This window comes from Monodelphis domestica, chromosome 6, assembly GCF_027887165.1.
Source record: "Monodelphis domestica isolate mMonDom1 chromosome 6, mMonDom1.pri, whole genome shotgun sequence".
NCBI lineage: Eukaryota > Metazoa > Chordata > Mammalia > Didelphimorphia > Didelphidae > Monodelphis > Monodelphis domestica.
In genome coordinates this window covers 10,965,651-11,037,739 of record NC_077232.1, presented here as the reverse complement: position 1 = coordinate 11,037,739, position 72,089 = coordinate 10,965,651, and the positions used below count along the sequence as shown (strand labels likewise).

The following is a 72,089-nucleotide window of genomic DNA, read 5'->3' as shown; positions in this document are numbered from 1 at the left end:
CCTAGGTATTTTATTTTGTCTAAGGTGATTTTGAATGGGATTTCTCTTTCTAGTTCTTGCTGCTGAGCTGTGTTGGAGATATATAGAAAAGCTGATGATTTATGTGGGTTTATTTTGTATCCTGCAACTTTGCTAAAGTTGTTGATTATTTCAATTAGCTTTTTGGTTGAATCTCTAGGATTCTTTAAGTAGACCATCATGTCATCCGCAAAGAGTGATAACTTGGTCTCCTCCTTGCCTATTCTGATGCCTTCAATTTCTTTATCTTCTCTAATTGCTACTGCTAGTGTTTCTAGTACGATGTCAAATAGTAGAGGTGATAATGGGCATCCTTGTTTCACTCCTGATCTTATTGGGAATGCATCTAGTTTATCCCCATTGCAAATGATATTAGCTGTTGGTTTTAGATATATACTGTTTATTATTTTTAGGAATGACCCTTCTATTCCTATGCTTTCTAGTGTTTTTAATAGGAATGGGTGTTGTATTTTATCAAAGGCTTTTTCTGCATCTATTGAGATAATCATGTGGTTCTTGCTAGTTTGCTTGTTGATGTGGTCAATTATGTGGATGGTTTTCCTAATGTTGAACCAGCCCTGCATCCCTGGTATGAATCCTACTTGATCATGGTGGATGATCCTTCTGATCACTTGCTGGAGTCTTTTTGCTAGTATCCTATTTAAAATTTTTGCATCTATATTCATTAGGGAGATTGGCCTATAGTTTTCTTTCTCTGTTTTTGACCTGCCTGGTTTTGGAATCAGTACCATGTTTGTGTCGTAAAAGGAGTTTGGTAGAACTCCCTCTTTGCTTATTATGTCAAATAGTTTGTATAGTATTGGGGTTAACTGTTCTCTGAATGTTTGATAGAATTCACAGGTGAATCCATCAGGCCCTGGGGATTTTTTCTTAGGAAGTTCTTTGATGGCTTGATGGATTTCAATTTCTGATATGGGATTATTTAAGAATTCTATTTCCTCTTCTGTTAGTCTAGGCAGTTTGTATTTTTGTATATATTCATCCATTTCTCCTAAATTGGTGTATTTATTGCCATATAATTGGGCAAAGTAATTTCTAATGATTGCCTTAATTTCCTCCTCATTGGAGGTGCTGTCCCCCTTTTCATCTTTAATGCTGTGAATTTGCTTTTCTTCCTTCCTTTTTTTAATTAGATTGACCAGTACTTTGTCTATTTTGTTTGTTTTTTCAAAGTACCAGCTTCTTGTCTTATTTATTAAATCAATAGTTCTATCACTTTCGATTTTATTAATTTCTCCCTTAATTTTTAGGATTTCTAATTTGGTTTTCTGCTGGGGGTTTTTAATTTGATCGCTTTCGAGTTTTTTCAATTGCATTTCCAATTGATTGATCTCTGCTCTCCCTTGTTTGTTAATATGAGCTTTCAGGGATATGAATTTGCCTCTGATTACCGCTTTGGCTGCATCCCAAAAGGTTTGAAAGGATGTTTCGCCATTGTCATTTTCCTTGATGAAATTATTAATTGTTTCTATGATTTCTTCTTTAGCTAAACGGTTTTGGAGTATCATATTGTTTAATTTCCAATTGGTTTTAGATTTGGTTTTCCATGTACCATTACTAATCATTATTTTTATTGCCTTGTGATCTGAGAAGGCTGCATTCATTATTTCTGCTTTTTTGCATTTGTGTGCTATGTTTCTGTGACCTAATGTATGGTCAATTTTTGTGAATGTGCCATGTGGTGCTGAGAAGAAGGTGTATTCCTTTTTATCCCTATTTATTTTTCTCCATATGTCTATTAATTCTAATTTTTCTAAGATTTCATTCACTTCTTTTACCTCTTTCTTATTTATTTTTTGATTTGATTTATCTAAATTTGATAATGGTTGGTTTAAGTCTCCCACTAGTATGGTTTTATTGTCTATTTCTTCCTTCAATTCTCCTAGTTTCTCCATTAGAAATTTGGGTGCTATATTATTTGGTGCATACATGTTGATTAATGATATTTCCTCATTGTCTAGAGTCCCTTTTAACAAAATATAATTACCTTCCCTATCCCTTTTGATCAGGTCTATTTTTGCATTGGCTTTATCAGATATCATGATTACCACTCCTGCCTTCTTTCTATCAGTTGAGGCCCAGAAGGTCTTACTCCATCCTTTAATTCTGACCTTGTGGGTGTCAACCCGCCTCATGTGTGTTTCTTGAAGACAACATATGGTAGGGTTTTGGATTCTAATCCATTCAGCTATTCGTCTACGTTTTATGGGTGAGTTCATCCCATTCACGTTCAGAGTTATGATTGTCATTTGTGGACTCCCTGGCATTTTGATTGCCTTCCCTAATTCTAACCTTTTCTTCTTCGGCTCTACCTTTTAGTCCAGTGATTTACTTTGAATCAGTCCCCCTTGTCCCCTCCCTTGATGTTTCCCTTTTTAGTCCCTCCCTTTTTGTTCCCTCCCCCTCCCCCCTCTCTTTCCCTCCCTTTTTGTTCTCCCTCTCCCCCTCCCCCCCTTGGTTTTCCCTTCTCCTTACCCTTGTTGGGTAAGATAGAATTCAAGATCCCAATGGATCTGGATGTTTTTCCCTCTCAGAGTTGATTTCCCTGAGATTGAGGTTTAAGTAACCCCCCCCCCCTCTCTTCCTCTCCTTCTTATAGGAGTTTTCTTCCCCTCCCCTTCCCCTGTGAATCTTTGTGTGAGAACCATTATTCTATTTGGTCTTTCTTTACCCCCTATTTATACATTACATTTTCCCCACATATTAGTATACATAGGTTGATATAAATGTAGTCCTTATAGAAGAGAGTTTGAGTAAAAGAAGATAACATTTTTCCCCTTTCCTTAATATTTACCTTTTCAGGTATTCCTTGCTCTTTGATTTTCGGTATCAAACTTTCCACAGAGCTCTGGTCTTTTCTTTGCAAAAAGTTGGAATTCTTCTATTTTGTTGAATGCCCATACTCTCCCTTGGAAGTATATAGTCAGTTTTGCTGGGTAGCTGATTCTTGGTTGGAGACCCAGCTCTCTTGCCTTTCTGAAGATCATGTTCCATGCCTTACGATCATTCAGCGTAGAACTTGCAAGGTCTTGTGTGATCCTGATTGGCATTCCTTTATATCTAAATTGTCTTTTTCTGGCTTCCTGTAGGATTTTTTCTTTTGTTTGATAGCTTTGGAATTTGGCAATTACATTCCTGGGAGTTGTCTTTTGGGGGTTTAGTGTAGAAGGTGTTCTGTGAGCTCTGTCAGTGGATGTATTGCCCCCTTGTTCTAGAATCTCTGGGCAATTTTCTTTGATTATATCTTGTATCACCATGTCCAGTTTGGTGTTTATTTCTGGCTTTTCTGGGAGTCCAATTATTCTTAAATTTTCTCTTCTCCCCCTGTTTTCCAGATCTATCACCTTGTCGGTGAGATATTTTATGTTCTCTTCTAATTTCTTGGTGTTTTGGCTTTGCTTTATTAGTTCTTGCTTTAAAGCCTGGTTTTCTTTTACAGTTTGGTCAAACTGGTTTTGTAGATGCGTGAATTTCTTTTGCATCATTTCCCACTTTTCCTCCCAGAGGGCTTCCATCTTTTTGGTCCTTTCTGATTCAAATTCTTCATGGGTTTGTGGAGAGTTTCTATTTCCTTTGGAAGATTTTGGAGAATTTTCTTGTATATCTTCTTCTATCTGCTCTGTATTTTGTATTTTGGCTCCATAGAATGTGTCCAGAGTCGCCCCTTTCTTCTTATTTTTCTTGGTATTTTGGGGCTTCTGTGCTTCTGTGGAATTTGTCATCTCTGAACGTGGAGGATTGGCTTTTCTTGTCTTTGTCTGGTGATCAGTGGCTTTAGTCCTGGGCAGATGTTGGTTCTATGAGCGTTCCCTGGGTTAAACTGAATATGCCTCACTGGAACTGGAATGGAAGGGTCGGACCACGAGGCCACACTCTCCCCCTGGCTCGATTTCCGGAAGTTGCCTTCAGAATCCCTGGCCGTGAGGCTGTTTCGTCGGCCTGCGGGGGGATGGGCTGCCGCTTCCCCAAGCTCCGAGAGCACAGACTTTCACTGAGACTTGGATAGCAGGATCCAGCCCGTGAGGCTGTCTTGCCCGCCCTGAGGGTTGCTGTTGTTTTGACCAGCTCTCTGCAGCGGAGGCCCCAGGCAGTAACTTTCACCCGGACCGACCAGCTCTTTGCAGCGGAGGCCCCAGGCAGTAACTTTCACCCGGACCTACCGGCTCTCTGCAGCGGAAGCCCCAGGCAGTAACTTTCACCCGGACTGGGACTTGGGTAGAAGACCCTGAGGGTTGTTGTTCCTCAGACCCTGCTCTCTGAGCCCGGCGCGGCTGCCGCTTCCGGGAGCCTTGGACTCTGCGCTCCTACCCCTGAGGTCCGAGGGATCTCGGGTTCTGGCTTTTAAGGGGAGCCGTACCTTTTGAACCGGGTCCAGGTCCAGGAGGAGGGTTCCCAGGGTCTGTGCTGTTGATCGTTTTGAATTTCGGCGCCTTAGGAGCTTCTAGTTTGAGATCGGTCGGGAAGGGTTTTCCGGAGATCTGAACTTCAGCTTTCTCTAAGCCGCCATCTTAACCGGAAGTCGATTTCCAAGTATTTGTAAGGAAAATACCAGAAATAAGTGGAAAGTTTGATATCCAAACACAACGATCAAGAGAAATATGAAAAAGAAGGATAAGGAGAAAAATGTCTTTTTTTTTATTCAAACTCTCTTCTTTAAATGCTACAATGAGATCAAATTATATGTATATATGTATATATATATATGGGGAAATGATATTTGTAACTCTAAAAAACACTTTCATTATAGTAAATGGAAGAATTATTCATAGAAAATATTGGGGCATTAAAGGCTATAAAATGATATGCAAAAAAGGGGGTAGGGAGAAATAGATGACGGTACCAAGATATACTTGAAGAAATATAATAAATAGAATAATCTTTTTCACACAAAGATACACATGGGAAGGGGAGGGGAAGAATACTCTTATAAGAGGGAGAGGAAGAGAGTGCTAATAGGTAATACTCAAACATTATTCTCAGTGAAATCAATTCTGAGAGGGAAGAGGATCTAGATCCATTGGGATCTTGAAGTCTATCATATCCTACAGGGTAAGAAAGAAGGGAAAACTAAGGGGGCTCAAAAAAGGGAGGGAAGGAGGGGGGGGAACTTAACAGAACCTAAAAAAACAAGAAGAGAACAAAAAGGGAGGGGCCAGAAATGGAAGTATATCAAAGGAGGGGAATAGGGGGATTGAGTAAAAGTAAACCACTGGGTTAAAAGGATATAGCAAAAGAAGAAAGGACAGAACTAGGAAAGGATATCAAAATGCTAGGGAATTCAAAAGTGACAATCATAACTTTGAATGTGAATGAGATGAACTCATCCATAAAATGTAGACGAATAGGAAACTGGATTAGAATCCAGAATCCTACCATATGTTGTCTACAAGAAACACACATGAGGCGGGTAGATACTCACAAGGTCAGAATTAAAGGGTGGAGTAAGACCTATTGGGCCTCAACTGAAAGAAAGAAGGCAGGAGTTGCAATCATGATATCTGACAAAGCCAATGTAAAAATAGACCTGATTAAAAGGGATAGGGAAGGTAAATACATCCTGATAAAAAGTAGTATAGACAATGAGGAAATGTCACTAATCAACATGTATGCACCAAATGGCATAGCACCCAAATTTCTAATTTAGAGACTAGTAGAATTGAAGGAGGAAATAGATAGTAAAACGATACTAGTAGGAGACATGAATGTACCACTATCGAATTTAGATAAATCAAATCAAAAAATAAGAAAGAGGTAAAAGAGGTGAATGAAATCTTAGAAAAATGAGAGTTAATAGATATATGGAGAAAAATAAATAGGGACAAAAAAGAATGTACCTTCTTTTCAGCAGCACATGGCACATTCATAAAGATTGACCATATACTAGGTCATAAAAACATGGCAAACAACTGCAGAAAAGCAGAAATAACAAATGCAATATTTTCAGATCATAAGGCAATAAAAATAATGATCAGTAAGGGTATATGGAGAGCCAAATCAAAAATTAATTGAAAATTAAATAATATAATTCTCCAAAATCTGCTAGTGTTAAGATTAAAATTTAGGGGATACTGATAGAGGTAGAAATTAGTTTCTTTCTGCAAGGAGTATTATATTTTAGAGGTTTATTAAAGGTTGAGAATTTGAAGAAAAATACAAGTAAGAAAGGCACGTGCCAGGTGGGACAAAAGGCCCAATTCAATTTCACTCACATCATGAGATGCATCTGCTTGCCAGTGGAGACAGGAAGAGAAGAGCCCCTGCTGTGGGTGGAGACCCTCTAAATAATGATTTTGCTCTAGGCCCAGGTGAGAACCCAGTGAGATTACAAATCACTCTGGGGAAGTGGAGCAAGGACTTCTGGGGATTGAAGTCTTGGATTCAAGTATCCATTTTTACACTAGTTAGAGAACAAATCATAGAAACAATTAATAATTTCAATGAACAAAATAACAATGATGAGACATCCTTTCAAACTCTATGGGATGCAGCCAAAGCAGTACTCAGGGGAAAATTCATATCCTTGAATGCATATATTAACAAATTATGGAGGGCAGAGATCAATGAATTGGACATGCAAACCAAAAAACTTAAAAGCTAACAAATTTTAAAAACCCAGAAGAAAACCAAATTAGAGATCCTAAAAATCAAGGGAGAAATTAATAAAATCAAAAGTGATAGAACTTTTGAACTAATAAATAAGTCTAGAAGTTGGTATTTTGAAAAAACAAACAAAATAGGCAAAGTATTGGTCAATCTAACAAAAAAAAGGAAAGAGGAAAACCAAATTAACAGTATCATCGATGGAAAGGAAGAACTCACCTCCAATGAAGAGGAAATTAAGGCAATTATTAAAAACTATTTTGCCCAATTATGTGGCAATAAATATGCCAATCTAGGTGATATGGATGAATACTTACAAAAATACAAATTGCCTAGATTAACAGAGGAAGAAATAGAATTCTTAAATAATCCCATATCAGAAAAATAAATTGAACAGGCCATCAAAGAACTCCCCAAGAAAAAATCCCCAGGGCCTGATGGATTTACAAGTGAATTCTATCAAACATTCAAAGAACAGCTAGTCCTAATACTATACAAACTAGTTGACATAATAAACAAAGAAAGAGTTCTACCAAATTCATTTTACAACACAAGTATGGTACTGATCCCAAAGTCAGGCAGGCCAAAAATGGAGAAAGAAAACTACAGACCAATCTCCTTAATGAACATAAATGCAAAAATCTTAAATAGGATACTAGCAAAAAGACTCAAGCAAGTCATCACGAGGGTTATTCATTATGATCAGGTGGGATTTATACCAGGAATGCAAGGATGGTTCAATATCAGGAAAACCATCCACATAATTGACTATATAAACAAGCAAACCAAAAAAAATCACATGATCATCTCAATAGACGCAGAAAAACTTTTGACAAAATACAACACCCATTCCTATTGAAAACACTAGAAAGTATAGGAATAGAAGGGTCTTTCCTAAAAATAATAAATAGTATTTATCTAAAACCATCAGCCAACATCATCTGCATCTGGCCATCCACTTGAGCTACCCAGCTGCCTCACTAGGGAGTTTTTTGGAGGGCTGTCAGTGGTGCCAGAATCCCAATTTGAGCTGACTGGCTCTGTCAGAAGTATAAAGGAGATAACCAGCACCAGCATTAAGCCTGACTGCAAGTCTCCACCTTGTGGCTTTCTACTTGCACTTTTCTTAAGCATCCTTTTTACCATAGCCAGATGATTTTTTACTTCTCTTTAACTGGTTCTAATTCCCATTTGCTAAGAAGCAGTCCATCCAGGCAGCAGAATTTCCTTTCCTAAGCTCATTTTTCTAAAAATTATTTTAGTCATGGTCAAACATACTCCCAGCAGGCCAGCAACAACAAGGATTTTCTTTAGTTAGATTATGCCAACAGTTTGAGAAATTTGCAAGTATCCTCCATGGACTAAATATGTAGTTTCCAAATTTCCAAAACCACAATTAAAGAGGGAAAATCCTCAAAGGTCCCTATTTCCAAAGGTCAAAACAGTTGTGGGCAACTGCATAGCTAGGTGGATTGAGAGGCAGGCCTAGAGAAGGGAGGTCCTGGGTTCCAATGTGGCCTCAGACACTTACCAGCTGTGTGACCCTGGGCAAGTCACTTAACCCCCATGGCATAGTCCTTACCACTCTTCTGCCTTGGAACCAATACATAGTATTAATTCTGAGTTGGAAAGTGAGGTTTTTGTTGTGGTGGTTATTTTTTGTATTTTTTAATAAAAACACTTCACCAAAAGTTTAAAATTTTCAATGAAAAATCAACAAGACTTCCAGATTGAAAGGATTGGACAAAGTGTTCCCTTCAGAAGGGGTAGGACAACGTTATTCCTACAGTGGCAATCCCCCAAATCCTCAAATTAAATTAAAAAATAAAGGGAAACAAAAGGACTCAGCTGAAAGAGAAAGAAGCTCATAAATTGGAAAGGAAAAGGACACTCACCAGCCAATGGAGCTCAAGTTCAGTGAGATGCAATGCAATGAGCCTCTGTAGGTACCTCATATGGACCCAGATACCGGACTTCTTTGGCCAGGCTTCTAATCACACTGCTGACACCTCTTACTGTTAACCACCCACTCAACTGGGACACTAGAATAACCCAAAGTACGCTGCAGGTTCTTTAAAGTTTTATTCTGTTGAATGGGAACAACAAGCCAAGGCATTACAAGGTAAAACTCTTACTGAAGTCTAACTCTGAATGTCAAGGTCCAGCCTTCATACACATCCTTGGGGCAGATCAAAGACAGTCGAGCTGTAATAATGGTGCCCTTTACTCAGGGACAAGACAGAGTTTGGCCAACCCCGAGATCTCTGTTCTCAGGGCTTGGCCAGCATCAAAGAGGGGGACAGTCAGTTTGGGCTGCTGAATGAAAGCCTCTTCCTGGCAGAGCCACGTTGGCTAGGATGGGGCTCCCTCAGGTGCTTTCCATAACTCAGAGCTGCCATGGTTGTTCTCCCTGGTTTGGACAGTAACAGATAGATAGCAGTGGAGTTCCAGCTGAATGTACGCACACAAAGGACTATTGTTAGGCCATGCTCCCAGCACATCTTCCTGAGGTGAGATATGCTCAGCAGCTACATATGGCGGGTCTGGGGGAAAAGACAACTCAGGGCAACCAGAGGCTTCAGCAAGGGGTAAATTTGGGGGCTGTGACATGTCCTAGTAGCTAATCTGATACGTGTAAAGAAGGGGGCGCCCAGAAGGGTTTTAATTTGGTATCTGTAATTAAAAGTGAGTCAGATCTAGTCAAAGGAGCATCCTTTAGATGGAGGAGGATACCTTAGAAGTGTCTCTTGTCCACTATGCAGCATCTGAAGTCAGCACCAGGAGTTCTTCTCTTCTCTAGTTTTCACATCCCACTTGGGTTAGTTGAGAAAAGGGGCATCTTCTGTCTCTGGACCACCAAGCCTGGAAAGAGCAGAGCAGGCACTGATCTCTCCCCACAATCTACCAAGAGAGAGAGAAAGTTCCCAGTCTTCTAAGAGGAAGAGCTGGGCCTCCAGATGATGTCAGCCAGAGATTCCTGTCCTGAGGAGCCACAGCCCTTTGGAGAGAGAGTGGGGAGAACATGGAGAGCATCCAATCCAGCCTGAGGCCCAGAGGAGAAACTTCATTGAGAACTGCCAGAAGTGGGATTCAGAAGGGAGGTGGAAACTCCATCAATCTTTCCTCTGACATCACCTGACTGAATCTCAGGGAGGGACTGAGCAGCTTGCAGTACACAAATAGCCCTGTAGCTCCTGCTTGTCCCAAAGCACTCCCAGCCTTTCCAAGTCTGGAGCCACAGGAGCCAACCACCTCCACCATGAGACTTCTCCTTGTTGCCTTCCTTCTGCTCACCCTGGCTGCTTGCACCTATGAAGGTGAGTGACCTTTCATTGACTGAATTCTCCTGAGGAGGATCATTTCCCCATCTGCCTCTCCTAAGAAGTGGGAAATCTGGAATAGAAACTATTTTGAGTTTAGTACTCAGGGTTCTTCATGGGATGAAATAAAGGTTCATAGTTTGAGAGTTGGAATGGGACTCAGGGGACATCTAATTCATTCTACAAATGAGCACAACAAATTTGGAGAAAAGATAAATGACTTGCTCAAGGTCATAAAACCAGTGAGCATCCCAGAAAGGCTTGGAAACTAAGTCTATCCAATTGTGATTTTTAGACTTTCTCCGTTTTGCTTAGTCTAGCACCCAGGAATGTACACACCCACTCTACACTGGCATATACTAGCAAGTGACAAATCAGAAACTATTGACTGTCCCCTGAGCTGTCCTAAGCCAAGCGTGAGCCACTATTGGCACATATGAGATGCAGGAAATGACATAGAGAACTAATGCTAAATGTAAGAAGACTTGGAAGGGGCCAGGTTGTGAAGGGCTTTATATCTGATCCTCAAAGTATCAAGGAGTCACTGAAGTTTCTTGAGTTGAGTGTAAAGATGATAAGATCAGAGTTATGTCTTAGGAAAATCACTTTGGTAAGTACATGAAGAATTGATTAGAATGGGGAGAGAGGACATAAAAGAGAAGAAATGGGGAAGGACAAAATGGAAAAGAGGAAGTTGAGAAGAGTTGCATGAACTGATGAAGAATAAAATATAAAGAATGGAGAATCTTTTATGCAATAATAACAACTATGTTAGAAAGAAAAACCACTTTGGAAGCCTGGAGAATTCTGATGAATTCCATAACCAACCACAATTCAGAGATGATAGTCTACTCGACTTATCAAGCATCTCCTACTCTGTGCCTGGGCTATGCTGAGCACTGTGTTAGGCACTGTAATAAGTAAATTAAAACTGGCCGACAGTAATCATCAAACTTAAGCTGCTATTGATACAGCTAAAGCTGATATACTGAACTATAGCAAGTATACTAAAGCTGATATGGGGCTAAGCTGTTATAAGTATAATTGATAATATTAATAATAATATGGAAATGGCCTGTTATTGTAACCAGGTAGAGCTGTCAGGGCTAAACTGGTTTCAGGTGGTGAATTGAAGACCAGACGCCGTCTAATACAACTTGGATTCTTTATGGTGTAGAGGTATAAAAAGGAAACCAGGAGAGAGGAATAAGAGTTGAAACTAGGAGAGTATATATGCCTGGTGTATTACGTCTAAAGTTTACCCACTGTGCTAATATCTGTAAATCAACCCCCCAAACTAACTACTCCTCACTGAGTGTCTTCTTTGTCCACCAAGGCAGACACGACACTTAACTACTCAACTATCTTTAAATTATTCACTACCTAACTTAATCCTAAACTATTTCATAAAACCTTCAATTGGTATGAATTCTTTATCTTCAAACACCTCCTTAAAGCAATATATAAAGTCAAACTTTCAAATACAATTGTCAGGTTCTTTCTCTTCACAGAGACTAATGCAGCTCCTCCTTCTCTCTGGACTTCAATGGTCCAACTGTCTGGGACAGTTCACACAAAACTGCTCTTCAGTACCCCCTGTGGCTCAAAGGGGTAAAGCTCTGAGTAAGCTCTTCTCAGTATTCTGAAAGGGAATTCTTTATTCTCTTTGTCTATGCTGACTTAATCAAACAAAAACTTAAAAACATTCCTACTTAACACTAAGTAAGGGAGTTCACTGTCACTCACTTGGAGAGCTCTACCCTTTTAACTCAGTCAGAAACTCGTGAATTCTTTGATAAGAGTTTTGACCTTCAAAGGATGAGAGGTATGGATTGAGAATACTAAAATCAGAGTTGACACCTTCAAAGGCCTTTGATAAGAATTGACACCTTCAGAGGATGAGAGGTGTGAATCCCACAGACACTGTCCCCTGGGCAGTGCTAGACAATTTGGAAATTGTGATTGGCCCCTGTGAAAAGGGGAAAGAACAAGGAGTCACCATAAAAGCAAGCCTTGAACTCCCTCAGAGGAGATTGTCTTTGAGAAGATAATCTGAGAGATTGTCTTCTGGAAATACTTTTCTGACTGGGGAAAATCTTTAAGGGAGCTTTGCTAGAGACTGATGTTGGATGCTGGAGACATTGTTGGCTTGGAGCTCAGCTTCAAGTTAGACTCTGACTTGTGAAGTATTTTGTTGAGTGAGTGAAAAGCTGACTCCTTTCCTAGTTTCCTAAGAGACTAGCTTTCATCTTTGAGGAGGCCAAGTGGTTACTCACTAAGAGCCTTCCTGGTTGAGAGCTAATTAATCTCTGCCTGGATTAAGCAGACCTGGAGTAAAACATTGAAGATGATAGGATAGATAACCTCTATAACCCCCTCACATTTCTCTTCTTTATCATTTTTCCTCTATTTGTATATATTTGTAAATAAATTTCTAACTCAAAATATTATAAATGCTGGCAACCACATAATTTCATATAATCATTGTCCAACCATTAATTTTAACCTTTACAGTGTGAATCTAAAGTCTCAACTCTCAAATAAAACTCTCTCAAAATAACAAAACAAGTCTTCTTTACTGTCAGAGAATGATCCAGTGACCATCTTCAAAACAACTCAGGAGAGACTCCCCCCCCCCCCCCCCCGGCTCTCCTATATCCTAGGCCTCTTAAAGTGACCACTGCAAATTCTGTATGTCTTCCCTCTTAAGGGGGAAGTAGTAAAAGTGGACAAACTCTGTCTGATCTGAAACCTGTTCCCAATGAAAGCTAAATAAATCCTAAATGTAACAGCACTAATGCTGAAGCAAACTACTCAACTACCTATTGATGAAGAGGTGATAGCCTCAGGATGACAAATGACATACATATTTAGAAATTTTCTATGTAGCATTTAACTGTATTTTTGTCACAAGGGCTTCATTTTCCTAAATCATTGTCTTTTCTGTCAGGGGAGGAGGTTGAGGTATTTCAGATGGGGTTGCAGAAGAAGGAGACAATAAGAAAAGCCTAAAGTAATTGAAATGTCTTTTGTTAATGCACCAAAAGGAACCAAAGGAAAGCCAGAAAGAATCACAGAAAAGAAGGATATTTTGAAATATATGTCTTAAACTAGACATTGAAAAGATTCTCAGTTTCGTGAACAATTTCTTCAGCTGTGCTATGCGTGTGGAAGTATCCATGGTTATTGTCTTTCATACTGGAAGAGGACCAAAATGACATCACAATATTGAGGTCAAACCCCACTTCCACCATCTCTCAGATAGTAAGAAATTTGATTGAGATTTTACCAGTGCAATCTTATAAAAACATTTTCTCATAAGAATCCTTTGGAAGAAAGAAATTCAAACAAAAACTCTAAGCAAAAAAGTACGCTTTGGTCTAGATTCAAACCCTATCGATTCTTTGTCTGGAAGCAGATGGCTTTTTCATCATGAGTTCTTTGGAATTATTTTGGATCAGTGTATTGCTGAGAAGAGCTAAATTTTTCATAGTTGTTGATCATACAATAGTGCTATAACTATGAACAATGTTCTATTGGTCCTGCTTCCTTCCTTCTGCTTCAGTTCATTTAAGTCTTTCCAGGTTTTTCTGAAATCTTCCTGATTCTCATTTTTTATAGCATAATAGTAGTCTATTACAATCATATATTACAACATCCTCAGCCATTCCCCAATTGATGGGTGTCCCCTCACTTTCCAAGTTTTTGCCACCACAAACAGAGCCACTTTAAATTTTGAACATTGAGGTGCTTTTTTCTATTTCTAGGGGATACAAACCTAGGAATATTATTTCAGAGTCAAAGGGCATGTGCTGTTTTATAACCCTTTAGGCATCATTCTAAATTGCTCTTCAGAATTGTTGAATCAATTGACAACTCCGCCAGTAGTGCACTAGTGTCTCACTTTTCCTACATCCTACATCCAAGTTTTGTCATTTAATATTTCACTTAGCCATTTGTAGCCAAGCCTACAGGAAGTTGCCATACTATAAGAAGGAAAGGAACTAGAATTCTATTTTGATAGGGATGTGTCATTCCCTCGTCTGATTTTTTTACATTCTCGGGGATATAGGGAGCCAGCATGATAGTCAAATTTTGTACTTGTATGAGTACTTCACAAAGAGTGTAGATACAAGGAAGTCCTATGACTTAACATATGTCAAGCTTCACAACCTCGAGTCTACATTAGTATTTCCTGTGTGCTCTTTGTGTCATTTTTCAGTTTAAGTCTGTGCTCCTTGTTTTTTATCCCTTTTCCTAGAATCAGATACAAACATTAATCACAGTCCCATAATATTTTATCAATAAATGGCAGTTTCCCATAGTTTAAAGCTTTTGGGGTATGCATTGATATTATAGCAAGAATATATATATTAAACTTGTATTACTGCAGAAAAAATATTAATTCTATGCACCTTTAGTACAAGAAATGACAAAAAAGGGAAAAAATCAAATATTCTAATCAAAATAAAAGGCAATAATTAAAAAAAAGAAAAAATCAGGAATTCAATGTGTTCTCGAAAAACAGCATCCATTTGTCTATGGATTATTATCTCCAATGCATATGATAGAGTACAGTCAATCAGTCTCAACCGAAGATGCTTTCTTCACATGTGAGCAATAAATCCAAGAGTCCTTCTCTCCAACCTTTATAGATGTGGGAGTAGCTAAAAATATTTGGAATGGTCCTTCCCACAAAGGCTGAGTTGCTCCAGTATGCTTAAAATTCTTATTATACACTTTGTCTCCTGGGTACAGGTCATTAAGAGAAAAGTCTAGTGGTCCAGCTTGTACTGCAGCTCCAGATTCATGAAGTTCACGCAGTTTGTGCTGTAATTCTTGTATATAGGAAGCAATAGTAGTATCTCCCCCTAATAGTGAGGTATATGCCGGGGAGAAAGGCTTAGCCTGTATAGGTGGATGTCCAAAAAGCATCTCAAATGGTGAGATGTGTAGGTATCCTCTAGGCCTGCTTCTAAGATAAAATAGGGCCAGAGGGAGAATTTCAGGCCATTTTAAATGGGTCTCAGTGCATAATTTGCCAATCATAGTTTTAAGTTCTTTGTTCATCCTCTCCACTTGGCCTGAGCTCTGGGGATGATATGGAACATGAAATTTGGGAGTTATTCCCAAGCAAGAATATATATTATTTAGGACAGAATCAGTGAAATGACTTCCTCTATCTGAACCAATACGTGCTGGCAGTCCAAAGCAAGGAATAATTTCTTTTAAAACTACCTTAGCAATAAAATCTGCTGTGGCTCAGGTCACAGGAAATGCTTCTGGCCATCTGGTCAGTTGATCTACAATGACTAGACAAAATTTATAACGTCCAGCCTTTGGCATTGTTATAAAATCTATCTGTAGATGTTCAAAAGGTGTACAAGCCAGAGGACACCCACCAAAGGCTTTGCCACGAAATGCATGTTGGTTATATGCTTGGCAGGTAAAGTAGGCTGAACATACTTTAGAGGCCATCCATACTCTCTTAACAGAGTCCACGATGCCCTGTGTGCCAAAGTGACAATTTTTATGAATAGATTGGCAAATCTGGTGATAGAAACTTCTAGGGAGCAGCGGTTTTCCTTCAGAGGACACCCATACTGTTTTGCTTTGAATTTTTGTTTCCATTTTCCACTTCCTTTTCATTATGGGAAAGTGATAAATTTAAATCATCAGTGGTTGTTAATGTTAAAATTAATTCAGGTCCTTCTATGGCTTCTAGATTTGCAGCAGCATCTGCTCGATCATTTCCTCTAGAGACAGGGTCAGTGCCACCTATATGGGCAGAGCAATGGACTACAGCTAGGGCTTCAGGCAGCTGTAGATCAGAATGAACTTCATTAATAATTTCTGTATTAGCTATAGATTTTCCAGCTGAGGTTAAAAATCCTCTCTGGAGCCATAGCATTCCAACTGAGTGACAAATGCCAAAAGCATATCTAGAATCTGTATAAATTGTTGTCTTTTTATCCTTGGCAATTATAGAAGCATGCTTCAGAGCTATGAGTTCTGCTCCTTGAGTGCTAATATTAGAGGGTAGTGAAGCTGACCACTCAGTGGCAAAATCTGAGACTACAGCAGCTCCAGCATAGCGTATGACATCCCTCATAAAAGAGGAACCATCAGTAAATAAGATCTGCATTGTCTAAGGGAGTGTCCAAGAGATTATCTCGAGGCTTTTCTGCCATGGACACTAGTGTTTCACAATTGTGTAATGGTTCCCCTGAAGTTGGTAAATCTGGAAGCAATGTGGCAGGGTTAAGGGTTGTACAGCGTTTCAAGGTAATGTTTTCACTATTTAACAAGGTTATTTCATACCTTTTAATTCTCTGATCAGAGAATGCCTGTGTTCTATGCCTTAGCAACAATGCTTCTACCTCATGTGGGCACATAATTGTTAATGGGCATCCCAATGCTAGATCAACAGTTTTTGTCACTAGTAAAGCTGTAACAGCTACTCCTCTAAGACATGGTGGTGCTCCTGATGCTACTGGGTCCAGTTGGGCAGAATAATAAGCAATTGGGTGTGAAGGCCCCAAAGTCTGAGTTAAAACACCCGAAGCTACTCCTCTTTGCTCATGTACAAAGAAAGTAAATGGCTTGTTGTAATCTGGGATGCCTAGAGCAGGGGCAGACAGGATAGCATTTTTTTAGATCTGAGAGAGCTGACAAGTGTTCTGGCTCTAATTTGAGGGGTTCAGGGACAGAATCCTTTGTTAGTGCTATAAGGGGTTTGGTAATTTCCCCATAGCAAGGAATCCATTTTCTGCAAAACCCTGTTGCTCCTAAAATTTCTCTCAACTGTTTCTTAGTAGTAGGAGTGCTTAAATTTTGAATATTTTCAATTCTTTTTGGAGAAATATAGCGAGCACCAGCAGTCAGGATGAATCCCAAATATTCTACTTTAGGGAGACACCATTGAACCTTATCCTTAGAGATTTTATGTCCTCTTTTGTGCAATTCCAAAAGAAGGTGTTTACTATCTTCCGAGCATGTTTCTGCATCTGTTGAAGCCAAGAGTAGATCATCTACATATTTGATTAATTTGCTATTTTTAAATGTTATGTTATCTGTGTCTTGGCCTAAAATTTGGGCAAATAAACTCAGGCTTTCCATGTAACCCTGTGGCAGACTACTCCATGAATATTGTGAGCCCTTCCAGATAAAAGCAAAAATAGGTCTGGAGTTCTCATGTATAGGTATTGTTAGATTTAAATTAGTTTTGAGCATTAAATAGTTGTAGATAAGAGAGTGGGAGTCATAAACTGTGATAAATAAAATGTTTGGGAGCAAGGGATATATATAACAATTATAACCGCTGAAATATGTTTTCTACTGTGTCTTGAGTTTCTATAAATATAAGATGGTCACCAGAGAATATATTCCCAATTTATGAATATGCCCAAGCCAACTGGGTTTTATAGAGAAATTTAATTTATAATACACTGATTAATCAATAGAAAAAGAGAGAAAGTAAGAAAGGAATAAGAATGAAGGGCCTCAAGCCAATAAGGCCTAGACCTCAGTCCTAAGAGATAAATCAGTCAGTTGGTTTTATCACTCACCCAAGATCTCTCTAGGTAAGGCTTCTCATGCCAACCTCAGGCTCCACCTTCAAGAGAGCCTCCTTTCAAGAAATGTTTCCAGAGAATCCTCCTCCTGACTCCTCCTGAGTTCCCCTTCCACAGCCTCCTTCAAGACCTCTCCAGCAGCTCTCCCTCCAGGACCTCTCTCCTCTCAGACCTCCTTCAGAGCAAAAAACCTTCCCCCAGTCCTCAGACCCCGCTATCTTTAAGCCAAAAATCTAAGTTCCCTCCCCTCAGTTCTCACATCTACCAATCACTGTCGATGTCTCCCCTCTGCCAATGGTGGCTCTAGCTTAACCCAGGACCGCCTAGAGGTCTGTTCCCTTTGTACATGTCTGTTGAAGGTCATATTCTCAAATAATTAAATCTTGATCCTTTGCTGCAGCCCTTCCTAAATCCTGTTACTCTGAGTAGGGTGGAGATTGTAGTTTCCAAGACCTGGTTCTGTCATTCCAAGTATCTCTATTGTATCAATTCTAAAATCAATCATCACTCAAAGAACTTTCTGTTCTATGCTTAAGCATAGGTCAAAGCCCTTTCCATTGTTTAGCAAAAGGTTTCTGTCCTAAAATAGTCTTAAGTAGGGAGGAGAAGGATCCTCCCATGCCAAGGAGTTTCACATTCCAATAGAGTTCTTACTATCAGTAGGAAATTTTTTCAAGTATGAAATTTCCCAATGGGGAAATTTCCAACATTCATAAGTCTAAGAAATTTTAAGGTTTACAGTATGGAAAAGAAAGCTGAGCACAAATCTACTACTGTAAAGTATGTAGCTGTGCCAGGAATCGAGGAAATAATAGTATTTATGTTGGAAACTATGGAGTGTCTTTTGATCATGTGGTTAATCACCACCCTCAGATCCTGTATGAATCTATAGAGGTGCCTGCCATCAGGCACTCTTTTTGGTTTTTTAACCGGCAGGATGGATGTGTTGTATTCAGATTTGCAAGGGATTATTATTCCTTGTTTAATTAATGAGTTAATAACTGGGGTAATACCCTCAATTGCCTTCTTTGAGAGGAGATTCTGAGGAATGGGAAGAGGTAGGCTAGATTTAGTTTTTATCTGCACAGGAACAGCAGATTTAAGGAAGCCTACATCGGAAGAAGATGTAGCCCAAAGAGACTCCAGTATATCCGTAGGTATTTCAAAAGTTGGAGGCTCTTTTACTTCCTGGCTCTCTGAGAGAAGTACAGGTAGTAAATTTAAAGATTCCTCTGGTACTTCCAATGTTAAGGAACCATCTGGGGAGCAAGTTATTGTGGCTCTGAGTTTGCATAGAAGGTCTCTCCCCAGCAAATTTAAAGGAGAGTCAGGCATCAAAAGGAAGGAATGTTATAACTCTAGGGATACTACAGACACCATTCTAGGGGGAAGTTTTTTTAACTTTTTGGGGCATTCCTGATAATCCCACTACACTTTGTGAGTCAACGGAATAACAATTTAAATCAGGTACATTCTTTAAGACAGACCTGGTAGCTACAGTGTCTAAGAGACAATCATAATAGGTGTTACTCACCTTTAAGGTAACATGGGGTTCATTAGTATGGGGAGGGCAGTAGATAGGGACAATGGGTAGTAGGACATCAGGGTCCGGAAAATCAAAGGTTTTATCCTCTAATTCCTGTGCCCCAGCCCCACCCCTCAACACTTTCATTTTGTTTGGGACATTCCTTGGGCACTGTGAATCTTAAAATTTCTCAGACTTGTGAATCTTAAAAATTCTCAGACTCTACCTTAGAACATTTGGTTAGGACCATTCCCCATTTTAAAACAATGAAGGGACTTTGGTCAGGAATGTGGGAACTCTAACATTTCTCCACCCATACTTAGGCATACTTTAGGGGAAGATAAAAGTTGTAAACTCCTGATTGAACAATGAAAATTTCCCAACCTATACTTAAAGTGAAGCAAGAACCCTTAAGCTAGGTCTAATTTTAGATCTAATACAAAGGGGTGCTAAGTACCTATGAAGATCAAATTAATCAGGCAACTTGCAAAGGACAAGATTAGTCTACTCAGGTGTGAATTACTCAAAAGTTTTAGTCTACTGAGGTGTGAATTAAGAATGGTCAGTCCTTTGGAAAACGTCTACTGTGATTGGTAGATGTGAGAACTTAGGGGAGGTGACATAGGAGAAAATTTTCTTTAAAAGGAAGGGGTTTAGGCCTCTGAGGGAGAATTCAGCCTTGGAAGCTGAATTGGAGGTCAGGAGTCAGAGGAGGCTGCTGGGGCTCTGAACTGTATGTCTCTGTCTGAACTGTCTGTCTCTGAACACTAGAAATTGCTTGGGACAATTTTGTGGTGAGTGATTAAAGACTGACTTAAAGTGATTAAAGACTGACTTAGTTTCTCTCTAAAAAGAAAAGGCCTAGGCCATTGTCCTAGGCCCTAGCCTTCCTAATATTTCCACTTACTCTGTCTCTTTCTCTTTTCCTTAATTCCTTTATTTGTATTAATTAAAATCTCCATAAAACCGAGCTGACTTGGGTATATTTAATATTTGGGAATTTTTCCCATGGTGGCCACTTATTTTTTATTTAAAACCACATTTTTCGCAGTCACAGTTTAAGGCAACCACTCTTTTGTCTGTAACAGTTTATGGCAACCATTCTTTTTTTTATAACAGTTTATGGCAGACCACGTAGGTTTGTGATGAAAACCCTCAAAAATTTCCGTGAAATCTCTTTCCTTTCTCTCTTTATTACTTGCTATATCAATCAGTCTTTTTAAACATTGCTAACTCAGCTTCAAAACACAACTGCAAGAGCAGGTGAGTAAAAAACATTTTGATTTCTCCTTAAATTAAATAGAACACAGCTGTTTTAAATCTTAGCAACAGGGCCCTAAGGTCCTGACTAGGAGAGCTGTTTCTAAATATCCATTCCTTTAGGGAACAACTGCCTAAATTAGGATTAAGGGAAACCTGGGAAAAGCTTTTGGCCTTGTCTTGCTCCATATATATGTTCCCCACACCAATAAGTCTGTCCATAAACCGGGAGGGAGTCTCATCTATTTCTTGGTTGGTGCTTTCGAATTTAGACCATGAATCTTCTCTATAAGAGCACACTCTCATGACTGTCAATAATGCTTCTCTGGCCTGGTTTAGTTTTGTATAATCTGGTTCAACATTGGGGTTCCAATGTGGATTTTCAGTTGGCCAATAATTTGCTCCCCTACCTTGCTTCTGTTACTGTTAAAGAGATGACTTTATTTTTCTCTCTGTCAGAAATTTTTATAATAAATTTTTGGCATCTATCCAAGTGGGATCAAAAGTTTTGAATATGTTCTCCAATCTTTCATAATTAATATTGTTTCTTCCTCAAATGAAGGAAGGTCTTAAAAATCCTCAGGACTGAAAGGTGTGTGTTGTCTTATAGATACCAGATTCCCATTTTTATTGAAAGTTGGAATTTCTCTTAAAGGGAATAAACTTCTATCTGAATTTTCTCGTGTTTCTGTCTCTAGGCTTCTTGTTCTGTTTTCAATGGGGTAGGTAAGAGAAGGGGAAGGGGTGGGAAAGTTGAGGGGGAGAGGTTGTGAGCCAATAGGTCCAGAAGGATGAGAGGTAGGAGAAGTATGGTAAATGAATCGGGCAGGGTGGGAAGAAGGGGCAAAGGAAGAAGGGGCACGATCTGGGAGGATGCAGAGGGGACAGGGCAGGAGGAATGGGTAGGGTGGAGGGTTAGGGTAGAGAGGGTGGGGCAGTCAGCATGGGTGGGGGGAGGAATGATTTGGGTAGTAGGGGAAGGAGTACGTAGGGTATGGGAGGGGATGATTTGCGAACTAGGAGCCATATTATGTAGAGCAGGGTGGGACAGAGATTCTGATAATGAGGAACTACGGAGAGATAAGTCACCCCTACTCTGAGGTGGTTTTGAATTCATTTCATTGTTTTTTATAAAAGCCATGATCTCCCCCAAACTTTCCTCTATAAACTCAAGTCGAGCTTTTAGTTTCACATTTTGTTGAGTAGTAGAAGGAACAATTTGTCGGTTTGACTGGGAAATGGGTTTTTTAAGGGGAGATTGACCTGAATCTCTTATCTGATTCTCTAGCTTATGTATGGCATTTTCCAAATTTCTCTTAGAGAAAAATAAATACAATATTACAGCTCCAACAATTAAAGTCACAACCAGGAGCAGTGCAGAGTATAGCCATTGCCATACATTCTCTGGGATTATGAAATAGACAAAGAACAATGTTTGTCCAATTTTGGTCATTTTACTAAAAAGCCAGTTGTTAATTAAGTTGTGTGCTGGCTCTAACCACATTTTTATGTGTTTGAGTGGAGTCCTTTTTAAAATTTTAATCCAATTAGCACTTCTGGGTGAAAGTGCCAAATGAGACACAGCTAAAACTTAATACAATCACTCTCTCTAGCAGGACTCCTTTCTCCAGGTTTTCCTCACTTATAGTTAAGATCACTCCAGTCAGTTAGTATTGTCAGTGACGATCGACTAATTGGGTTGTTTATTCCCAAGGGAGATTTAGAAATAGCTCCCCCAGATAGGACTTTAGGGTCCTGTTGCTAAGATTAAAACAGCTGTGTTCTACCTAATTTAAGGGAAAAAACTGAACTTACCTCTATAGCTGATCAAAAAAGCTACTAAAAGCTGACTTAGTAATAGTCACAACAGTAAAAGAAAAGTTTAGGAAAGTTAAGAAGATTGAGGGTATTTCATCACAACCAACTTGGTCAGCCAAATATGTTAAATTTATGGTTGACACTCAATATTTAATAGGAGGTCGCCAGGGATTTAATTACTAAGTCCCAGGATGAATTACTAAAGTCAAATGGAATTTATGGTAGTTTATTTTACAATAGAGGAAAGATATTAAGGAAGAGAAAAAAGGGAGGGACAGAGAGAGAGAGAGAGAGAGAGAGAGAGAGAGAGAGAGAGAGAGAGAGAGAGAGAGAGAGAGAGCAAGTTCTGGTTTCTTCTGAATCACTTAGAAATTCTAAGGCACCAGTCAGGGGAAAGGAGTCTCAAGACAATGGGTCTTTCTCAGAGGTTCACACCTCCAGACAGGCAAGGAAGGAAGACAGCCTTTACACTCACCAAGGTGACCATCTAAAAAGAAAGCAGTTTAAGGTCTCCTGCATGAGCTCCTCCAGGGGTCCAGTTCCACAGCCAAGTGTCCTTACTCCAAGTCTGAGTGTCTGTCTTCCAGTCTCTTCTCAAGTGTCTGTCTTCCCTCCAGTTCCAAGTGACTGTCTTCCAGTCTCTCTTCAAGTGACTGCTCTTCACTCCATACCTGAGTGACTGATCTCTGTCTGTTTCCTCTATTTAAAGACCTTTTCTCATGTCCCCTCTCCTAAATTTTACGTCTACCAATCACAGCCGATGTTTCTCTCCAGGACTGCCCACTCAATGTATGAAATGGGTGTTCACACCTTTTGTGGTTAGTTAACACCTTTTTGTAGTTAAACTTGGTAGATCTACTTTAAATACTGAGTTAACACTTTGGGGACTGAAATCTAAAAATAGATAGGGGATTACAATTTAATCTTCACAATAAAGAGCTAAGTCCCTTCATTGTTACAATCAGGGGAGAGCCAAATCCAATCTTCACAAGGGGAAAGCATTTCAGGTTTGTGCTATGGTCAAGAAAAGGCAATTATGGCCAGATGGTAGCATTAGAAGAAGGCATCAAAATGTAAGGATACTAGGAAGAGGTCAGTTGTGAAGGGCTTTATATCTGATCCTCAAAGTATCAAGCAGTCACTGAAGTTTATTGAGTGGGGTGTAGAGGTGATAAGATCAGAGTTGTGTCTTAGGAAAATCACTTTGGTAAGTACATGAAGAATTGATTAGAATGGGGAGAGAGGACATAGAAGAGAAGAAATGGGGAAGGACAAAATGGCAAAGAGGAAGTTGAGAAGAGTTGTATGAACTGATGAAGAGTAAAATGTAAAGAATAGGAGAATCTCTCATGCAATAATAACAACCATATTATAAAGAAAAACCACTTTGGAAGCCTGGAGAATTCTGAACAATTCAATAACCAACCACAATCCAGAGATCGTTTACTAGATTTATTAAGCATCTCCTACTCTGTGCCAGGGCTACGCTGAGCACTGGATTAAGCACTAATGATGAAGCATGCTACCCAACTACCTACTGATGAAGAGGTGATAGCCTCAAGATAACAAATAACACATAGGCATTTAACTGTATTTTTGTCACAAGTGCTTCATTTTCCTAAATCATCTTTTTTTTTTCCAGGGGAGGAGGATGAGGCATTTGGGCTGGGGTAGCAGAAGAAGGAGACAATAAGAAAAGCCAAAAATAATTGAAATGTCTTTTGTAAATGTACTAAAAAGAATCAAAGGAAAGTCGGAAAGAATCACAGAAAAGAAGGATAGTTTGAATTTTGTATCTTGGACATTTTAAAGATTCTAAGTTTCATGAACTTCTTCAGCTGTGCTATGCATGTGGCAGTACATATATTGGTTATTGTCTTTCATACTGGAAGAGGACCAAAATGACATCACAATATTGAGGTCAATCCCTCCCCTCCTGTGCAATCCTATAAAAACATTTTCCCATAGGAATCCTTTGGAGGAAAGAAATTCAAACAAAAACCCTAAGCAAAAAAGTAAAAAAAGTATGCTTTGGTCTGGATTCAAAAACTATCAATTCTTTCTCTGGAAGCAGATGGCTTTTTCATCATGAGTCCTTTGGGATTGCCTATTGCTAAGAACAGCTGAATTTTTTGTCATTCTTCATCATGCAGTATTGTTATAACTATGAACAATGTTCTATTGGTCCTGCTTCCTTCCTTCTGCTTCAGTTCATTTAAGTCTTTCCAGATTTTTCTGAAATCCTCCTGATTCTCATTTCTTATAGCACAATAGTAGTCTATTACAATCATATATTGCAACATGCTCATCCATTCCCCAATTGATGGGTGTCCCCTCACTTTCCAATTGTTTGTCACCACAAAAAGAGCTGCTTTAAATTTTGTGCATTGAGGTGATTTGTTTTTTCTCTCTAGAAAACACAAACCTAGGAATAGTATTTCTGAGTTAAAGGGTTTTTAGCCCTTTGGGCATCAGTTCAAATTGCTCTTCAGAATTGTTGAATCAGTTAACAAGTCTCCCAGTAGTGCACTAGTGTCTCACTTTTCCCACATCCCCTCCAACTTTTGTCATTTTCTTTTTTTTTGTCATAATAGCCGATCTAATAGAAGTGGGGTGGTACCTCGGAGTAGTTTTAGCTTGCATTTCTCTAATTAATAGCAATTAAGAATACAAGCAAAGACAGAGATCTTATAAAAATGAAATGGATAATTTTTATTATATATAATTAAAAAGGATTTATATGAACAAAACTAATGGAACCAAGATTAGAAGGAAAGGAACAGATTTGGGGGGAAATTTATAGCAAGTGTCTGACAAAAGCCTTATTTCTCACATACAGAGAGATTGAGTGAAATGTATAAGAATACAAAGTATTCCCCAATTGAAAAATAGTCAACAGTCAGTTTCTTGGATGCAGAAATTAAAATTATCCAAAGTCATAAAAAAAATGATGCATATCACTACTGATTAGAGAAATGAAAATTAAAATAACTCTTAGGTACCCCCTCACACATAGCAGATTGGCTACCATGAACAAAATGAAAAATGATAAATACCGAAGGCGATGTGGGAAAACTAGGACTTGACTGCCCTGTTGATAGCACTGTCAACTGTAAAAAATAGACTCGAATACAGGACTACAATCCCCACGAGCCTTTGCTCCACTTCCCCAGAATGCCTTGTAATCTCACCTGGGCCGAGATCGAGAAGGTATTTAAGCTGATTCAAAGGCTTTTGAGAGGCTCTCTCTTGGCTGTTTTTGGACTTCCGTTTTGGAGCAGGCACGTCTCTTGCGTGATGTGAGGTTATTTTGTCTAGGCCTCTGTCCTAGGCACATGTTTCTTACTTGTATATTCTTTAATCTTTAACCTTTAATAAACCTCTAAAAAATATAATACTTCTTGCAGAAAGAAACTAATTTCTACCTGCCTCAGATGCCTCAGTCTCCCCAATATTCCCTAATTTTAATCTTTACACAACTGAGACAATTGTTCTGGAGAACAACATGGAACCAGGCTCAAAGGGTCACAAAACTAGGCATACTCTTTCATCCAGCAACACTACTACTGGGTCAGTATCACAAAGCAATATAAGGGGAAATGACCAACTGTACCAAAATATTTTAACAGGGCTTTATGTAGTGGCAAAAAAATGAAGACTAAGGGGTTATCCGTCACTTGGGGAATGGATGAACAAGTTGTGGTATATGGTTGTAATGGAATACTATTGCACCATAAGGAATGATGAAGTGGTCAGAAAAGCCTGGAAATTCTTCTATGAACTGATGCAAAGTGAAGTGAACAGAACAAGGAGAACTATGTGTACAGTAACAGAAATATCAAATAATTGTCAACTGTAAAGGATAAATTATTATTAGCAAAGCTAGTCTCCAAATAACCACAAGGGACTCATGATGAAAATTTTATCCACAGCCAAAGAAGGAACTGTTAGGATATGAGTTTGGATCAAAGCATTCCATCTTCCATTATCTTTCCTTCATGAGATTTCTATTATATGCATGATATGTGTCTTCTATCATGACATGAGCAATATAGAAATATGTATTACATGAAAGTACAGGTATCACCTTTATCAGGCTATTTACTGCCTCAGGGAGGAAAGGGAGGGGAAGGAGGGAAAAATCTTTATTTTAAACTGTCAAAAAGTGTTTTTACATGTAACTGAAAAAATAAAAATTTAAATTAAATCTTAAAAATACAGTGGGGAAAAGACATTGATGGATCTTTGTTTCAGGTTATTTGATTCTCCCTCCTCCTTTTCACCTGCAACAATGGGCAAATTCCCAACAATGGGTCCCTTCAAGGCTGAGGGAAGTAGAGACTCCCACCAAGCCATTTGTAATCCCTGCATCAATTACCCATCTACTCTTTTAATACAGAAATCATTATTTTGGAACCATTCAAAAAGTATTGGCAGAGACTTCCAACTCTCCATCCTTGTAGATTCTACCTTCAGAGCATCTTGTTTCTATCGTCTTTGCTCCAGTCACACACTCATTCCCACACAGCCCCTAATTGCCTCTTACCTGGACCATTGTAATCATCTCCTGCATCCAATCCTCACCCCTCTCTTTCATATTCCACAGAGTTACCATGTGGATTTTCCTAATGCCCAGGGCAGGCCAAGTCATTCCCTGGTTATTTATTTTTCTTATCACACACAATAAATTCTAGGCAAATTCACCTACTTGATATCTGGGATATTGGATGACCCATTTTTGTACCTTTGTGCATGCTTTATGCCCTACCTAGAATGCTCTCGCCCCTCATCTCTGCCTCATGAAATCTAGATTCATGTCTCCAAGGCTCAAATACTTGGGAACTAGGACATTCCCTGAGGGTGCACATCATTTTGTTCCTATTCACGTTTCTAGGTTCCTTAACATTTCCCCTGTTGATCCTACCTCTGTGTGTAGACTTCAGACACAAATAAATGTCAGTCCCATAAGTGAAGGCAGTTTCCAAATTAGCAGACAAAAATAACGAAGTCAGACTTTAATGACCTCCTTATAGAAAGTTTTGCAAGATGTTTCCCAGCTCACCCTCTTCCTTCTTGACTATAAATAGAATTCTCTTGGGCTCCATTACCAACTGGGCCCAACAGATCTCCACATGACTCTAAGCTAAGGCCAAATCTCTCCAGTTGGAATCATATTTCAGGCAGCCAATTCCACTGATATAAAAGGATGGAGAACATCTCGTGGCCCATGCCTTGGAGATAGAACAAAACAGATGATCCCAACTGCATGGACCTCTTTCTCTCTACATGGAGAGAAAGCACAGGTGTATAAAGTGCTGGGCCTAGATGTAGGAAGACCTGAGTTCAAATCCATCCTCAGATACTTCCTAGCTTGGTGGCCCTGGGCAAGTCACCATAACTCCATTTTCCTCCACTTCCTCAATTATAAAATGGCACTAATAATAACACCTCCCTCATAGGGCTGCTGGGAGGCTCCAATCAGATAATATTCATAAAAAACACGGTAGGTACTGTATAAATGCTTATTCCTTCCCTCTTCTCTTTCCTCAGATCAGGTGTAATTTCAGTTGGTGTCACAAGATAAAAAGATACACAAGATTAAAAATGCCATGAAATACTTTAATACTTAGAGTAATGATAGGAAAACCATAAGCCAAGGTGAGAAGCACAAAAATATTCGCAAATCACCAACAATTATGAGCTAGATAAGGTGGAGACCCACAAGCATTGTTAGTTCAGCCATATCTGATCCTTCGTGACCCCTTTGGGTACGTTCTTGGCAGAGATACTGAAATGGTTTGCCATGACCTTCTCCAGCTCATCTGATATAAGAGGAAACTGAGGCAAACAGAGTGAAGTGACTTGTGCAGAGTCACCCAGCTAGAATGTGTCTGAAACCAGATTTGAACTCATGAAAAGCAGTCTTCCTAGTACTGTGCCACCAGATTGCTATATTATATTCAGTTTGGCCTGGTTGGCCCACTTGCCAAGATGGTTTCACCAAGGTGTGGCTGGTGTATATATTATAACCTTTAAAGAGAAAAGACTAGAAAAATAACCAGCAGGATGGTCAATACATTTAAAAAGTCTAAAATAGGGGGCAGCTGGGTAGCTCAGTAGATTGAGAACCAGTCCTAGAGACGGGAGGTCCTAGGTTCAAATCTGACTTCAGCCACTTCCCAGCTGTGTGACCCTGGGCAAGTCACTTGACCCCCATTGCCTAGCCCTTACCACTCTTCTGCCTTGGAGCCAATACACAGTATTGACTCCAAGATGGAAGGTAAGGGTTTTAATAAAAAAAAAAAGTCTAAAATATATGCATGGACATTCCTTGCAGACCTCCCAGTTCCACCAAAAGAGGAGGATGGGTTGTCTCCTTAAAGCTCTTCTTCCAAGTCATGGTCATAGAAGGTCCATAAGGAGGAAACTGAAGACTAGAAACTAGAAAAGGGCCAATCTGATTACTCTCTTGCATTTAATTGTTTTAGGACTGAATTCTTTGTTCCTTTTAAAACTGGATTTAATAGGAGTTGACGGTTGAAAACACAATCTTCTTTTTTGCTTCTTTGAGTATTGGAATATTTATGTTTGTTGATGGTTTCTAAGTTCATAACAAAATTGAATTTGCTTTAAAAATGTCCTTTTATACTTTGCATATAGTGCCAGATATGAATGAGGTTTGGAATTTCTTTTCTTCTTTAATTTATTTTGCCTTCTTTCTTGCAGTGGATAGATTTCTGAGTAGGGGGGAAGAGGATATATTTGGAAATGTGAATTTTAAATTACTCCACCCTACTTAAACCTTATTTTATGGGAAGATAAAATTGTAATCTCCTGATTGAACAATGAAGGAACTTAGTTCTTACATATAGTGAAGCTAGAACTTTAAGCTAAGTCTATTTTTAGATCTTAATACAAAAGGTGTTAAGTAACTTTTATAAAGGTTAAATTAATCACAAAAAGATCAAATATCTTAATACAAAAAGGTGAACTTAACAAAGAAGTGTTAAGTAACTCTAAAGATATAATCTAATCAAAAGAAGATGAGAACTAAAAGTATGGGCAGTCCTGGAGAAAAAAGCCTTTGATGTGATTGGTAGACGAGACTGATACACTGTGGTACAATCGAACATAGTGGACTTCTCCATTAGGGACAATGCAATGTCCCTGAACAATCTGCAGGGATCTAGGAGAAAAACACTATCCACAAGCAGAGGACAAACTGTGGGAGTAAAAACACCGAGGAAAAGCAACTGCTTGACTACAGGGGTGGAGGGGATATGACTGAGGAGAGACTTTAAATGAACACTCTAATGCAAATACCAACAACATGGAAATGGGTTCGAATCAAGAGCACATGTGATACCCAGTGGAATCACGCATCAGCTATGGGAGAGGTGGGGGGGGGGGGGGAGAAAATGATTTTTGTTTCCAATGAATAATGTTTGGAAATGGCCAAATAAAATAATGTTTATTAAAAAATTTTTAAAAAAAGAAAATTTAGAGGAGGAGACACAAGGGTGAAAGATCTATATATTTGGGTCACTTCCTGTCTCTGGGACCTCTTTCCCTGGAGAGTTGGTTCTGATAGCAGTGTGTTGGGTCTTTCAGCGTCTTAGTGTGGCTACAAGCTATTTTCCGGTTCAGTGGTGAGTTTCTGGCTGAGTTTTCCTCCTTTACTTTCCAACTTTATCCTCTTAGGAGCCTCTAATCTTCTTCAGAGACCTAGAGGAAGGGATTTTAACTCCCCCTGGCACAAGCCAGGCGGGAGACTCCTATATCCCCTTCATTCCTTCTCCTTAAATTCCTTCCCTCTATATTAATTAAATTACCATAAAATTCCAGACTGACTTGGGTATTTTTATTTGGGATTTCCCCTGGCGACCAATTAAATCTAGATTTAATTTTAATGTAATCACAAGTCTAAAATTATCTTTACAGAAATAGAGGTGATATCAAAGACAACAATTAAATGTTTTAAAGGACTAAGTATAGTTAAAATAGCCAGTTTATTTGGTTGCACTGGTTTTTAATGTTAAATTTATATATATATATATATACATATATATATGTATATACATATATATTTTTTTAACTTTCCATCTTAAAATTTAACCTTTATTTTTTACCTTCCATCTTAGAAACATTACTGTGTATCAATTCCAAGGCAGAAGAACAGTAAGGGCCAGGCAATGAGGGTTAAGTGACTTGCCCAGGATCATCCAGCTAGGAAGTACCTGAGGTCAAATTTGAACTCAGAACGTCCTGCCTCTAGGCCTGGCTCTGATTCCACTGAGCCAACTCACTGCCCCCTATATTTTTTTTAACAGAAAACAAACTAACAAAATACAAAAAATAACTTCTGTCTCCAATTCTCTGAGCTGACCTCAATGCAAATCTTGTGTTCTGGAAAGAGCATTCCAAGACAAACTCAAACAAGACGCTCCCCAAATACTGCCAGCTGGGAAGCAGGGTGAACAAAAGGATCACCCCAGGGTGAGCAGAAGTCCACTGAGGGGAAGGAGCTTAGTTTATAAAAGTCAAGAAATGGGGGAGATAAATCAGGTGGAGCAAGAGAGAGCCAACAGTAAAAAGAGGATTGACTGGGAAAACCCAACAAGTTCATAGAATTACAGGCCTAAAACTGAATCGGATCCCAGGGGCCAGAAAGAGGACTGAACATGGGCATTTGTTATTCAGTCATTTCTGTCATGTCTGTCTCCTCATGGCACCTTTTGGGACTTTCTTGGGAGAACTACCAGGGTTTTTTTCCCTCCTTTTACTGATGAGGAAACTGAGGCAAACTAAGTTAAGTGACTTGCCCAAGGTTACAGAGCTTGAAAGGGTGTGAGGTCACATTTGCACTCATGTCTTCCTGACTCCAAGTCTTGCACTCTCTCCACAGAGTCATCTCACTGCCTTGGGGCTAAAGGTATAAATAAAGGAAGCAAAGCATTCATGCCTAATCGCATCATTAATTTTTTTTAAAGACAAGACAGAGGACGTTAAGTTGAGCACATAATCTACATGAGATGACTCAGGTGTGTGTCTGCTCAAAAGGCTTAATTTCACATCAGGCAGCCTCAACTAGAAAGCATAGGAATCAATGGAACCTTTCTAAAAAGGGTATGTAATATTTATCTCCAACCAAGAGCAAGCATCGCCTATAATGGGGAAAAACTAGAAGCTTTCCCAATAAAATCGAGGGTGAAGCAAGGATGTCCAATATCATGATTATTATTTTTATTGTACTAGAAATGCCAGTGATGGCATTAAGACAAGAAAAAGACATTAAAGATATAAGAACAGGTAACAAGGAAACAAAGCAATTAGTTTTTACAGATGATATGAGGGTATACTTAGAGAACCTTAGAGAATCAACTAAAAACTTATTGAAAAAATGAACAGCTTTATAAAAGTTGTTTATATATATATAAATATAAATAAAGCCACATAAATCATCAGCAATTCTAAATACTAGCAACAAAACCCAGCAGGAAGAGATAGAAGAAAATTCCATTTAAAATAACAGCAGATAGTACTGTATAAAATACTTAGGAGGGGTCTGCCTGCCAAGATATACACAGGAACAAGAAGTATATAATTACAAAAAAAACAACCTTTTCACACAAATAAAGACAGCTGTAAACAATTGGAAAAATATTAACTAGGCTGAGCCAGTATTTTTAAAATGACAATTCTATCTAATTTATTTATACAGTGCCATGCCAAGCTTCTAAAGAATTATTTTATAAAGCTAGAAAAAATAATAATAAATATGTAGGGAAAAGGTCAAGAATATCAAAAGAAAAAATTACCTGTCAACTCTGTGAAGAGAAGAGTTTATAACCAAACAAGAGAGAAAGAGGATCACAGGAGACAAAGGGGATCATTTTTATTACATGAAACTAAAAAGATTTTGCATAAACAAAACTAATGCAATTAAAATGAAGAGGAAAGCAGGAAAGAGCTGATGAGGATTTACAAGGACAAAATCCGTGTTTCTCAAATATATAAGGAACTGAATCAAATGTATAAAAAATAGGAATCATTTCCCAACTGATATTTTGTCAAAGGAGATAAACAGGCAATTTTCAAAAGAAAAAACTAAAGCTATCTATAGTCATATATATTTTAAAAAGATGTAAAATTCCTCTTGATTAAAAAAATACCCATCAGAACAACCCTGAGGTACCATTTCACACCTATCTGACTGGATAATAAGAAAATATAGGGAAATAATAAATGCCAGGAGGAATGTAGGAAACCTAGGACACATGCATTGTTGGTGGAGTTGTGAATTGATCCAATCATTCTGGAGAACAATCTGGAATTATACCCTAAAACTGCAGACCCTTTGATCCAGCAATACTGCTCTGTGGGATCCCAAAGAGGTTTTGTTTGTTTGTTTGTTTGTTTGTTTTTTAAAGGGGAAAGGACCTGTTTGCACAAAAATATTTATAACAGCTCTTTTTGTGGCAGCAAGGAACTGGACATTGAGGGAGTGGCATCACTTGGGTATGGCTGGACAAGATCCTCCTCACGCCGGATATGATGCTCTACCTCAGCAATTGCCTCCCAGGGCCTCGGTTTTCCCAGGTGCACCGCAGGAACTTGGACTCGGGGAGCACAGGTACACCTGCACCTAACGGAGCTCCTTTCCCTGCCAAGGGAGACTTTACCGTAATTATTCCCCTCCCAGACTGGACATAGAAGAGGCTTACCGTAATTATCCCGGGAGCGCCTTAGTCTACGGGATGGCCCCCGACCCCCACCCCACAGTAGTGCAGGGGAAATAGTTCAAGACAGATTGATTTCCACTCTATAGCACAAAGTGAGGGCCTGTGACGTAATTATTCCCCCTAAGGGCTTGAAGGAGGGTTTACCGTAATGATACTCCCTAGGGGGAAGTTGTGGGAAAGAGAGGCTGTAATGCAATGACTGCGCGGGGGCGCCCAGGAGCCTCTACCCTAACAGCCGAAAATGCTCCCACAACTCTCGGCCCAGCCTGTAATGATTCCGTGACAGCTCATCACCTTACCGTAATGCCTCCCTCGCCCCACCCCCCCAACGCAGCTAGCTCGCTTGTGCGCAGGCGCAAGAACGGTTTTCTCCCCGCGGCGCCCTCGGGCTCTCACATTCCTCGGGCGACTCCTGAGGTGAGAGACCGCGGGTGGGCCAAGCCGGGGATCCTAAGGGCCGTTGGGGCCCGCCCAGGGCCAGGGGGCGGCGGGGGGGAGCTGTCATGGGTAGGGGACGAGGGCTTGGATCTATGGGGACACGGGGGTGGGGTGCTATCCCCAGCCTCGGAGTGGGGCGAGCAGCAGTACGCTGCCCCCGGCCGCATCGCGGAAGGGCCCCCCCTTGTGGCGGTTTAGTTATTGAGGAGCTAGTTATTGACGAATATTGGTGAGTTAGTTGTTGACAGGTTAATTATTGACAAGTTAGCAAATTCTCCCGCCCCCTCCTTCCATCTCCTACTTCCCTTCTCCCCCCACCCCAGGCTGACGCCGCAGCCATTCTCCACTCAGTAAATCCCTGGGGCTCCCGTTACCTCCTGGGAAAGGGACCAGACACCTCCTCCCTAGTTACTAGTGAGTCCTGCGCCTACTCCGCAGTGACTATGAATATATTTTGTTTGCTTTTCTTGTATCCGCAGGGCATAGCACAGTAAGACCTTACTTAATAAATGCTTTTTGACCAACTGACTTGACTGACTTGTGTCCCGGTTGGAAGGTGTGCGAGGACCCCGTTTTTGCCTCTCTTTGTACCCCTCCAGTGCCTGGCACAGAGCAGGCACTCATAAAATGCTGGTTGGCTTTTTTCTGCCAAGGCAGGAACCCGGGGAAATCTAGCCTGGCCCCCTTCTCAGAGTCAGGTTTTCTCTGTCATAAAATACAGCCCACCATGGAGAGGACACCCCAGATTAAGGAGCCTGTCCTAAAAACAAGTAGAAAATCCCTCTGCACCGTCTGCAGTGGGCTCCGGGCTTAATCAACACTTAGAGACTGACTGATTAGGAAAAGGGATTCCTGGCTGTGCATCCCCAGCTCCTGGCCGGTACCTTGACTGATCCAAGTCAACCTTTACAGCCTTTCTTGGGGAGGGAGAGGTGTGGATTCTCTGCATAGAAACTCCCTCCACCAGAGCTGATCCTTCTCTGTCACTTCAATAAATAGGAGAAGACAGCCTGGTGCCCTGGAATCAGAGAAGCTAGGTTCAAATCCTGTCCTGAAGTTTGCTACCTGTCGAATTGGGGGCAAGTCACTTCCCCTCCTAGGGCCTCAGTTTCCTTATCAGTAAAATGAGGTGGCTGGGCAAGAAAGCCTCTGGGGTACCTTCCAGCTATGAATCTGGGGTCCTTTAAACACAGCTAGACACTGGGGAGACAAAAATACAGAACAGCTCCTGCCCTCAGGGAGCATAGTTTGTGCTAAGGAAAACTGCTTATCCTCAGAAAAGCAGAGTCCATAAGCATTTAATGACAGGGTGCCCAACCTTGAGAGGACAAAGAGGCCAACTACTATCAGTAAGAAGGATGAGATGATTTTGACTCCATGTGGGGAGCAGAATCCTGACAGCCAGGAAAGAGGATAGGCCAGGGCACCAGGGCTGTGACACAGGGAGAGGTGAGGCAGGAGAGCCTTCTGGGGTGCTGGGACATCCTGGCTAAAAGCTGAGAGGGTCACGTTCAGGAAGTAACCGTTGTTTTTCATCATCTTGGGGAGTTGTTGTGGGGAACTGAAGAAGCTCCTCTTCCTGTCTGAAAATGAGGGGTGTTTGTTCTCCAGGCCTCTGGTCACTCTGTTCTTGCATTTTAAATGAAAATGTCCCAGGTCTCCCGGGCTCTAAGGCTGGCATTCTTTGCCCATTCTGTCTCCCTTTCTCTTCTCCAGCACTATTTCTTCTTGGTTCCTTTTCCCAGCTGCCTCCCAGTCAAAGGGAGCTGGCCCTGGTCCTAGCTCAGCCTGGCTCTAGGCAGGCTTTCAATTCCAGCTCTGAGCCTTTTCATTCATCCTATTCAGAGCTTCCTCCCCAGATTAGCTAAGTGGAAGTGCCCCTCTCCCCTGGCACCATCCATCCCTCCATCTCTCACCCCTTTGCATTTTCCTTATTTAATACTTGTTCAATCTCCACTGCCTCTCCTCAAGGGGCCCTCACTGGCACAGAGCCCGGTCCCTAAGTTCTTATTGCTAAACCAGGTGGCCTAAGACCCAAACCAGGGAGCTGAGAGTCAGGCAGACCCCTGACTCTGATCGGGTCTCAAACACTACCTGGCTTGGTGGCCCTAGGCAAGTCACCCAAACTTCTGCTTGCCTCTTTTCCTCATCTATAAAATGGGGATCACAAGAGCCCTGGCCTCTCTGTGTTTTGTGAACTCCCAGGGAGTAACAGATGAGCCAAGAAACCTTTGGGTTCTACATGTAAAGGCTACCAGTTATTAAGACATTTTGTCATTGAATGGACAATGATGAATATTAAAGGAACCATTGACATGAACTGGCATTCATAATTACATGAAATATTTGTGTTAACTCAGAGGCGATCTTGGAAGCCAGAGCTTTTTCCAGAAGTTTGGCTGAGAAAAGGAAGGGAACTACAGGCTGAAAGCTTGTGGGGCTAACAGTGCCGAGCTGGGCATTGTCTGTTCTGGTCAGGTGGGTGGAAATTTGGGTTTGTTTGGAGGCAGGAGGGAAGGAGCCAGCAGAAAGAGGTTGAAGACGGGAGGAGGGGATGGACTCGGGAGCAGGGCCAGCCTTTGGAGGAAAAGGGTCACCTCTTTCTCAGAGGCTAGAATAAAGGAGAAAGAAGAGGGGGAAGGCCAAGGGATTGTGAGATGAGAAAAGAGCTCCCATCAGTGGAGGCCAAAGAAAGTCTGGAACAGCAGTAGGTGCCCAGTAGTGGAGAGTGGGCAAAGGAATGGATTAAGGAGAAATCAGTAGAAGCTTTGCCTCCTCATAGTGAGGGGCCAGTGGAGGTTAGCACAGAGGTACCAACTCTCCAGTGACAGTGAGGCCCCAAACAGCCTGAGCCAGATTAACATGTAATTAGGAACCACTTAACAAAAATCCCAGACATAGATAATGCCTGCTGCCCCACTGACTCTTTCCATCTGTGGACTTTTTAAAATGAAAGAACAAGAGTGACCAGAAGCCTGGAGGACAAACATCCCTGATCTTCAGACAGAAAGAGGAGCTTCCTCAGACTAGGCCACTGAACATGACTATTCCTGGTCAAATTTTGGAGCATATTATTAAAGCAATGATTAATGAATCTATCTGGAAAAGGAAGAGGTTATCACAAAGAGGGCTGCTAGGTGGCACCCTAGTGCACAGAGCACTGGCCCTGGAGTCCTGGAGACTCAGCTTCCCGAGTTCAAATCCAGCCTTGTTTAACTAGCCCATTGTTCTGTTCTAGTTAAATCTTGGCGTTTGCCTTGTCTCAAATGAAATACCTTATGGTACAGTTTTCAGCCATTTACTTACAATGCTTAAGCCTGCAGTATAGAAGTGTGATGGGTTTGCTATTTTGTGTCAATGAGGGTGTTATGTTAGATGGATCTTGTATTTGAAAGAAGACTGAGCCTTTTAAGTAAACATGGTATATATATATAGTGGTGGCGAACCTTTGAGAGACCAAGTGTCCAAGCTACAACCCTCACACCACATATGAGTTCCCCACCCCATGAGTCAGGAGAGGGAGGAAGCACTGCCATTGGGCAGCTGGGCAGAGGGGCAGGTGATGAGAGAAGTATTCTCAGGCACACTTGGAGGGGGGAGGGGAGCAGTCCCCTCTGGCACACATGCCATAGGTTCACCATCACAAGTATATATTGTTCTTTTTTTTTTTTAACCCTTACCTTCCACCTTGAAATTAATACTGTGTATTGGCTCCAAGGCAGAAGAGTGGTAAGGGCTAGGCAATGGGGGTCAAGTGACTTGCCCAGGGTCACACAGCTGGGAAGTGGCTGAGGCCAGATTTGAACCTAGGACCTCCCATCTCTAGGACTGGCTCTTAATCCACTGAGCTACCCAGCTGCCCCCGTATATATTGTTCTTAAGGGACTAGAGCAATGCTGTCGATAATAAACATCTTTTCTTAAAGCATGGGGTGAAGGGAAGTCACAGTTTTTTGTGACCCTGGGCAAGTCATTTCACCCTGTTTGCCTCAGTTTTCTCACCTGTCAAATGAGCGAGAGAAAGAAACAAGACACCCCTCCAGACTTTTGCCAAGAAAACCCCTGAAGAAAAATGACTCGACCACAACAATATTGTATAGCTTCACAATATAAAAGCAATGCCAGATTAACCTCATTCCCAGTTTTGAAACAAATTATTCCAATGGTAAGTGGACAAGAGTTTCTCAGAACTGAGCTTGAGCCCAAGGTGAGGAGATACAAGCAGGGCAATGGGAAAATTAAGAGCTTTTGAAACTGTGTGAATGGCCAAACCTACAAAGGCAGCCATCTAGTGGCATATCCCAGAGAGCTGAGCTCGGGTCTGTGCTCGTTCACATTTTTTGTCAGTGACACAGGTAGAAATAAAGGGCAGCCTTGTTCAGATGTCCGAACACCTGAAGGTGCAGTTAACCCAGGGAGAGCAGAGGCAGAGGCCAAAAGAAATCTTGATAGGCTGGAACATTGCCCTTAATCTAAAACACTTCCTAGGAACAAATGGGAAGACTTAGATTTGGATTTAAAGAAAAAGCTTCCCCAAACTGGAATAGCTAAATTATTTTCAGTAGTTTACCTGAAAAAACCTTGTGAGAACTTAGCAGTTAGTGGATCTCAAGCCCAATATAGATTAACAATGGAATATGGCAGCCGGAACAACCCAGCAATTTTAGGCTGCCTTAGGAAGTACATGGTAGAGACCAGACCTGGAGTTGGGAGGACTTTGGTTCAAATCTGGACTTGGATGCTTCTTAGCTGTGTGACCCTGGGCAAGTCACTTAACCCTCATTGCCTAGCCCTTACAGCTCTTCATTCCTAGAATCAACTAAGACAGAAGGGAAGGGTTGATTTTTTTTAAAGAGGTGTGTGTGGTATGAAGGACTGGGGAGGTAATAATCCCGGACCCCATTTCTCGGGTACCTCTTTTCAGGTCAGGGTCATATTTTAGGAAAAACACTAATGACTTAGATGAGGGACTGCAAGATCAGTCCATGCGAGGGTTGGCCCAAGGAGTGGCAGGGGCATATATCAGAGGACCTAATAATCACCAGGGAACATTGAATGGGCTGTCACCTAGAGAAAGCACTAAACTACCCCAAGGCAGAACCAGGAATAAGAGTAGACAGTGCCATGGGCCCAATTTTGACTCAACTAGAGATGATGTTTAACAATTTGTTGTTCTTCGATTGCTTCAGTCATGTCCATTTGGGATTTTCTTGGCAAAGATGCTGGAGTGGTTTGGCTTTTCCTTCTCCAGCTTTATAATTGAGGAAACTGAGGCAAACAGGGTCAAGTGACTTGCCTAGATCACACAGCTAGGAAGTATATGACACTTTCTAGCCCCATTTGGGGTTTTCTTGGTAGAGATACTAGACTGGTTTGCCATTTTCTTCTCCAGCTCATATTACAGATGAGGAAACAGAGGCAAATAGGGTAAAGTAACTTGTCCAGGAGCTGAGTATCTGAGGCCAGATTTGTGCTCATCTTCCTGACTTCATGCCCCTATCCATTGCACCACCTTGATGCCCTTTCCTAGCCATCAGAGCTATGAGAAGGTGAAAGGCCCTCCCGGGTAGACTTTCTTCCCAGTGGAGATTTTTGAGCAGAGGGCACACAATCACGTCTGGTGTGTTGTAAGGGGGCATCTTTTTATGGATGGGTTAGATTCCGTGCCCTTGGAGGGCCCTTTCCAATCTGACATTCTGTGATTCTTCGCCTAGATGGTTTCCAGTGCCTTGTAAACACCTTCACGATGAGCATCCCCAAAATTGGCCCAGATCTACCATGCGGCTCTCCGTCAGAACATTCTGTCCAGCGTTCCTACGCTTCTTCTCACTCCTCCCAGTGCGTCGTTGGTTAGTACCTGAAGCCTTCCTGACTGAAGAAACTGCTAGGGTTGGTTTTCTTCTGGCTTGGCATCTGCAGACTCCACAAAATCAGATTTTTCCAGTAGGGGGTCCTTCCCCAGAAGCCTTTCCATGTTGGAGGAGATGGGCTCTGAGAATTACAGAGGTCCAAAAAAGACCCATAACCTCCCCCAAGCCAGCCTGAGAATAAGTCTAGTCTTCACAAGCCAGCCCTTAAGGAAAACCTTCCCAGCTTGAGGTATTAGGGGAGCTATCGTGGATCATATCAGAGGGAGCTAGGGAGTGTGGGATAGAGGCCTGGCCTCAGAGCCGGACCCCGCAGGGTCAAAGCCCTGCCTCTGAGGCAGTCCCTAAACCAATGGTGTCTGACTCAGAGAGAAATGGTGGCCACTAGACCATACCTAAGGCTGCCCATGTGCATATATTGACTTAGAAAACCACACATTGCCATTATCTCTGTATCGGTGCATTTTTATTGATTTTGCTCACTGTTTCCCCAGCTGCACTCTGGGAGTGTTATGGGTCCATGTGCTGCTGGCCCATGCCAGGATGACACCATTCTGTTCCCGGCACCTCTTTAAGACCATAAGCTGCAGAGAAGTTTCCACCTGAGTCAGTGGAAGGGATTTCTGCATTTACTAATGAAATCTGTGGTCCAATGACTGCCCTCATCAGGAAGCTAGGTGGGGCATAAGGAAGAGCCCTGGGGAGGGAACTGAGAGGCCTGTCTCCACTTCCATGCCTGCCACTTGCTGCCTTCAGCAAATCAGGGCTCCTTTCTCATCCTCAATCTCTTCACGTTTGGTAGAAGAAGGAGATGTGTAGACAAATAAATGCAAGCTCAACTGAGAGCAGTTTACAGAAGAGGAATGAGAAGGAAGGTGATACAGAGTGCTTAAATTTAAGCTTCTTATTGAGTAATTTTTATGTTGATTCACTTGAATAGAGGGCAGCTAGGTGGTACAGCAGACAGAGTGCCAGGCTTGGAATCAGGAAGACCTGAGTTCAAATCTGGCCTCAGACACTTGCCAGCTGTATGGCCCTGGTCAAGTCACTTCACCTCTGTCTGTTTCCTCACCTATAAAATGGAGATCCTAATAGCACCTACCTCCTGTGACAAGGAAATCACTTTAAAAGACTGATATATATTAATTTAAGGTCGCCAAGGAATTCAGCTATGTAATTCCTAAATGAAAACTCAAGTCAGCAGTCAATCTTTTATGGAGTTTAATTACAATAGGAGGAAGAAAGGAATTAGAGATAGAGAGAAAAGGGAGAGAAGGGAATAGGGCTTAAATACCCCTTCTGTTTAGGCTGGGCCAAAAGGCCCAAGCCCTTAGATAGCTGGGGCAAAGAAAAGAGATCAGTCCCTATTACTCACGTGACCAAAATGGAGAAACAGTCTCAGAGGCCCCCACCTTCAGCTTCCTTCAGAGCAAGCTTCTCAGAGCACACTCCAACCACTCAGACAAACTCCTCAACCACCTCCCCTGAGTCTTCAGACCCCTCTCTCTTTAAGGAAACCATCCAAGTTCCCTCCCCTCAGTTCTCATATCTACCAATCACTGTCCATCAATTTCCCTGTGCCAATGGAGGCTCTAGCTTAACCCAGGACCACCCAGAGGTCTCTGGCTTTGCACATGTCTGTTGAAGGTCATATTTTCAAATAATTAAATCTTTGATCCTTTGCTACAGCCCTTCCTAAATCCTGTTAACCTGAGTAGGGTAGAGATTGGAATAATTAAATTTTGATCTATGCTGCAGCCCTTCCTCAATCCTGTTAGGACTGAGTAGGGTGGAGATTGATTCCAAGTATCTCCATTGTATCAATTCTAAAATCAATCATGACTCAAAGAAATTCCTGTTCTATGCTTAAGCATAGGTCAAAGTCCTTTCCATTGTTCAGCAAAAGGTTTCTGTCCTAAAGTAATCTTAAGAAGGGAGGAGGAGGAAACTCTCATGCCAAAGGGGTTCACATTCCAATAGCCAAGACCCACTATCAATAGGAAATTTTTCAAGTATGAAATTTCCCAATGGTGAAATTTCCAACATTTATAAGTCTAAGAAATTTTGAGGTTTACACTCCCCGAGTGAGGTTCACATGAAATATTTGTGAAAAGCGCTCAACCTAGAGCCTGGAATATAGTAGGTTGTCTATAAATGCTTATATCTGTATTAACATTACAAAATTTCCTATAGAGAGGTTAACTCCTGCTTGTTTCATTGGACTTCTATTGTCTTGAAAAGCACCTTTCTGCTCTTGGTCTGTAGGTCACGTTCAACCTGTCGTCGTGGTTCACGGCGGAGGAGCTGGCTCCATCTCAAAAGAACGATCAGAAAGAGTACGGAACGGAGTTACCAAAGCTGCCCTGACGGCCTACAGCATCCTTAAAGATGGTGGCAGTGCCATCGATGCTGTCGAAGGGGCTGTGGTTGTCCTGGAAGATGATCCCGAATTTAACGCAGGTCAGTTTGAGGGGCAGAAGCACTGAGTACGATATAATCTTGTCCCACTAAGGCAGCTCCTTCCTTCTGACAGTGATCCCACCACTCTCTCCCGTTCACCATCTTGACTTTATCTCCGATTCTTTCCTTGCTTGCTTCTTCTATCCAGCTGAGCTTGGCAGTTCTACCTCCATACCATCCATTGTGCCCATCCTGTCTTCTCTCTTCCTGTTGTCTCTTTCTACATGCTTCCTCTCCACCCTTCAATCCAAGGACTGGCTCACTAAGGAATAGCTTCCCAATCAGACTTGCTCCCTTTTTTCTTTTCCCCTTCCTCTTGCCTCCATCCCCCTAAAGCTCACTTGATACCGCTGGCCAGAATCATCTTTCTTCCACATACTGTGGTCATATCACTGCAGAAGGTCACAAACTCTCACCATTGGAAGAGCCTCAGAACCCATCCGGAACATCCAGTTCCTTCCTGAATAAGAATCCCATCTCCAGCATGCTTCTAAGACCAGTCTGATCTTTCCTTGAAGAAAGTGAGTGAGAATCCATGACTTCCCAAGGCAGCCCATTGGCCTGTTTGCAGCAACCCTGGGTACTCCTGCTTTCTGACTCTCCAAACCAAACAAGTCAAATCCATCTTCCTCCTGACATAGCCCTTCTAAGACTTGAAAACGGCTCTCCTGCTGTGGCTGCCACCCCTGACTTCTCTTCTCCAGATTCTTTTGAGCAGCTCCCATGTAGCTCATCTGGAGACCTTCCCTTTTGCCCCAGTGCCCTTTCTAAAATGGAGCCTCCAGAAATGAAAGCAGTAAGTATTCCAGAGCGTTGGGACGACCTCTTCCCTGACTCTGTTAATACAGCTCGATACTGCCTTCCCTTTTTTGGCTTCTGGGCCATGTTGTTGATTCCTGGAGTTCTTGGTCTACTAAAAGAGCCAGATTTTCAAGGCCTTCCACAATGCGGGGCCCTCCCTTCTTTGCCCGTCTATGTAGTTCAGCTAAACTAGACCACTCTGCTTGCACACTCGGCCTGTGCGTTCTTTTCCCAGTGCCTAGCCCTCTTGGAGAGCCCATTGCCAACACTCCATCAGCCCCACATGCTATCCCCTACCCTGGGGGGTTTAGTCCCTCCTCACCAAAAGTTACCAGGCCAAGGACCAGCCCTTGTGAAGAAGCAATTACAGAAATTCTTTAGCAGTGTCCCATTCCAACATGGATTAGCTAAAGAGCTCCCATGACATGGAGCTCTCTAAAGAAACAGCACACTTTTTAACCATCTGCCGTGCTAATGTCGGGCCTGTAGGCCTGTAGTCCAACTAAATAGAATAATGGTGGACCCTTGGGTTCTATGCCATCCTGTGGGGGCAGCGGGGAAATGAGCCACTGAGTAAGAAATGACCAGAGATTCCCAAGGTCTCCAGGGGTGGGCAGTCAGTCCAACCAGAGATCCCCATTTGGATGCTAACATCTGAAAGGAAAGCATGTTTTCCCATCTCCACCCAGAAAAGCAGACTCCCCGGGTCCCTCCTCCCACCCCACCCTTGGTAACTGCTTGCACAGGGACAAGTTTAGGATAAAACAGCTTGGAAGTGCTCATGAGGTCCAAGGCTCAGATAGGATGGGGAAGTGGTCGGTTCAGAGAAAAAAGAGGCAAACAACAAAATCTTCGAGGAAAGAAGCTTAAGCACAACTTCTAAAAACAGCCCAAATCTTTGTTTTCCCCTTCAAATTCACTCCAAGACCTTATTCCCAGAAAGCTGCTCCTAAGACTTACAGCACCTAAAGCCAGTAAAAGTAGATTTCTTCTTCAAGTTCATCTTGTATCTTAGCTCTTCAATAAGGCAGCTCTGGAAACGTTCCACACAGGGGCAGCAGGGTAGCTCAGTGTTCTGAGAGCCAGCCCTGAAGGCAGGAGGTCCTGGGTTCAAAACTGACCTCAGACACTTTCTGGCTGCATGACCCTGAGCAAGTCACTTAACCCTCATTGCCCAGCCCTTACTGCTCTTCTGCCTTGGAACCAACACATGGTATTGATTCTAAGATGGAAGGTGAGGGGTTAAAAAAAAGAGCCCAGCCCAGGCTCCACATTGTGTAAGAGCTCTGGGAATGACAAGAGTCATTCTTGTAGACAGGGGTGGGCAGACAACAGGCTGCCGGCCAAATCTAGCCCACCCACTGCCATGTTTTGGACAGATGGTGAGCTAGTTTGCAGGCTGTCCAAGAAGGGGCAGTAGGCCGGCCCACCATCCCCTGGTCTCTGTGGTTAAAGAGGGTCGGTTTGAATCTACTTTGCAAACAAGCATTCAGGATGTACAGTCAGGGATTCAAAGCACAGACTTGGCATGGTGCCAGCAGAGGGTCTGGTTCGTTCCAGATTTGTGCCACCTCCCCAGTCTTTCCTTGGCTGCTGCCACAAAGAGATGGGCTCCCTCGGGTCCTCCTGCCCATTCCCATGGGCTCCGAGGCCCTGTTTGTTGGTGACGACTTTCTGCTCAAGGCCTTCACCAGAGTCAAACTTGGAGGGGTGGATTTTTCAAGGCTGAAAGGACAAACAGGCCTCTCCAGCAGAGCTGGTTCCAGCCCACTTGGCCTGGGAAGGGGGGTGGGTAGAAAACAGCATGTTCAAACAGCTCCCAGAGAGCTGCTTGGACCCTTCTTGTCATGCAGCCAGAGGCCGTCACTCCAGGCAGCACAAACCAGCAGCCCCGACGCCTGGGAAATGGGCAGGTGCCAGAGTCGCCACTTGTTTTTCCTTCTCCAGGCTTCAGAAAGTCTTCATAATGCAAATTCAACCTAAAAGCGGGGATGAGTGTGTAAGAGCTGACCCCCTCATCACTGCTGATTCCAGTGACAGGCAGAGGAAGAGGGGCAGGTGGTTGTGCTGTGTGAGATTTAAAATGGTTGAGGTCTTAAACTGTAGTGATTAAAATAGTGGAAGATATAAATTGTGATAGATATAAGAGAGGGTGAGTAAATTTGACCGCAGAAAATATGTTTCACTACAGAGTCTTGGTTTTTAAATCAAATATAAGGTGGTCACCAGGGAAATATTCCCAATTATTCAAATACCCAAGTCAATTGGGTTTTATAGAGATTTTAATTAACAATACAATGAGTAATCAAAGAAAGAGAGAGAGAGTAAGAAAGGAATAAGTCTGAAGGGCATCAAGCCAATATGGCCTAGACCTGAGTCTTAAGAGAGAAATCAGTCAGTTTTTTAACACTCACCACAAGGTCTGCCTAAACAAGGATTCTAGTGACACCAGGCCACATCTCAGCTGACTTCACCAGAGAGTCTTCCAGCCAGAGACTGTTCCAAAGGGCCTCTCTCCAGAGCCTCCAGAGGGACAGAGTCCCCTTAGTGGAGCTCCAGCGAGACCTCCTTAGAGACTGTCCTCCAAGAGCTTCCCTTCTCCAGAGCCTCTTTCAAGAGATTCTTCCCAAGCGATCCTCATCAGAGATCCTCCAAAAGGATATATCCTCAAGAGATTCTGCTTTTTTCTTATATAGGGGTTTTTATCCCATGTCACCTCCCCTAAGTCCCTACATCTACCAATCACTGTAGATGCTTTCCAAAGGACTGCCCATCTGAATTCCTGCTAAGTCCACCAATCTCTTCAGTAAGTCTGAACTAGAGAAAACACAGCTGAGTCAACTAATCTCATCAAGAGAAAACTTGCCCGACCCTTTTAGGTACCTAGCATCTCATTGTATCAATTCTAAAAACAGGCTTGGCTCAAAGAACTCCCTACCCCACCATAAGCATGGATCCAAGTACTTTCTTTGTTTAGCAAGGAGTTTTCTCCTCTAAAGCAGTCTTAAGTACGGGTGGAGTAGAGGTCCTCGCATTTCTGATCCTGGCGAGTTCTCACATCAAAATGAGGAATGTTTCTCAGTAGGGAATTTGTTCCAATTAAGAATTCCCCAATGGGGAAATTTTTAACATTCACAAGTCTGAGAGATTTCAAGATTTACAGCTGGGTAAGCTCTGCCCTGGGCACCTTTCCAGGCTTCCTCCCATCTTGGGCCCCCCCAGGACTGCCTGGGGCTCACAGGCCTGCTTTGGGGGAGCACACTGACAGCTGGGCTTGTGGCACACTTCCTCAGAAGGGAAGGTGCTCTCTCATCTGGTCCTTTAAGTCTCCCGTGAGCCAAGGAGTATTCCAGGCAGCACACCCAGTGAAAACACAAGGAGTCTTCCCAGGTAGAGGCTGTCGGGCCTGCAACATTGGCAGAGTGGTAAATGAGAAAGGCCGGCCAGGCCTCTCCCTGGCACTGGTGCTGCTGGAGTGCAGGAGAGGCGATGGAGGCTTCAGATCTAGCCCACTTCCTCACCTTGTGTCCTGGTCCCCGTCTGGTGTGTGCTGCCATGGAGGATGAGAGAAGGAGGCAGAAGGCAATACTCAGACTAGATGATCTCTGAGGGGCTCTGTGGCTTTAGTACCTTACAATATTCCACCTTTCCTTGATTCTCTCCTCCCTTCATCTGCTCGCAGAGGTCTCAAACTTGGGTAAGCAGAGCCTTGTCTTCCGTCTTGGGTTATTCAGGGAAGCATCTCTTCAGCATTTGCTGTGTGCTGGTCACTCTGGAGACAAAGAAAAAGCAAGGCCGCTCCCTGGGGGAGACAACTGCATCCATTAGGTTAGAGACGAGGAGGAGATGGCACAGGCATCAAACCTGAGAGCTTTGCCAGTGCGCTGCCACCTGGCACAAGACTGCCTGGGGCATCCCAGCCACGGGGGACAGCAGCAAAAGCCTTGGCCACCACGAAGCTACCCTTAAGGCCTATTTCACCAGAGAGTGAAATAGTTTCCACAGCTCATGTTGCTACTTGAGGCTTTCTTGATGAACTAAATGTCGGAGCTTGTTTTGCATTTCCCTCCTGATTTTCAACACTCCCCACAGCCTCCAGAGCTGTTTGTGGAGCCTTATTCCAGAATGATTGGCTTCCTTTGCAATGCTCTCTCCATTTTTTATTTTATTACATTTAAAAACATTACTTTGAAAGGGGGAAATTCAATCTACTTATACAAAATATTTCTAATGCTCTTCTCGTGGTGGCAAAGAATTGCAACTTGAGGGGATGCCCATCAACTAGGGAATGACTGAACACATTGTGGTATGTGTTGGTGATGGTTTGCACTGTAGAAAATGATGAACGGGGCAGCTGAGTGAATCGGTGGTTTGAAAGCCAGGCCCAGAGACAAGAGGTCCCGGGTTCAAATCGGCCTCAGACACTTCCTGGCTGAGTGACCCTGGGCAAGTCAATTCACTCCCATTGCCTAGCCCTTACTGCTCTAATGCCTTAGAACCAATACACAGTATTCATTCTAAGATGGAAAATGAGTGTTTAAAAAAAATGATGAACAGGAGGATTTCAGAAAGAGCTGGAAAGACCTCTGTGAACTGATGTAGAGCAAAATAAGCAGAACTAGGAGAACACTGTGCACAGTAACAGCAATATTATACAATGATCAACTTTGAAGGACTTGGCTACTCTCAATACTACAATGATCCGGGGCAATTCTGAGGGACTTGGGACAGAGAATGTCATCGACCTCCAGAGAAAGAACTTTTGGAGTTAGAATGCAGATGAGAGCATGCTACTTTTCACTTCTTTATTCCGGGTTTTTGTTTGGGGATTCTGATTTTATATGATGATTCTCTTACAAAAATGAACAATACGGAGACATGTTTTGCCTGATTATACATGTGTAACCCAGATCAAATTGCTTACCAGCTCCAGGAGGGGGGAAGGAAAGGGAAAAAGGGAGGGGGGGAATTTGGATCATATAATTTAGGAAAATGTATGTAGAGATTTGTTATTATGCATAATTGATAAAATAAAATCTCCATAAACTTTTATAAAGGCCCAAACATTACTTTGAGAGGGTCGACAGACTTCACCAGACTGCCCACAGGGTTTAGGACCCAAAAAAGGTAAAGAACCTCCACGCTAGAGAACACCACTAAGTGATCTTTTGCCCTCAGTAGGGCTCAGTGAACATCCACCTGCTGCCTGGAGCCCAATAATGGTCTCAAGTTACTCCTCCAACAGTCTTGGTAGAGAACAGCAATCCCCTCTGCTTTTCTGACCTTTAGCCTTTAGTCATGGAATTAATCAGCAACTTATAGGTCATCTAGTCTCATTTTTTCATTTACAAGCAGGGAAACTGAGGCCAGAAATAGCAATTGACCCACCCAAGGTAATTTGAGACAGAGGCAAGATTTGAGCCCAGGTCCTATCCCCCCTGCCAAGGTTTTTTTGCACTGCCCCCATTTCCACATTTGTCTAAATACTGCCTTGTTTTGATCCTTATATCTTCCTAACCAGAGCATATTGAAGAAAAGGGATACATCCCTTCCAAGCCCTCTCTGGCATCTAACACAGATCCAGGCACTCTGTGAGGCCCTTGGAAAAAACTTGTTTGGTTTGACCCATAAGATTTGCCTCAGCCCTGCCTCCTTTACAATATTTGGTTATTTTTAACATTTTCTACAGCTATTTCCCACAAAACTGAAACACATTGCCTCAATATAAGGAAATCGCTATTATTCCTGGCCCCATCTGAACTGAACTCATGTTCAGTTCTAATAGAGTTAGGGACAATTTGGTATTGAGGCAGCTCTGCCCTTGGGCCTCCTTGCCTGTGCTCCCAGATGTCCCTCACTGACCCACACTCAGTCACTGGAGTCGCTGCCACAGTGGGAACAGTAGCCTTGGTCCACTTTCTGGGCAGGTTTGTTTTCATGAAATCCTTGTGCTGAAGAGCCCATAGCCTCAGGCCTTCAATGACCCTTTCCATGCGCTTTTGTCCAGAAGAGGCTTTGTCCCAGACAGAACCCTTGATCTGAAATTGGGCCTGGGTTCAAATCTTGGCTTCTCCCTTATTGCCGGTGCCACATTGTGTGTCAATATCACTGGCCTCTGTTGCCCTAATTTTTTTAATGACTTTTCAAGTAACAGTAACAGTATTTCTGCAACACATATTGTCTAAGCCAGTACATAGTTTTATCCTTAGACTTGGTTTCTAATGTTCCCATAAAATTGAATTTTACTTGGCAGTCATTCCAAGCTAAGAACAAACTGAAATCAAACTTGGTTCTTGAAAATCCAACAAATCTGCATCATTTTTTTTATCTCACTTCTATGTCTCAGTCTTTGCCTTCCTTCAAAGCTCAGCTCAGGTCTGAACTTGTTAAGCCTTCATTTATTACCCTAAGTCCGTGTTGGTGAGTCTGTGGCTCACATGCCAGAGAAGGCTGCTCCCATCCCCTTCTCCACTGTGCCTCAGGACATTTCTCCCATCACCCGCCCCTCTGCCCAGTGGCCCAATAGGAGCCCTTCTTCCCCCCTTCCCCCGCCCCATCTGGCATAAGGAAGCTGCTCACATGCAGCATGAGGGTTTCAGGTTGGGCACTCGGTCTCTAAAAGGTTCGCCCTCACTGCCCTAAATTGTTCATGCTCTCTCCCATCTCAACTAGCCTTTTATTTGTCTGGGCACGTATTGGCTCCATGAGGGCAAGGGCTTGTAAAATGTGTGTATCAAGTAGGAGGGAAGAATTTAGTTCCTAATCCTTCCCCATCCCTCTACTCTTTCTCATAGGTCGTGGCTCTGTCTTGAATGAAGACGGTCAAGTTGAAATGGATGCTAGCATCATGGATGGAAGCAATCTGAACTCTGGAGCCGTATCTGCAGTTCAGGGTGTTGCAAATCCCATCAGACTTGCCCGTCTTGTTATGGAGAAGGTATGATTAAACAATGAAGTAGTAGTGAAGCTCCCCCAACTCAAGAGGCAGAATAGCCACGAGAAGCTTAAACACTCTGGTGTGGTTCCATAAAAGAGTAAAATGAGCCCAAACAGTGTTATTGGAAAGTTGGGTGATCAGCCATTGGTCTGTGCCTACCCCTGTTAGTTTGGGGACAAAAGTAATTCTTACTAGCAGGAAGGGAACTGATGGGGGACCTTAAACTTTCCACCTCAGTTCCTTTGTTTTCACATAACTTCTGTGATTTGCCATTCTTTTCCCTCCTCATTTAAGCATAAATTGGGCCAATCCAACCATTAATTGATACTATGTGTATGAAAAGCACATATTAAGTATCTATTCCCAGTTCTGTTTTGGAAAGATGCACTTGCACAGCTGCTTCAACTCCCTGCAGAAAAAATGACCTTCCAAACCTTTGCACAGGCCAGACGACCCAGGATAAGACTAATGGTTTTCCTTTCCTTTCTGAATCAGACAAATCACTCATTCCTGACTGATAGAGGCGCGAACCAATTTGCTAAGGTCATGGGGATCCCAGAGACTCCTCTCGAAAAATTAATAACGGAACGAAACGTAAAACGTCTGAAAAAAGAAAAGAATGAAAAAAATCCTTGCCTGACAGATGCTGACAAGTATGTACTTATTGCCTGAAACTCTTAAACTGTCTATTTGGGATGTTTAGAGATGCCCCAAACCTTACTGAAGGATTGACACCATTCCATAGCTCCTTACAGGAGAGCGTCAACCCCATCACTAACGAGAAACCAGCCCAGGCTAGAGAAAGCTTCTTAGGGAGAAGACTGAAGGGATTCAAATTAGGCTAACCCAGGACCGACTGACTAGTGGAAACACTCCCCACCCTACTTTGCTATAGGCCACAAAGACCAGCCATTGACAGGACCAGCAAAGATTTGTTTTCTGGAAGTATTAATGTACCCTGTACAGAGTCCCGTCTACACTCTTCATCCACTTGACTGTGGTTTTTTTTTTTTTTAAATAGTTTTCACATAACTCCTGTCTGTGTTATCACAGCATTTAAAATGTAAAAGTCTAAATGAGAGTTTCTCTATAATGAGTTTCAAAGTCCAGGGAATAATCATCCACTTGTTTGATGCCATATTAAATATGACAAAAATTAGAAAAGTTCTTTGAAATGTATCGGAGTGGGTCTAGACTTCAAGATGCTGAAGTGGAGAAGACCTTGGCAGCTAACTCATCTTCTCTCCTACCTAATCCCTCTTCATGCATCCTTGATAGCCAGCCCATCAGTGGAACACGTGGAATGGCTTGGAGCCCGTTGCTTCAGGAAGCAGAACTCCGAAGGCCAGACAGAGATGGCCCTCTTTCCCTCTCCCTTGTTCTTCAGAAGCTCTTTGTAGAGTAAATCTGCTTTCCTCTACACTTTAGTTCTATTTTAGGAAGCTGTACAGAGCAGCTCAAGTTAAGTGTAGCAGCCTTTTCTTCATGGCTTTGGAGACCGCATTCAGATCCTCCTGAGCCTTTTCTGTACGTAGCATTCCGAATTCCTCCTGACTTCCTTGGACTACATGGTTTCCGTACCTCCCCTGCCTGATTGCCAGGCTGGTTCTCAATGTCCCTCTGAAGCTGTGGGGCCAGAATAATTCTGGATACATCAGCTCTCTCCCGATGGGCATTAGCATTGGGATTTAAAAATCCACTGCATAACCATATCCCGTGATTTTGAAAGTCTTTTAGACTAACGATCTTGTCCTAGTGAATCCGCTCTCTGTCCTCCTCAGCTTTGTGCCTTCTTTGAGAAGGGCCTTTTACGTCTTCATCCAAGTGGCCAAAAGAAATGCTAACCCAGACAGCCCTCTCTTTTGGTCCCCCCGTTGGATCCATTAGGAAGCCATCTCTGGGCACATTTGTTCAGCCGGCTCTGAACCCCACTCACTCTGCTACCGCTTGTCCAGTTCCTCCTTGGTCACTTTGTTGATGGGAGGGTGAGAGATTTGTCAAGTGCTTTGGGTCTATAACATTGCCCTGATCTTCCAGTCTGGGAAACATAAAAAAATCGGTTCTGTTGGGATCGTAGTTTTTCTTACATAGTGTTTTTATTAGCTTATGTAATTATAGATAACTTGAACTAGATATTATGCCTGATCTACTTGGTATTGTCTAGTTTTTATTCTATTTCCCTAAGAGAAAAATGTGGGGAAGACTTGATGCTCCCAAACCGCTGATTTCCTCACTCATTCCAGGGGTCGCTGGGCAAGACTCGGGTTGATGGGGGATCGTTTCCAGAGCCATTTGTTCCTTCAACAAACATTTTGCAGCTCATCCAAGAACTATGCTAAGCATTAGGAATACAGAAACAAAAATTACACATTCTCTACCCTCCAGGAGCTTACATCCTCTTGGATGGATGCAGAAGAGTACATGCAAAGTGGGAACAGAGTCATTTCTGGGGAGAGGACACTAGCAACAAAGGGGAAGAGGATGGATTGGCTTCCTGTAGGACAGGACACCTTCAAAGAAAACTTGGGATTCAAAGAAAGGAAAGCATCACAGGTGGGAGAACCAGCCAAGTGCAAAGGCGCACAATAGGGAGATGAACGGTCCTGTATGAAAAATGGCAAACGGGCCGGGTTGGCCAGACCCTTGAAGGTCAGTGAGACCCAGCTTTTAAAGGGTCAAAGTGACAGACTGGAATGTTTTACCCTAGCAGCAATAGGAGAGAGATAACATAGTCACCCTAAGCTGTGAGAACGTCCTCAAACTATCAGCAAAGCTTTTGGGGGGTTCCTCTGAGATTGAGCTTTTAGCAGGCAGCCAGGCAGCCAGAATTCTTGTCCATCCTCCTTCCTGCCAGATGGTTCCTCACTTCCTCAGTGAGATCTCTTTCTCGCTTCTTTTCTCCCTACCCATCATGGTTCTGCAAGTTCTTAGGGAGCTGTTTCTTTCCCTTGACTTTTCTTGATCAAGTCTGTGAGTCCAGCCTGTTCAACGAGGTCCTTCCTGATCTCAGCCCTTCGAGGAGACCCTGTTCTGGTTCTTTTGCCTTCAAAAAACCCAATCTCACTCTTCACTCTTTCTCTACAGACTTCGCACACTCTTTTATTTCCAAGGTCATTCTCCACAAACGCTCACAAAGAGCCTCGGGTCCCCAGGTAAGGCCTTCTGGCACCCTGGGGCTCTACAAATATGCTCCTGCTCTGTCCCACTTCATAAATGAAAGGAGAAGAACAAAGATTAATGGCAGCTGGGGAGATAAAAAGAAGAGAGTAAGAAGGAAAGAGAATAGAATAAGCTGCAGGAGCATGGCTGTGGGGCCCAGCCATTGGCTCTTCAGGAAATGCTGGTCATTGTAGACACTAAAAACACACCATTTGTGCCCTCTTCTTTCTGGCCTCTGGAGACTAAGCAGCCAGCCAGCTCCCTTTGGGATCGTTTCCTGGCCTGGGTTTCGTTGAAGCAGGGCTCGGAGAAAGCTTGCATTGTAAGCTTCAGCTTGGCCCCTGCTCTGCTGTTGTTTTTCAGAAACACTGGAACAGTGGGTGCTGTGGCACTCGACAAAAACGGAAACCTGGCTTATGCAACATCAACAGGAGGGACCATCAATAAGATGACTGGCCGTGTGGGGGACTCACCCTGTGTAGGTAAGAGTCTAGGAAGGATGCCTTTTCCGGCCTGCCTTCTTCCTGTCCAAGCGCCCGATTCTTCCGTCCCAGTCTTCATTCTGGCCAACAATCTCTCATAGCCTCGGCCTTGGAGAGAGCCCAGAAGATGATAACAAAAATATAATCTAACCAGAGATGCACCTTTATGGTTGAAGGGATAGTCCAGGTTTAAATATTATTTAAGTTTACATAAAGCACGCCGGCTGGCCCTCGTTCCAGGGGTGGGATAGGATTGGGTTTGGGTTCTGCCCTTTTAAAACAAACTGTGTCCTGACCATCTTTGGGAGAAATTAGCTGGGACAGGTAGTTACGGAGCTGAAGAATAAATTATGGCTTTTGTCTGCCTGAAAAGAACTCTTGATTACCTCTGAGGGAGACGACTCTCCCCTCCCACCCCCATCCTTCACTTAGGATTCACTTTGTTGTAGAACCTCATCTCGCCTGGTGCGAACTCTTAATGGCCTTCCCAGGGTTTGGGGTTTGGTTGTTTTTGAGGAGGACGGAAGAGGTTTGTTTCCCCATTCTTCAAAGGCTCAGAGCTGAAAACCTCCAGCCCAGCTTTAACTTGGGGCCAGCAGCCTCTTATTTCTAGACAAATCCTAACCAGAAAGTGCCCATCCAGGGAATTCCTTTTCTTTCTTTTTTTTTTAAACCCTCACCTTCTGCCTTGGACTCGATACTGTGCATTGTTTCCAAGGCACAAGAGTGGCAAGGGCTAGGCCCTGGGGATTAAGGGATTTGTCTGGGACGACCCAGCTAGGAAGTGTCTGAGCTCAGATCTGAACCCAGAACCTTCCATCTCTAGGCCTGGCTCTCTATCCACCAACACAGGACACAGCTGCACCCCTATCCAGGAAACTATTGACGTACAGGGCATTCCCAGGTTTGTCTAGTCTGTTCAAGGCATTAGAGCAAATTCTTGATTCTCCCTACGTGGAGAAAGTCACTTACCAAAAGTCCTTTCTTTAGCTGAGAAATTTCTGGCAGGCTCTCACTAGGCGCTAGCTATCTGTCTGCAAACATGCACGTGGATGCCTGCACCCAGAGCTACACGCATACATCGGCGCCTGCCCTATTCTTGGCTAACCCGAGACCTTCTCCCGCTAGAGGCTCCTGGGATGGAGAGAGGGACCTCGGCACATACGTAGACTTACTCACAGACGCCCCCCACTTGACTCGCACCGGCCACAAACCTTAGGAAATGGCCTTCCCCGGAGGCTCTGCGCCCGTGCACACTCACGCACCCCCACAACCAGGCTCTAAGGCCCTAGAAGGAGGGGGGTCGTTTGTGAGTGCGGCCACCTTACCCAAATCTCCCAGCGACAAAACCATAAAACGTCCAAAACGAAGGGCCGGTTTTCTCGGGTCCAGAGGAATGAGTCCCAGAACCAATGGGGAGGGGCCGGGCTGGCACCTGGCTGCCCCCACGTGCACTTTGCCTCCCTCCGCTGGCCCACACACTGCTCGCCTGCCCCCTCTTTGGGCATCTTGTTGGCGCCCTGGAAGAACCTCGCTTTTCTCCTTTGAGCAGGTTCTGGGGGCTATGCTGATAATGAGATCGGGGCTGTTTCTACCACTGGGCATGGAGAGAGCATCATCAAGGTGAACCTTGCCAGATTGGCCATCTTCCACCTGGAACAAGGTACTCCCCGGCAGTCTTCATAGTCTGGGGTTCTGGGTCAACAGAAGAAGCTCAGGAGGCACGGCCGCTGGGCTGAATCGAATAAGATAACATTCGTTAGGAGTCAGTATAAAATCTTGGCGCCTGGGGACCAAGAATCGGCTTCCCAGGGGCCAAAGGAGGAGGCCTGACTAGATAGCTGGGATCCTGAAAAAGAGCTCGAGACTTTCCTGAACCCCGCCAGGCTCCGGGCCGTCTCGGGGCTGTCCGGGGCAGAAGTTCCAGGACCAGGGAGGGGATGGTCCCCCGTGTTCCACCTTCATCAGGCCTCATCCAGGCGACTGAATTCAGTTGTGTGCCCTGCATTAAGGACAGGCAAACTGGAGAGGCTTCATGAAGACTTCAGGAAGTGGGCAGTTAGCTTGGAGGCCTCTCTGTGGCAGGAGGAGCTTCATTCCGTTTGGCCCCGGAGGCCAGAACCAGGAGGAATGAGTGGGAGAGGCTCGGGCTGGATGAGATGGAGAGAAGAGGAGTGCTGTGGGGGGAGAGGGAGAGGGAGGGAGAGAAGACTTGCTTGCGGAGGAGAGAGCGGGCTTAGGGGTCATTTGTAGGCGTGCAGGCCAGTCTCCTGCTGTGTGAAGCATGATGACTGCCCCGTCCAATGCTTCACCTTGGAGTGAAGTCGTGCTGGCAGTCACTCGCCCTCGAAATACCAGCACCTGCTGCGCATCTGCCTGCAGATTCTTGGGGACATCCTGGCTGCTCCTTATACGCCCGCCTCCCGCCTAAAAGGATCTGGAAAGGAAGAGAAAGTGTTTTAGACAAGGCACTTACTTAGCTGCCCTGTCAGAATACATGAACCCAGAAAGACGACTAGTTTGAGGAATCGGGGAGCTCTGCTGATCTCGGGGTGGCCTTGAGGCTAAGGATCAGGGGAGGAACTTAGTGGGCCCCAGTTTTAGCAACCCATTTAAAGTCGTTTTTAGAAAATAAGAACTGTAGGAGGTTCTTTGCTCCATTTAAGGACTTTTTCTATCCTAGAAGGTAGTGATTGTTCTGCTTCTTTGCATAGCAGCCAGGAATTATCCCGTAACCACTGCCTCTTGTTTTTAGGAAAGAATCCACAAGAGGCTGCTGATGCCGCCTTGTGTTACATGAAGACAAGGGTCAAAGGTTTAGGCGGCCTCATTCTGATTGATAGATCAGGAGAGTGGGCCGCAAGGTGGACCTCGATCTCCATGCCCTGGGCCGCAGTAAAGGAGGAGAAGCTTCAGTATGGCATTATCCCTGGGGTGGTCCATGTGTCTGACATGATCAAAAAGAACTTAAACCCATGTGTCTAACCACCAAGAGCTGGGTTGGGCAGAGAGGCTGAATAAAGTGGGCTGGTCTCCAGCCTAGGGAATGGCAACATTCGGGAGAAATTTACCTTACTCTATTAGATCTCCATTGGAGAAATCATGCACCTGCCACACTTGATTTGTTTCCCTGGTCCAAACATATCCCCAAAATGTCTATTTTGGCACAGTCTGAAATAAAGGTCAAAATGAGACTTGCCTCAAGACATCAGAGAACGTAGTGGCAGCTGCTCTCTTGACTGATTATTTGGGTCTTGAATTAGCACAAAGGCCCGAAGGTTTCTATCAGAAGAGAAGACGAGCCTTTAGAGAGGGGCAAGTCCATCGCTTTTACAAAAGCCCTGGTGGCCCTCCGAGGCAGTTCAGTTTGGCGGGCCTGAAGAGGCTGAGAAAGACAGGCATGATTTTTGTTACTGTGGAACAGACACCGACTAGTGCCATCCAGCCAGGGCCGTGTGTAGCAAAGGAGGCAGCTGTAAACACAAATGGGGACCGAGGCTCTGGCCGTCCAAGGACCCAGACCCTTCGTCCTGCTGCAGTTCACATACGCAAGTAAAGAACTGGCCGTAGGGGTTGGGCCGCTTGGGTTCTTGTTGGTAGAGAAGCTCAAGGAGGCAGGTAGTTTTGTGACTTTCCTGTGAGCAGATGCTTTAGAAGAAGGTGGACAGAGAAAGAGGCCTGGAGATGGGAGGTCCTGGGTTCAAGTAGGACCCCGGGCAAGTCACTCGGTCTCAGTTGGCCAGCTCTTACTGCTCTAATGCCTTGGAGCCAGTCCTTGGGATCGATTCCAAGGCAGAAGGTAAGGGTTGGGTTTTTGAAACAAGTTGGAACTTCACAAAATCGACAAGGCAGAATGGAGTCACTCACTGGATTTTGAATGTAACATGCTCCTCTTTGGTCCTGGGGTCCTCTGCCTCCAGGATCATCTGGGGCTTGTCTGTTGGAGATCTCAGGGCAGAAGGACAGTGTACCTTAGGGGGCATCAAAGGGTAGGACGAGAGGCGCAGAGTCCGATATAATCTCACATGTCCACTAAGGCACAGATCAAAGTACACCCACTAATCTACATGTCACCAAGGTAACCGAGAAAACCAACTCCAGGGGCAAAAGCCAAAGCAATACAACAATGGTCCTCCCTAAGAAAGCGTATCCTGGTAGCCCGGCCCAGCATCCATTGAATGGGTGCATCTCATCTAGTCCCTTGGACATTCTCTCTGCTTCCAAGTCACTTGCAGAGATTCCTAGGCAATAATGCTCACATCACAAGATGCAAGCTATAAGAAAAATGTCAATTGGGGAACCCATGACGCCCCTGAGACTTCACAGAACTTCTGGTCTTCTGGACCACTCGCTGTGTCTGTCTTTGAAGCCTGTACCTGATACAGACACTGCTTTCAGCAGGCTGACAGAAGACTCTCAGAGATCCAAGAGGCTCTGACTTCCGCTGCTCTGCAGCCCCCTAAGCCAGAGGGGCTTCAATGCCTGGAGCAGAAGACTCCTGGCGAGAGGCTGCCCCAGCCACCTCTGCCACCGCCTGCTGGAAGCTGGAGCCTGGGCCAGGACTGGCAAGTTGCTTTTGCATCAGGCAGATTTACTACTAGTTCTTGGCAGGGGGGAGTCTTATCCTATTGCTTTCTCGATTTTGACTTCAGTTCTTTAGAAACATTCATTTACATTTTTGCCTCATTCCCCCCTTTTGAAGATATCTCTAGATCACCCCCCAAAGATAACTTTTAAGGACTTGATCTTGGGCATAAATATTTATTAGCTAGCGGATGGCAAGCCTAAGAACTCGTTCACTTGCTTAGAATATGGAATTGACTACAAATTCAAATAGTAAAATCTTTGATGCTTGCATCCCGGTTTAGTATTCATCTAATAGATTTAGTATTGCAATGACAAAAACTGTCATCGTTTCCCTGCCAATTTTAGAAACTAGCTGCTATGGAAGGGAAAGGAGGGCCATGCTCTTGCAGTATCAAGACTGTCCTAACCTAAGCCAGACCAGGGGGAACTCCTTTAGCTCTGTTGGATTTACAGCCACGTTGGACATTCCCCACAGGGTATCTATCGATAGCCAGGTCAGAGTGCCAGCCTGCCGCTCCATTTCATGCACATTGAAAAACATTCAACTCACAATTGGAAAGTTCACTGTAGGAAAAATGGCATGTCAGTCACAAATTTAGGCTCTAGTTTATAATGCCTTGAATTTCCGCAGCCTGGAGAAAAGATGGCCTCCCTTATCTCTGCCATCTCCGACTTGGTCAAGGTTAGAAATGCAAAGAGAAACTATCTTCAGAAAAAGGTTTTACTATTTACACTCTTTTTCCTTTGGCTGATCAGCTCACAAGAAGTTACCAAAACACAAAACAATACAAGAGAGGCATGTAGAAGCACCTGCTGGTTAAGTTTTACCTTGTCTGCCATTGAAAGTCAATCAAAAAATTCTAAGAGCACTCTCAAATCCCTTAATTTGCAGTCATTGGAAGTCCCTTCAAGTCAAATCTGGAACCCATTGAGATTCTTGAATATCTTAGACCAGTCCTAGCATAATTTGAGAGCTCTATTCTTAGCCCCTTCTGGATGGGAATTTTTCCCATATCCCAGGCTAATAAGAATTTCCCTAAGGGGTTGTCCTTTGGCTTATTAGAGGAGGTGGCTATCTGGGTGTGATTTAGGAGGACGTGGAGGTCCAGGAATGGGCAGTCTTTCACCAAGGAAATTCTTTGGTAGAAATATCACCAGAATGCCCTAGAGTCATGATGGTGAACCTATGGTGCACATGCCAGAGGGGGCACTCGGAGCTCTATCAGTGGGCACACCTGCCATTGCCCCAGCACAGAGTTCACCAGAGTTCATTACTAGAAAGCCAGAGGGACACAGGGCTGAGCTGCTCCCCTCCCCCTCTCCATGGGCACCAGAGGACATCACTGCCCTAAGAGTGTTCCTTTAGCTGAGGTCCTAGAGTCACACTAAAACAGTCTCAGTCCCTTCATAGTTGCCATAGCTATTATAATGGAATTAAGACATGGAGTAGTTAATGTTCAGACTATTGAGCAATGTAGGCAGTTGCAGAAACAAATTGGGCCCAAGGCTCACAGTGTGTGACCCAGAACCTTGGTTTCTATGCATTGAGTATACAATTAAAAGAGTAAAAGATAGTGTAGGGATTAAGCCACTTTGTTCCTTGTTGCTAGATTGAGCATCAGGAGGCACTGAGGTGCGGAGGTCTTGTGGCCTTAATGTTATCAGGTGCCCTAAAAGAATTTAGAACTTCACAGCTTCACAAAATGGCGTATGAAGGCAAAATGGAGTGATTTGTGCTATTTTCAAAGGAACATTTTAGAACATTTTAGAAAACAAGGCAGATAGGAAAAGGAGAAGTCGTCAACTTCAAGGTAAGAAAGGCCCCAAGACGAGAAATCCCATTCCCTGCTATTTCTGCTCTTGTCTGAGAGGTCCCAACTCTAGGCATGGTCCCAGCTGCATCCCTCTCGGTCTCTCAAGGCTGCTCAAGGCTCCTGAACTATTGACAGGCTTCCCCAGGCTAGGGGAAGGGCGCGTTCCAGCCTACTTCGCAGCGAAAACAACTGTAATGTGAAGTCCAGCCCTGTCGTCGGCTTTGCCACGTTGGGAGAGGGCTTGAGCACCAGCCGCCTCTGCCTGAGACTCCTGAGAGCAGGCGCCCCGGGCAGCTGGAGTTGTTTGGTCCCCACATCAAGGATTTTGAGCTGGGCCTCTTTCTCCCTCCGCCTGAACATCTGAACACCTTTTGGACGTTTCAGAGGGCGAAGGAGAAACTGTTCCTCATATTGCCCTTCCCTGGAAATAACATTCTACTGTAAAATTCTGCTGATGGGAGGCTCCCTCCTTAGTCTGTACTGACTCTTAATTGTTTGACATCCTTTAGGCACGGCCCCCAATAAAAGTGTATTTTAAAAGAATGGCTGTGTGTTTAGTCTTTGTCACAACCCAGCCCAGACTGCAAAAGCAGAAATTCCTCTCTATAGAGGGCAGCTGGGTGGCTCAGGGGACTGAGAACCAGGCCCAGAGATGGGAGGTTCTGGGTTCAAATGTGACCTCAGACACTTCCTAGCTGGGTGACCCTGGGCAAGTCACTTAACCTCCATTGCCTAGCCCTTACCACTCTAATGCCTTGGAACCAGTACCCAGTACTGATGCTAAGATGGAAGATGAGGGTTTAAAAAAAAAAAAGGAAAAATTCCTCTCCTTGCACTCCAGATCCAGAGAAAATAGACTCTGTGAACAGCTGGCCATTGAGGCAGAGAGAAAAGGACTTCACACCTTTGCCTCTGGATTAGGAAAGTCTCCACAAGAGGGGAATTCTCTGGAGGAATGCGCAAGAAGTCTTTCTTGAGAGTAAGCAAGGCATGACTGTTGGGTCCTTTTTCCCCTTGTTGGGTGATTTTTCAGACTCTGCTGACTGAGAAATCAAAACTCGGAGCATTGGTGACCCCCTACCTAACCTGTGTGCTTGGTGAAGCTTCTACCGCCCTCTTTCGGGCCCCCTCTGCCCTGCGCAGACTCAGCCAGGACTGCCTTTTTGCCCCATGCCAGGGCTGGCACTGTCCTAGGAAAAGAGCAGATAAACGAGGAAGAGAAAATTAAGCCGGGCAAGAGCATGCCCAAGGGGAGGTTCTGCTTGTAGAGGAGGCTGTGGGGGATACCCCTTCATTGCCACCACAGCCCTCCTCCCACCACCACCCCAGCTTACAGGAAGCCACCCGTGAAAATGGAATGCTGAGTCTTAGGGAGCAGCGATCTGGGGAGTATGAAGGGTGCCAGGCGGAACAATGTGGAATGGGACCTCGTCCTCACAAGAGTTCTTAAAAGGTTTAGCTGGGGGCATGCCTCAATCCAGACTTGTCCCCAGGAACATCAGGATTCGATTGGCATCTAGATCAACCCCAAGAGGAGGAAGGGGGAAGTTCCTTAAGTCCAATCTAAGTACTCTGGCTAGCTAGGCACTGACCAGACAGCCGACTTTATTGAAATCCACTCCACCCCTTCCAAATAAAACAGAATATTGGCAAGACACAAGCATTGCAAACACTGATCACTTGATTACACAACTGATGAGTGCAATTACAGGGGAATGTGAGGATGAGAGCAGCTCTGGGGAAGCGTACAGAATGTAAATAAGGGTATGTGCAGACATCAGCTTGCACTCATATGTCAAATCCTTCTGGTAGATTGAAAACATTTTGATGACAGTTGAGAAATGGCATCTCTGCATACATCTGCAAACACCAAAATCAATGTGCATGTGATCAAAATGGTTTCAAATCATTGCACAAACAATCCTTTAATGTTTCAACATGCATATATGTTCCTCGTCATAGATGAAAAATGTATAACAATTGGGCAATTAGTGCTTGAGAAGACATTAAAGAATTTTTAGGACTATATATCATTGTTATGATGACAACCCTAAAGGGTTCAAGAACCCTACATTCGAGAACCCAATAACCTTAAAGAACCCCTAAGGGGTTCAAGAACTGCTATATGGTAACCAGAGCTCTAGATATAGATTTAGGGGTTCCTGCCACCATCAAAATGTGAACTACTTACCAATGAGTTCCCCCCAGCCTTATAGAATCTGAAAGAAACAGTGTCTATGAACAGAAAGTCCTGGGTGTATGTGCTCTTTATCCTACATTGTCCAAAAACTCTGTGTGGCCCAATAATTCCAGTTTACCATCATTGTTCTGGCCTCTCAGCCCCTTCCTACTTGGCCCAGGAGCTCCACACCACTAGACAATGCCTCTGCTGTCATCTTTGGGTCTACATGGTTCCCTAGAGGGAGAACATACCTACACATGCTTCTTTCCAATGGTGTGTGTATATGTACAACCATCTTCTCTCTATCCAAATTGCCAGCTCAAGTTTATGACAAATACTCCTTTATATTTTTGTTATCGAGTTTCCAATAACAATCTGATGATAAAACTGTGTACTTCAATTTACTAAATTCAATTTAATAACCATTTATCTAGCACCTACTACATGATAGGTGTCTGGCTGGGAAGGAATGAGAATGTTCTCTGCATATCAATAGAAATCACTAGCCAAAGGAAAGAAGAAATATCAAGGAATTAAAGAAGGATTAAAGATTTAGAACTGAAAGAGACCTGAGAGGAGAGGTTCTTGACCTGGGGATCAAAGACCCATGACTAGCCCTTGGGGGTTGACACAAGAGAAGTTGAGACCACCTGATGACTGTGGAATTGGACATCTGTTACCCTAAAAACTACATTTCCCTGGAGCCCACTGACTTCCTGTCATTATGTACTTCCGATAGACAGGGGATATTAGGCGGTGGGGTTGTTGGTCCGGGCTCTCTTTGCTTCCTGTTGGCAAGGATGGTGGTAAGCAGGGATTTTCAACAGGCTAATTAGCCATGGGCATGTGATATTTTTTTTTAATTTTGTTACCTTTTCTTTTATTTCTAATGATCATTAATAAATCTCTTAAAATATATTTTAAATTATTATAGATTAATTTTAATTTTTATACTGCCTAAAGCAAATTCCTTCTTTTACAAATAGGAATCAGACACCCAGAATAAAGAAGTGGCTTGTCAGAGGACACATGGGTAGTAACAGACAGGATTCAATCTCAGGTCTTCTGAGCTGAGCCAACAGGTTTCCACTGTATCATGTTGCCTTCCAAGGACCTAGATGGCTCCAGGGATGGAAACAGAAGCACAGGACCAAGTTCCACTGGCTAGCTGGGAAGGGATGGCCAGGAAAGAGAGGAGAAAAAGGAATATTCATGGTGGGAAACAAGTGGCTACATACAAGGGAGAGTCCCTTGTAAGGCTTGCTCTCACTCCAGAGTCATCTTAGAGTGACAGTGACACAAAATAATTATCCTTCTTGGAAAAATAAATGATCATCAAAAAATAGAATTAGCAGTTTTCAAGAGAAGAAATGCAGATTATCTAGAGCAAATCATCTCACTTCCCAAAGCCTAAGTTTTCTCATCTGTCACCCCTTCAGCTCTAACTATGATCTTGTGCTATAAAAATGCTCCAAATCATTAGTAATAAGAGAAATGCAAATCAAAACAATGCCACGGTTCTACCTTGTAAAACTGGCAAAAATGACCAAAAAATGGCGATTGTCAAAACTGTGGGAAGACGAGCACACTAAGGCAGTGTTGGTGATGTATGAATTGATCGGCGATTTGGAGGCACACCCAAAAAACATTCAACTGTGCATCCCTTTCAACCCCAAAATGCCACTTCTAGAATCCGTGGCAAAGAAAAAGAAAGGACTTGTTTGCCCAGAAATATTTACGTCGGCACTTTGTGTTATGGCCAGAGAACTCGAAACAAAGCAACTACCCGACAAATGGGGAATGGCGAGGCAAATGCCATAGTATGTGAATGTAATGGAATATTATTATGCTTTTACTGGGAAGACTTCCATGAACTGATATGGAAGGAAATGAACAGAGGCAGGAAAACAGTGTATACAGTGACTAAAAGAAAGCAATTTGGAAAGACTTGAGAACTCTAGACATTGCAACGACCAAGCCTGGGCCAGAAGACTAATCCTAAAGCTGTGTTTGCCACCCCTTGGTAGAGAGATTATAAATTAGAGGTATTGGGATGTAATCTACATTTTTAGGCAGCCAATGTGTGAATTTTATTTGGAAGACTGCATGACTGTATTTGTTACTAGGGAGGGCTCTGTTGTGGAGGGGGGGGGTAGAAAGTGGGGAGAGTTGGCATGTAGTCATGGGATGCAAATAAGAAGAAAATGGAAAAAAGCAGTCAATGGAAAAATTTTAAACCTTCATCTTCCATCCTAGAATCAATACTGTGTATGGCTCCAAGGCAAAAGAGTGATAAGGGCTAGGCAATGGGGGTGAAGTGACTTGGCCAGGGCACCCAGCTAGGAAGTATCTGAGGCCAGATTTGAACCCAGGACCTCCTGTCTCTAGGCCTGGTTCTCAATCCACTGAACTACCCAGCTGCCCCCTCATTATACATTTTTTTAAACTCTTACCTTCTATCTTGGAATCAATACTGTGTATTGGTTCCAAGGCAGAAGAGTGGTCAGGGCTAGGCAATGGGGGTTAAGTGACTTGGCCAGGGTCACCCAGCTAGGAAGTATCTGAAGTCACATTTGAACCCAGGACCTCCCATTTCTAGGCCTGTCTCTCAATCCACTGAGCTACCCACCTTCCCCCAATGAAATTTTTTAAGTTCACAGAAGAGAAAAGAAAGTTCAGAAGGGGGCACCAAATAGGACAGTTGATAAGTTGATCATCATGTTAAATCTAACATACAAATATGTTAAATCTATATCCTTTTTCCTTAAAAACAAAAAATTATAGTATTTTTCAAGTTCATAAATTTCAGAGAAAACATGAATCTCCCTAATATCTGGTCCTTATTCCATGCAAGCCAACCAGAGTTCTGTGTCAGAATCCTGAAAAGGTCCTGCTAAGTTCTCTGGGGGGAAAAAAAAAAAAGACAAACCTAACCAAACCAAACAAAAGCAATACTATGCTCTTCTGTCCACAAGAGGGCAGCAAAGCTTCATCCCTCCATCCCGGGCTCTCGTAGTGCGCATGACTTCTCCCAAAGGGCCTGGCTGGGCAGTCCTTGGTGCTTCTTCCGGGTACTTTGCTCTCCCAAACCTGTGAGGTGAGCAGGGTGAGGCCCCCCCTCCCCCGCCCCCTTCACAGACGAGGAAGCCATAATCAGCCATAACCAAGAAGGAACCCCCTGGGAACCTGGGAAAACAGCCCAATGCACGTGGTATCAGGCGGAAGACAATCATTCCTCGGCCAGCAAAAAGAGGAAAAGGCTGACAGACAGACTCAGAGCACTACGTTTCTGACATAAGCAGACTCTGCCTTCCCGGAGCAAGAGGAAAGCAGAACAACAAACCACCACCACCACCCCCATTGGGGCTCTGCTAACCATTTGGGCCCAGGGGGGGTTTAAGCCTTACTTTTCCTCTTAGACTCAATACTGTGTTGAGTCTAAGGCAGAGGAGCGGTCAAGGCTAGGCTATGGAGGTGAAGTGACTTGTCCAGAGTCACCCAGCTGGGAAGTATCTGAGGGAGGATTTGAACCCAGGACTTCCTGTCTCTAGGCCTGGCTCTCCATCCACTGAGCCACCCAGCTGCCACCTCTGCTAAGTGTTTAACAGCCCCTCTCCTGGCTTGGGGTCGGGGAGAATGTTTACATGACACACTTTTAAGTTTCGGCTGCATTATTAACATCTTTCCGGGACTGTCAAGTCTAGACAGAACAGAGCACGTCCTGATGTGGAGTTTCTGTTGACTTCCGAGGCATAAACACCCAAAGTGAACATATGACGACTGGCACCAGCTGGCTGGAGTTGGCTGTGGCCTGTTCCTGTATGCCAATGGATTTGTCGAATGGAACCAGAATAGATTGACTTCCAAGAGGAGCCTCTGAAACCAGGAATCGAATCTGAAGACCCTCCATGGGCTCCGGTGACAGGAAGTCATCTGCATGAGTCTGTATGTTGGCCACAAAACTCCAAAGCTTCCTGGTGAGGATCTGTGTACGGAACTGATCCCACCTGGCATCGGCCACACTCAGCTTCGTCCTCCACGTGGTTTTTTATGCCCTTACCGTCCGTTTTGGCACCAGTTCTGAGACGCGTGGAATTAGAATTCTGTGCCCTTGGACTACGATTCCCAGCACCCCCTCCTCCTGTCGGGATGAGCTGACATGGGCAGGATATAAATTGTGTCGTTCTGCCTCTCACTCTCTTCTCTTCCTGTGGTGGCAGCTGTGTGCACAGGAACACAGCAGGTAGAAAAGCTTGGCCCTGTGGTTTTATTTTGTTAGAGAATGACCTTTTGATTCCTTTACTTCAAGTGACTATGAAGAAATCTTATAAAATAAACCTTATATCTCATATATAACATGAATCTTATAAAATATGAAAAATAAAAAGAAAGTAGAACAGTTGGAATTATTGTATATTAATTTTTAATCTTACAGACAGAATGGCGAGGGTGAGGCAAATGAAGTTAAGTGACTTGCCCAGGAACACACTGTTCGGAAGTGTCCACTTAGCTGTCCCCTTCAATGTGTCTTGATGCTTCAGCAAGGCTGGCTCGCCTTCCCCAGAGGGGGCAGTTGATCCATGACTATGAAGCATAGGGCTGCCCACAGGCTCTGTTCTTGCCCTTTTAGTCTTTAATGAGGACTCATCTTGTCAGTGATATCCTCACCTCCCAAGGGTTCAAAGATCATTTCTATGTGGATGATTCCCAGGTCTCTATATCCAGCCCCAGCCTCTCCTGACCTGCAAGTTCATCCCACCAATTGCCTGTTGGTCATGTCTCGGGAGATATCCTGCAGGAGTTTCAAATTCAAGATGACCAAAACAGAACTCGTTCTCTTTCCTCAAAACTCTCTTCTTGCTAACCTTCCCATTCACAGCAAAAGCCCCACCAGCTTCAGCCACGAACGTTTGCAGCCTTGACATCGTCCTCGAGCCTCCCAAGCCCTCCCCCAGATGCCCAATCTGTAGCTTTGCAGTATCTCTTGTGTACATCCCCTTCTCTCTATACCCATTGTGAGCACCCTGACCCAAGCCCTAATCCCCTCTTGCCTAGATTATGGCAATAGCTTCCTAGTTCGCTTCCTGCTCTCTACTCCAGTTATCCTCCATTTAGCTCTCAAGAGGGATTTTGCTCAAATGCAAGCCTGGCCATGTTAGCCTCTACTCCATAAATTCCAGTAGCGCCCCATTGCCTCCAGGATCAGAGATAAACTCCTCTGTCTGGCATCCAAGTCTTTCACAACCTGGTCCCTCCCTATCTTTGCACTCTTCTTCCACATTCCCATCCACATGCCTTACGTGAGCCAGGGCCACAGACCTCCTTGCATTTCCTCATCCAGGACACCCCAGCTCCTGACTGCTTTCACACTGACTGTCCTCCATCCCTTTCAGAATGCGGTGCACTCTCATTTCACTCCTTTCCCAGCTTCCTTCCAGATTCAACTCAAATCCCCACCTCCGATGCTAATGCCTTCCATCTAATCTGTATGTACCTAGTGTACAACTATTCATGTACATTAGATTGCAAGCTCCTTGTTTTTGCCTCTCCTTGTGTCCCTAGAACTTGGCACATTAGAAGTACTTAAAAAAAAAAAAAACCTGACTATCTGAGTCCCAGAGAAGGGAAATGACTTGCCCATAGCCATACATTAAATTAGAGGCAAGGGGGCATCTGGGTGGCTCAGTGGATGGAGAGCCAGGCCTAGAGATGGGAGGTCCTAGGTTCAAATCTGGCCTCAGACACTTCCTAGCTGTGTGACCCTGGGCAAGTCACTGGACCCCCATTGCCTAGCCCTTACCACTCTTCTGCCTTGGAGCCAATACACAGTATTGACTCCAAGACGGAAGGTGAGGGTTTAAAAAAAAAATTAGAGGCAAAACTGAGGGTAGAGCCAAAGCCTCTGGACTCCCATTTATCCAATGCTCTTTCTACTGTTTCAGACCACTGCTCTCTTGTATATAGCATAACTAGAAGCTGGGGAAAGAACTCTTGAAACAAAAGAGTACAGATGGTGGCCCAAGAGTAGCTGATCATCATGGAGAGAGAGCTGGGTCAGAGGGAGAGCCAAATGTGAGGGTTCTGGCAACATGAGATGCTAAGTACGTATGATGTCATAAAACTGAGGGGAGGCGGAAGAGGAAAGTTATGGAGCAGGAACTTGAACCTGCCAATGCCATGGTTAAACAGAGGGATGTGCCCCACTCATTTCTCCATTTTGTCACTGTCTGCCTTTTGTCTAAATTCCTTCTTTGGGGTACGAGAAGATACCCTCCAAGGCTCCGTGGAAGAGGAAGGTGCCCATAGGTACGAATTATTGCATGCAATTTGGGATTTTTTTTTTTGCAAAATCAATGGATTTTGGTTTTTTCCCCCTCCTTTATTTCTCTTTTTTTAGTTCTTTCTTACAAAGGACAGCTCTATGGGAGGAGGGATGAGTAAGGGGTTTAGGGGAATATTTAGGTAATGCTGACTCAGATGGTATCAATAAAAACCCACTTGAAGTGATCCCCTCTCTTCACAGACTCACAGACTTGGGGCCGGAAGGGACCAATGTCTAACAGGGGTAGAGGGCAGGTGGACTGTCACTCCTCTCTATCCTGGATCTTCTTGGGGTCCTGAATGTGGCTTAAGACTCACTTTGAACTTGCCTCCCCACCAGACCTTTTTGTCAGAGCGCCTGCCTGCCTTCATTTTGTACTTCAGAGGTGCATTTTCATCTCTATTTAATGTAATCAGATTTAGCGCAATGCTTTAGACCACTGAGATCTTTTCCTATATTCAATAATCATATCATCTATTCTTCTCTCTCCAAGTCAACGGTAAAAATGTTAAACAGTAAAGGATCACCCAAAGACCCCTGAAGCATGGCACTTGAGGCCTTCTTCCAAGGTAACATTCATGAATTTTCTGTGAGTCTTCCAATTCCAATTCCAAATCCACCAATCTATTAACAAGAGCTCTTCACGTTATCCATAAGAATAACGTAAGAGCTTTGCTAAAAATCGATGTAACCTATGTCGACAGGAATTCATGAATTCACCCACTTCATATCCATGTCAGAAAATGAAGTAAATATTTCCTTTAATTGAGGAAACTATGTCTACTCTGTGATCACTACTTCATTTTCTGGATGTTCATTAATTTTGTTAATATATTAACATTAACATATTTTCTTTTTAAGTCATTAATTTATTTTATTTGTATTTTAATTTTATTAATATATTCTAGAATTGCCAGAATTAAAAGTTAAACTTCCTGAAATTTGTAGATTCCATTTAAAAAAACCAAGATATTTACCCTTCTCCGATCCCATGATCTTGATTTCTTTCTTTCTCTTTCTCTCTTTCTGTCTTTGTCTGTCTATCTTTCTGTTTGTGTTTCTTTCTGTTCTTCCTCCTTACTCCCTTCCTTCCTTCCCTTCTTCCTTCCCTCCCTCCTTCCTTCCTTCCCTCCTTCCTTCCCTCCATTCTTTCTTCCTTCCTTTCTTCTTTCTTTCTTTCCTTCTCTCTCTGTCTCTCTGTCTCTCTCTGTCTCTGTCTCTCTGTCTCTGTCTCTCTCTTTCTCTCTCTGTCTCTCTCTCTCTGTCTCTGTCTCTCTCTGTCTCTCTCTTTCTCTCTCTGTCTCTCTCTCTCTGTCTCTGTCTCTCTCTCTGTCTGTCTCTCTCTCTGTGTCTCTCTGTCTCTCTTTCTCTTTCCTCTTACCTTCTGCCTTAGAATTGATTCTCAGTATAAGTTCCAAGGCATAAAGGTAAGGGCTGAGCAATTGAAGTGCAGTGACTTGCCCAGGGTCACACAACTACCCATAGTCTTTCAAAGATGACTGAGAGTGGCTCAGTAATCACTTCTACCAGTTCTTCTTTCAATATTCAAGACTGAATCTAGGACAAGTGACTAAAACCTGGCTGCCAGGCAGAGGGTGTCAAATTCCTATTCACTATTTTTGTCCTTTCTAGCCCCAAAATAATTCTTCTTGACAAAAAAAAAAAGAAGCAAAAGAAGATAAGCATGATACCTTCTCTCCATTCTCTCTCATCATTGTTACATCTGCTCTGAAGCACCGGTCCTGCCTCTACTTTGATTTTCAAATTTTGTTTTCACATCATCTATGTTTCTCAATGTATCCTTCCCCCTTTTCTCCCAGAGGATTATCCTTTATAACAAAAACTAAAACAGCCCAGTTTAACCAAAGTTAAAGTGAAAGCCTAACATATACAGCATTCTGTACCCACAGCCTCTCCCCTCTACATATAATCTGGGGAAGGTAAGCACTACCTTCTCTATAAAGCTTTGTATCCTTCCCTACCCTGTGTTTTTGTCCCCCATATGTTCTAGTGTAGACTGCTAGGTAGCCCAGTGGCTAGGGCATTGGATCCGGAGTCAGGAAGACTCAAATTCCTGATTTCATATATGGCCCCAGACACATACTAGCTGTGTGACCCTGGGCAAGTCACCATTTACCTCAGTTTCCTCCTCTCTAGAGGGAGATGGAAATGGCAAACCACTCCAGTGTCTTTGCCAAGAAAACCCAAAATGGAGCCTCAAAGTGTCTGATACAACTGAAAACAACAGAACATACCAGTGAAAGAAAAAGAATCGCCACCCCATCTCAGCTGCAATAGTTCCAGAAGACCTAGAATGTGGCCATAAAGTTAATGAGTTATTAAGCCAAGTGGAAAGTGAGCTCCAAGCCCTGATCCCTTTGTGAGACGGGAACCCCACCTCTCTGACTGAGTCAAGAGGAGAAGCCTGCCATGCCTTGAGATGGGAGCTGCCTATGGAGGGAACACCCTGCAGGGGGAACAAAGCAAAAGACAGACACCCTACACGGACATGGATACAAGGAGATGATCACTTCGCCAGAGGGAGGGAGGAGCAGCTTCAAGGAATGTGGCTCCTGGCAGCAGAGAAGACGGTTGGACTATGGAGGGTAGTCAAACCCCAGGAACCCAGCTGAGCAAACTAGGCAGTAGAGATCCTGCCCCCGAGGAAAGATGCATGAGGGATCCATGAGGAGAGCAAGGACTTCCATCCCTGTGTAGTAGCAGGAGCCACACATGTGTCCTGAATCTATGCCCCACTACCACCGTATACTGTTTGCGATCACTCCTCCCATGGGTGTCAGGGATATTTTTAGTGGAGTGTGCCTCAGGTTAATGGAGGATGTCATGTAACTACAGTTCTTATTGTGTTCAAACAACACACAAATTCGAATAAGTGTCTTTACTAGAGTTAATTGAGCCTATTGGTTGATTGTTAATGGGAAGCACATGTAAAAATTAAAATTAGATCTCAAATATAAAAATTATATTTTATAGAGGTTTAATAAAAGAAATAATATATATTAATAAATAATATTTAAAAATTAAAAATATTTTTAAAAAATCAATATATAAATTTAAAAATAATAATAAATAATAATAAATAATAAATTTTAAAAAAGAAATCAAGGAATAAAGAGGATACAAAATAAAGACCACGTGCCCATGGCTGATCAGCCAGTTCAAATGCTGGCCTGACCACCACCAAGCTCAGGACAGGAAGTAAAGTGTGGACCCCCCCAACGTCCCCGTCTAATATCCCCTGTCTATAGGAAGTACATAATAACAGAAAGTCAGTGGGCTCCTGGGAAATGTAGTTCTTTTTTAGGGTAACAGATTTTCAATTATCCACACACTAGCAGGGAGTGAAGCCCCACAGAACATAAAGGTTCTCCCATCTGAGGAAAACCACCGTTCTGGGGGCATAACCCTCAACTGAAATTTGGCGAGTACCCCAGAATGGGCTCTACACATAGAGGTATGTGCTTCTCCTGAAAGAATATAAGCTCCTTAAAAGCAGGAATTATTTAGCTTTTTCTTTGTATCCTCAGCACCTAAATGAGTGCCTGGAGCATAACAGGGATGTAATAGATGCTTATCGATGAATCAATTGATTCTCTTCTTTCCCCACTAGCTTTTCACCGCAGTGCATTCTCATAGGCTCACAATCCACATATTTATATCACTCTTCTTTACCTTCCCTTGCTTCCATCCTCTGTATAGTTTTTTTTTTTTTAAACCCTGACCTTCCATCTAGGAATCAATACTGTGTATTGGCTCCAAGGCAGAAGAGTGGTCAGGGCTAGGCAATGGGGGTTAAGTGACTTGCCCAGGGTCACACAGCTGGGAAGTGTCTGAGGCCAGATTTGAACCCAGGACCTTCCATCTCTAGGCCTGACTCTCAATCCACTGAGCTACCCAGGTGCCCCCTTGTATAGCTTTTTAAAATCAAAGTTTAGTCAGGAAGTTCTCTTTGGCATGCTCATCAGCCTCTTTAAACAACTCTGACTCCTCAGAGCAGGTGACTACCAAATCTATGTGTCCAGCCTTCATTTCACCTCATTGGCCGGTGCTTGGTGAAGAAGACTCGGTTGTCCTTTCAGCAACTCAAAATGTCCAAAAGAGAATTCGTTCGCACTCCTTCCCCGTCTTCCAGACTTCCCTGC

General features: G+C 43.2%; 1 protein-coding gene across 1 annotated transcript; it reads left to right on the top strand.

Annotated features, from left to right (window-relative positions):
- Positions 1–33,036: 33,036 nt before the first annotated feature.
- On the top strand, positions 33,037–59,965 carry ASRGL1 (asparaginase and isoaspartyl peptidase 1). Its single transcript, XM_016423576.2, has 8 exons — positions 33,037–33,295; positions 39,030–39,164; positions 41,448–41,642; positions 49,238–49,380; positions 49,876–50,033; positions 52,903–53,021; positions 54,574–54,684; positions 55,777–59,965. The coding sequence occupies exons 2-8, from the start codon at positions 39,062–39,064 to the stop codon at positions 56,004–56,006; spliced, it is 1,059 nt and encodes a 352-aa protein (XP_016279062.1). The 5' UTR covers positions 33,037–33,295; positions 39,030–39,061; the 3' UTR covers positions 56,007–59,965.
- Positions 59,966–72,089: the final 12,124 nt, after the last annotated feature.

Excerpts from the sequence above, each read along its gene's own strand:
- ASRGL1 (XM_016423576.2), top strand. The coding sequence starts at position 39,062 with ATGAGCATCCCCAAAATTGGCCCAGATCTACCATGCGGCTCTCCGTCA. Across the intron at positions 50,034-52,902 it reads TGCCTGACAGATGCTGACAA|AAACACTGGAACAGTGGGTG; the intron begins GTATGTACTTAT and ends GTTGTTTTTCAG. Across the intron at positions 54,685-55,776 it reads CATCTTCCACCTGGAACAAG|GAAAGAATCCACAAGAGGCT; the intron begins GTACTCCCCGGC and ends TCTTGTTTTTAG.